The following is a 60948-nucleotide window of genomic DNA, read 5'->3' as shown; positions in this document are numbered from 1 at the left end:
GAGCCAGTGTCTCCCAGGGGCAGACCCAGGACGTGACCTGCGGGGTCTCCCCAGGGTCGCCCGCCAGCTGGCCACTCCCTGAGGTCTCCTCTCGAGGGCCGGGCCTGCCAGTGCCCCAGCAGCCCGGTGGCCCCTGTTCACCCAGTGGCCCCTATTTAGCCCAACCGCAGGGCGGAAGGGGGCGTGTCAGAGGCGGGGCAGGGGACCCAGGGGCCTGGGAACAAGAGCCACATCCTCCGGTGGCCCCAGGATCCCCACACTAGGGCCTTCCTCAGGAAGTCCAGCAGGAGACCAGCAGGAAGGGCCAGTCAACTCAGAGCCTGGGGAATGGGGGCCTGTCCCAGGGGGCTCCTTGGCACAGGGGCTCGGCCTGGGGGGCGGGGCACAGGGTGCTGACCCCTGGAAAGCTCACCCACCCTGGCAGAAGCTCTCACCCCTAGAAGGCTCCCTGCCGTCCCCCCACCCGCCCTGGGCCCTAATCCCCACGGACGCCCAGGGAGCTGAAGAGCACCCGGTCTCGGGCTGGCCCGGTAGCCAGACTCCTGCATGAGACCCTCCTCCCGTGGCTCCGGCCCTCCCTGCCCTCACTGAGGAGGAACCAGCCTCGCCCGCCACCCCGAGGCGCCCGGCAGCTGTGGGGGGCCACGAGCCCCTCTCAGGGAGCACCGGGTCCGCTTTCCAAGACACGCCGCTGCACAAGGAGGGGCTGGGGCCGCTCCGGCCAGGACCAGTGCAGACTGCTCGGGCTGCGCCTGCTCATGCTAGCGGGGCCCGCTGGGTGCCCCCCAGAGACAGCCCTGCACCCTCAGAGCCCACGACTTGCAGGGGCCCCTCTGAAGTCAGCCCAGGATGCTCCAGAGCCCCAAGGTGTCTACACCCCGTGAATGGCGAGGAAGCAGGAAAAATGTCCCCAGCTGCGTTCAGGCTGCCGCCCAGGGCACCGGAGGGAGCACCAGCTCACCGCCCAGGAGCCCTGGCATGGGGACCCCCGTGCGGCCGACGGGGAGGCAGCAGTCACCAGCCAGGCTCCCAGGGAACGTGTGCGGGGCCCGCGGGGCCCTCCCCTCGGTAGAGAGAGTTGTTCCAGGCAGCCTGGACAACACCCCTGCCGCTCCCCAGCCCTCCCCACCCCGGGGCAATTATGAAATGTGCTTCCTTCCCGGGAAGACTCTCTGCCTGAGGGCACGCAGCTGGCCAGGCCGAGCAGGCGGCCGCTCCCTGCAGCAAACCACAGGGCAGTGCTGTCAGCTGGCGCTGGCGGCCCTGGGCCAGGCCGGGAGGGGCTGCGGCCACAGCAGCCACCGGGCAGGCGGCAGGACCTAGGGTTGGGACTTTACCAAGCAGGCGGGGAGCCCCAAGGCCTTCACCATGTGGGCAGGGCGCCCCAACGGCCCTCACCATGCGGGCTTGCTGGCTCAGGCTCCCACTGTGCCCGGCCCCCCGGGGTCCAGGAGCCACCAGGGTCCTGCGACTCCTAATGCTCTGGCCGGCGGGTCACCCGTGTCCCGGACGCACGGTGGCCCAGGCTGCTCGGGGCCCCTGTCAGGTGCGGGGGTGGGGGCCGGCTTTGCCAGACAGGGTGGGTGCTCATGCTAGCGGGACCCCCTGGGTGAAAATGCTCAAGGCACGGCGTGTGGATGGGGGCGCTGGCGAGAAACATCTGCGAGCACCGGAGGGGCCCGGTTTGGTCTCCCGGTTCCGTCTCCGGGGTTTCTGCCGCTCTCGGAGCTTCAGCTTTTGGGGTGGGCGCAGGTGGCCCCACCGATCTTCCCGCGCGTGGGGGCGTCTCTCTGAGGGCAGAGGCGCTTACATTGCCTGGGGCTGCCGCCCCAATTCCCGCATCTCCCGGGGCGTCCTCGCAGCAGCCCCTCGGGGCAACGCGGGAAGCCACGGCGCGGGGGCGCGGCGTGGCCCCCACGACCCTGCCAGGGGCGCCGGGTCCCCGAAACGGCCCAGCCGGGGCCCCGCGGGTTTTGTCTGCGGCGGGCGCAGCCTCCGGCGGCCGCGACGGAAAAGCCCCGCGTCTCGGGGCCCCCCGCCGCCGCGGGCGCCCCGGCTCAGCCCCGCGTGGCCGCCCGTCCTCGTGGGCCTCCGGGGGTTGGCGCGGACCCGAGGGGCGGGGGCCGGGCCGGGCCGGGGCGGCTCCCTTCCCTCGGCCCGGGTGGCTGTCGGGGCCCCCACGGCGTTCGCGGCTGGGGGCGCGGGGGAGGGCGGGGCGCGGGGGGCCGGGGCGCGGGGGCCGGGGCGCGGGGGGCCGGGGCGCGGGGGAGGGCGGGGCGCGGGGGGCCGGGGCGCGGGGGAGGGCGGGGCGCGGGGGGCCGGGGCGCGGGGGCCGGGGCGCGGGGGGCCGGGGCGCGGGGGAGGGCGGGGCGCGGGGGGCCGGGGCGCGGGGGCCGGGGCGCGGGGGAGCGCGGGCCCCAGGGCGGGCCCGAGGCCGCGCGACGCCGGGCAGGTCCCCCGAGGATCGGCGCGCGCCCCGCTTTCCCGGCCGCCCCCCCCCGGCAGTCACGCCGCCGCCGCGCAGGCCGGGAGTCGCGGTGCCGCGCGAGGCGAGCAGGGGAAGAGGGCGCGCGAGCCGCCGCCCGGCGCCGCCATCCTGCCGACGGGACCGGGATCCCGGGGCGGCTCGGGGCGAAGCGGGGCCGAGACTGCGCTCGCGAGCCGCGGCGGGGCCCCCGCCCGGCCCTGACCCCCGGTCGCGGCCGAATCGCGTCACAGCCCGGAGCCAACGCGCGGCGGAGGCCCCGGCGGCCCCGCCCCTCGCCGGTGGCCAATGGGCTCTCGGGACCCGCCCTGGCGACGGGGCCCCGCCCCTGGCGACGCCGCGGCTCCCGGAGCGTCAGGGCCCGGCCGGGCGGGCGCGGGTCCCGGCGCCGCCGCCATGAGGCTGACGCGGAAGATGGTGCTGGCGCGGGCCAAGGCGGCGGAGCTGCGCAGCGTGCGGAAGCTCAACTGCTGGTGAGCCGGCCGGCGTCGCCCGCGCGTCCGCCCGCCCTGCGCCGCGCACGGGACCCCGCCGCCCCCCCCCGCGAGCGCCCGCGGCGTCGGGGGGCTCCTGGCCCTGCCCGGCCTCACCCCGCGGGCGGCGCCTCCGGGAGCCCGGGCGGCGCGGCCGACACGGGCCAGACGCGGCCTCGCCTGGCGGGTCCCCGGCTCCCGGCTCGGGGCGGGGCCCTTCGGGGCGCCCTCGGGTGCCGTCCGGGCAGAGCAGCCGGGCCGCGGGGTGGCGCCGCCCCGCCCCGCCCCCCCCCCCCCCGCGCCAGGCGGCCGCCCCAGGCCCCGGGCAGGACTCCTGCGTGGGGCCGCGTGGGGTGCCGGCGCGAGGGGCCTCCGGGCGTGGGGTGTCCTCCCGGGATGGGGTGTTCTCCGGGCGTGGGGTGTTCTCCGGGTGTGGGGTGTTCTCCCAGGATGGGGGGTTCTCCGGGCGTGGGGTGTTCTCCGGGCGTGGGGTGTTCTCCGGGCGTGGGGTGTTCTCCGGGCGTGGGGTGTCCTCCCGGGATGGGGGGTTCTCCGGGCATGGGGTGTCCTCCCGGGATGGGGGGGTTCTCCGGGTGTGGGGTGTTCTCCCGGGATGGGGTGTTCTCCAGGCGTGGGGTGTTCTCCGGGCGTGGGGTGTCCTCCCGGGATGGGGGGGTTCTCCGGGTGTGGGGTGTTCTCCGGGTGTGGGGTGTTCTCCGGGCGTGGGGTGTTCTCCGGGTGTGGGGTGTTCTCCGGGTGTGGGGTGTTCTCCGGGCGTGGGGTGTTCTCCGGGTGTGGGGTGTTCTCCAGGCGTGGGGTGTTCTCCCGGGATGGGGTGTTCTCCAGGCGTGGGGTGTTCTCCCGGGCGTGGGGTGTCCTCCCAGGATGGGGGGTTCTCCGGGCGTGGGGTGTTCTCCAGGCGTGGGGTGTTCTCCGGGCGTGGGGTGTCCTCCCGGGTGTGGGGTGTTCTCCGGGCATGGGGTGTTCTCCGGGCGTGGGGTGTTCTCCCCAGCCGGTGAGCCCGAGGCGGCCCGGGGCGCGGGCACCCGCCCGCAGCACTGCCTGCTGGACGGAGCCTCCGCCCTGGTCGGGCGGGGCCCCCAGTGCCCCCCGCTGCCGACCTTTGCTTCGCTGGGGCAGGACGAGCCCCCGCTTCGGGCCGCCGGCGTGGCCCTTGAGCCGGCCTCTTCCAGAGGCCCCTTTGTGCGGCTGCTGCCGGGGAAGCAGCCCAGGGGCCCGGCCCGGGTCCCAGCATGTCTCCAGCCTGCACGGCCGCCGGGGAGGGGCAGCTGGCGCCTGGCGGTGTCTGGGCAGACGCGCTCCCGGCCCCGCCGAAGTCGCGGAGCGTGAACGTCGGGGCGTCGCGCGTGGATTTTTAGAATGTTTGTTTTTATTCAAGTTTAACAAAATGAAATCCTCTGTCTCCCCAGGGGCAGCCGCCTCACGGATGTAAGTGTTACCTTGGTCTTCTCCCCGGGCCCTGCTCCCCAGAGTCGGCGCCTCCTCCCGCAGCAGGTGGTCACACCCGCAGCCCCTCCGCGCCCTCCAGCCCGGCCGCAGCGGACCCGCAGCGGAAGATGCTCCGCGGCGCCACGTTCATGTTGAAGTTCCTTTAGATGGTCCCGAGCACGGGGGGCGCCCCCAGAGAGTCCTTTAAGGAGTCTTAAAGGCTTCGCAGGCCTCTTCTGGCAGTTCCTGGGCTTTTTCAGGGTGGGGGCTCCTCACTGCTCCTCAGATCCTGTTTCTCCCCCCCCCCCGCGCACCCCGTGCACTGGGGCAGTGCAGTGGCTGAGCCCAGCTCCGTTCTGGAACAAGCGCCCAGAGTTGTGCCAGCCACCAGCCCCGGCGATTCACCCTCCTCAGAGCACGCCGGGTGGAGCTGCTGGGTGAGAGGGCTGGTGCGCCCCACCTCCTGCTAGCGGGGTGTTGCTTATTTGGCAGCCAAAGAACCTCAAAACCAAAGCAAATAAGCAGCAGGTGCAGGAAGAGTCCACCGCAGGCGGGCGGCAGTCTGACCAGCCGGGCCTCTCCATGCCCCCGGCCAGCCCCCGAGTGAGGGAGCCGGTGCCACCTTGCTGAGCCCGCTGCCGAGCCGCTGCTCCGGGGACTGCGCTGGTGCTGGGTCTGCAGGGGTGGGGTGGGGTGGGGGCGCACGCTGGCAGCGGCTGGTGCCTGCCTCACGCGCTCTTCCTCCTAGATCTCCATCTGCCGGGAGATGCCCAGCCTGGAAGTGATCACCCTCAGGTACCTCGTCGCTGAGTTGCCTGGGCCTGCCCTCAGGGGGCCTGACTCCCCTGCGGGGGTGGGGGGGTGCCGAGCCCCTCTCTCCAGGCACAGCCTGGGTCCTAAGTGCCCACCACCCGCCACGGTCAGTGTCCCGGCCCAGGAAGGCTGAGTGAAGTGGGTTGAGCCCGCACCCTAGGATGCCTCGACTGCAGCTGTGGCAGGGAACACGGAGCCGGGAGTGGCCTGGAGCCTCCTGCCATGCGCTGACCACGGGCCCACAGGCTACGGCTGCGTGTCCGGCAGGGGCTCTGGCCAGCCTAGCCGGGGGAAGGGCGGAACCTGGGGGTGCCGGTGTCCAGGCCTGGCGGGCCCCTCTGGGAACCTTGAGTGAGAGTCAGTTCCCCGGGACTGTGTCGAGTCTAGGAGGCCACAACAGGACCCCCAGGCTTGGAGGCCGGCCTCTGAAGGCAGCCCCAGCGTGTCTGGGCGCTCCAAAATTATCACCTCGGGTCGGAGTTCATCATGAGGGTGGGAGGACACAGCAGGAACCACGCAGAGCGGGCAGCTCTGGCCACTCCCCCACTCCTGGGCCTCCCGGCCCCCACGGCTTCCCAGCCTCGCTGCTGCTGCTGGGGTAGAGTGCGGTGAACGGCCGTGAGCGTCCACTGAGCCCGGGAAGAGCAGCACCTCCCCGCCGCGTGCGGGAGGAGCAGCGAGGGGAGCACCAGCCTCTCGGTTGAGCCCCGCCCCCCACGACATGGTCAGGATCCCGGGGGCCGCGCGTGCTCCTGCTCCAGGGTCGGTGCCCACCGCCAGTCTGCACAGCGGAGCCTCGGACGCTTGCCAGGGCCTCTCGGGCACAGTCTGGGCCCCAGGCTGTCTGGGCCCCTGGAGGGCGCATGGAAACCACCGCGTGGCAGCCCCCTTCCACGGAGGAAGGGCTCAGCCCCCGGGGGGCCCCCTGCCTGCGGATGCGGGGCGGCAGCCCTGACTGTGCCCTCCGCAGCGTCAACGCCGTGTCCACACTGGAGCCCGTGAGCGGCTGCCGGCGGCTGAGCGAGCTGTACGTGCGCGGGAACCGCATCCCCAGCCTGGCCGAGCTGGTGCACCTGCAGGGCCTGCCCCGGCTGCGCGTGCTCTGGCTGGCCGGGAACCCCTGCTGCGGCGCCGACCCGCACCGCTACCGCATGGCCGTGCTGCGCGCGCTGCCGCAGCTGCAGCGCCTGGACAACCGGGGTAGGTGCCCGCCGCCCGGCCCCAGACCAGAGGCGGCGATGCGTGGGCCTCTGGGGTTGGGCCTGAGCGAGCGCCTGGAGTCGGGCGTTTCTCCGACGGGGCCTAGGAGCAGGTGCTCCGGCAGACGCTGCGGCCTGGGCCCCCCCCCGCCATGGCTGTCCCGCCCCCGTGTCCAGCAGCCAGGGCGGGGGTGCCCAGGGCGCGCTGGGTGGACAGATGCCTCCGAAGCGGAGGGCGCTAGTGCTGCGTGGCGGCCGCTGTGAGGCTTGGGGCTAGTCCCGGTGATGCTGTGCCCCCTCCTCCCCGAAGCTGTGACCGAGGAGGAGCTGTCCCGGGCCCTGATGGAGGGTGAGGAGGTCACGGGCCCCCGCAAAGAGGGCCCGGAGCTGGCGTATGCCCTGAGCGCCCTGAACACGGCCGAGACCCAAGGGGACGCGCTGACGTTCAGCGAGGAGGAAGCAAGGTGCCCCCACGGGCCTCCCCCGGGGAAGCAGCGACGGGCTGGGGCTGGGGGAGGATCGCCCAGGGGTGCCGGCCGGGGTGGCTCTAAGCCCCCAGCCCAGTACGGCCTCACGTCCGAGAGCGGCTCGGGCCGGAGGGGGCAGCCCCCGGGGGCCGTGGGGAGGTGGCCATGAGGTGGGGCTCCCAGGGAGCCAGCGCGGTCCTCCCCGGCTCCCCTCCGCGGGGCAGTCACAGCCCCCTTGTGCGTCGCGGCCTCAGCCGCCCCAGCCCCGGGCGGACCAGAGCAGCAGGGGCTGCCACAGGCCCTCTGACGGGCCGGGCCCCACCCGTGTCAGCAGCGGCCCCGGGCAGCTCAGCCTGAAGCCCCCCTCCCGGGACCAGCCGCCTCCCTTCTCACAGAGGACGGCCACGAGCTGTGGCGCGAGCAGGGTGAGCGGGCCGTGGCAAGCTGGGGGGAGCCAGGGAGGGAGCGAGAACCCCAGAGCCCAGCCACAGGGCCCGGTGGAGGGGCGCGGGCCTCCTGCCATGGGCGCTAGCACGCAAGGCCCGCGGTGCTTGTGCCCGCAGAGCAACGTCCTGACCGCCGTCCTGCTGCTGCTGCGGGAGCTGGACACCGAGGCGCTGGGGGCCGTGCACCAGGCTGTGCTCAGCCGCCTGCAGGGCCTGCCCGAGCGGGAGCTGCAGGAGGAACCCGAATGAGCCGCGCCCATCCGCCCCGGCGAGCCCACCCCAAGGTGGTGTCCCCAGGAGGCCTCGGCCAGCTCGGGCCGCCCAGCCCAGAGCCCGCGTGGGCCCCCCCGGGCCGGCCTGGCCACGTGCCCCCTAATAAACACACCAGTGGCGCTCCGCCCCTCCTCCCTGGGGTGGACACCGCCCCCGGAGCTGAGGGCCCTGGGGTTGAGAGAGCCGAGAACCACGCGCTGGACAGCCCCGGAGGGGGCATCAGGGACACTGCCGCCGCCAGGCCCTGGTGGGCGCGCTCACCCGGAGGCCGCTTCACACGGGCCAGAGCGCCCTGAGGCCGGGCGTGTGGGGGCCTTCCGCGGTGATCACAGGCGCTGGACACTCAGTAAAGCCCGCTCCTTAGAGCAAGTGGTCATGATGATTTGGGGTCTCCCTCTCCGGGACCCAGCACTCAGCCAAGGACCTTGCCTCAGACCCTACTCGACAGCCCCCCTTCTGCCCCAGTGCCCTCACCCCCCAAGTCAGAGCTTGCTGGGCCCACCCTGGCCTGGACCCCATGACCCTGGTCTCTAATAGACACCTCGGGCCCCAGAGCTCCCCCAAGTGATCCAAAAGCAGGGTTTTGGGCAAAGCAGGCGCTGGCAGGATGTGTGCTGGCGTCCACGGCCCCGGCGGCAGGGCAGCCCAGGAGGACGAGGGCTCAGTACAGCCGAGGTGCAGCCCCACCCCCAGGTGCCGCCGGGGGCCAGCCCCTGCTCTGGCCAGCAGCTCCCCTTCACCTGCAGACAAGCCGAGGGCCTCTGTCCAGCCTGAGTCCCGACCCGCTGGAGTCTCTGCCAGGCCATGGCCACACCCCTCTCCCTGCTGCCAGGCGGGTGCCAGCCGGACCCTGAGCGCCCAGACCTGCCTCCCTTTGGTCTCCGCACCCAGGACCATGCAGCCAGGGCCCCTCTGGTCGGGGTGGGCGCGGAGGGGGCGCCCTGTTGGAGCAGAGCAGCAGGAGTCTCCCGCGGCCCGACCAGAGCTGGCTGCCCTGCCGGGCCCAGGTGGTTCTGCGGCTGCTGCAGGCGGCAGCCGTCTCCGAAGGGACCGGAAAGGCGTCCTGCCCCTGGGGTCTGCTCACGGTGGTGGAGATTGGTGCAGAAGCCGGTCTCTGCCGGGGCATCTCAGAACCGTGATTCTCGGGGGCGAGGGCGGGGAGCCGCGGGTTCCCAGGGCCAGGGAGGCGAGACACGGACTCTGCGGGGGGAAGCCCGAGGGACCAGGGCCACAGGGGTGCTGGCCCCCAGGGCCGCCTGAGCCTCGGGATGGCCATCAGGATTGCAGGCCGGTCCTGGGTCCCGGTCCTGTGGCCGGCACCAGCTCCCTGCGCCTGTCCGACGCGACCAGCCAGTCGTCATCGGCCGTGTGCAGGGTAAACAGCGCCTGGCGTGTGGCCCTATCCTGGCTGCCCTGTTGGGTGGACACTGGTGGGGCGTGGGAGGATGGGGGGCAGGACTCGCCACCTCTGGACTCCCCCGTGAAGGGAGCTGGTGAGCAGCTGGGCCCTGGGCCTTCCTGTTCTCAGAAAAGGGTGCAGGAGAGCTTGACTTCATCTGGAAGGAGGCTTGGGGATCTGGGAGCCCCGTACCATCCAGGGTATAGGATCAGGGTGCCGCCTGGAGACCACCTCTGCTTTGTGGGTCGTGTGAACGCCAGCTCATCACCCCGGGCACAGCAGAGCCCACTGGGCGCCCAGGTCCCTGGCCTGGCCTCTGCACCTATGTGAGCCCAGGCCACTGTTTGCGCCTGTCCAGCCCGGAGGCACCAGCGGCCACACACCCCTGGGCCTGGTCCTGCCGGCGCACAGTGCCCAGGTCCAGGTGAGCTCACAGCCACGGCAGCAGTCCCTGCCACGCTGAGCCCCACAGGAACCCCCCAGGGTGTGAGGCCACTGCAGAGTGCGGGTCTGTAGGGCATCAGCAGGGCCTCTCCTGGGGCACCAGGCATGGGGGCGCGGGTGCAGCCACCCTGCCTGCCCACCTGCCCTGCAGCACCCGTGTCCCAGAGCCAGGCCCGAGTGGGGAGCAGGTTTCTGGCTGCCTGCCCCCTCCATGCGCCCCCCCTCGTCTCTCAGGGTGCCCACTGCCGGGGCACAGCCTGGGTCAGACTCAGGACCCAGAACCAGGTTCAGAAATCCTGCTGTGAGCGGGAGGCCAGGCCTGTCACCCTCAGGACGCCTGGCGGTGCTGATCCGAGGACACAGGTGCCTGCCCAGCCCCGGGCCGGGCTTTCCAGAGACTCATTCCAGAGTGGGTCGTTTTATTTCTAGGAAGGACAACAAACTGCTGAGCCAAGGCGGCCAGTGCACACAGGAGCAGGGCACCGCAAGCCCCCGGGCACGGCCAGGCCACCGCCCCCGCCCCCACCCCCACCCCCACCCCCCCCCGGGGCTTGCCGGGCGAGGGCCGCATGGGAGCGGCTCAGAGGCACTTGGGCGAGAAGGCGGCGTGGCAGGTGGCCTGGACAGGGACGCCCACGTCCCCTGTCCTGGAGGGGAGGCCCTGCGGTCCACGGCCGGCCAACTAGCAGCAGATGCCTGTGGGCTGGCCAGGCGGGTGCGCTCAGAAGCCGGTGTCCAGGCTCAGGGAGCGGCGGCTCACGTGCTCCAGGCCCCCCGACACGTACTCGGCCATGCTGATGCGGTAGTGCGCCAGCATCTTCAGCATCAGCCGCAGGTTCAGCCACCACTGCTCCCGGGGCATGCGGTGCCTGCGCGGGCGGCGGGGTCAGGGCGCTGAGAGACCCCCACGGCGCCGGGCCAGCCGCCCGCAGGGCAGAGGGCGTGCCTGGCACACCCACAACACCCCCTGCCCCGCCCCCTGGACTCACTCAAAGTCGGTCTCCTCCTTGAGTTCGGTGACGGGGCTGAAGGCCACCGCCTTCTTCCGCAGGCCGATCACGCTGGCCGAGTCGGGGGCGTTGGCGAACACCCGCCCTGTGGATACACCCGAGCTGAGCCCTGCCCGCGGCCCCCCACGCCGGGGCCCCGCCCCCACCGCACACGCACCCTTGCGGTAGACGGCCCGCAGCTTGTCCGACACCCAGAGCATGGCCTTCACCCCCAGCTTGGTGCCGTAGTTCCGGTCGAAGGGGGTCGGGGCCCCGCCCTGGAAACACAGCGCTGAGACCGTGGCCCGGGCAGGAGCCCCAGCGAGGCCCTGGGTGGCTTCACGCGACCTCCCGGCGGGGGCGGGGGCTCGGGCACCCACTATCTCCACGGGCTCCTCTGCCTGCGCGCCCAGGTCCTCTCCGAATCCGGCCTAAGAGCCCCTCCGGAGGCCGGGCGGCCGCCTGGGTCCCACCCCAGGGAGCCCGGGGAGAGCACCGCCAGGCGCCCCATATCGCTTCCTGGGGCCATGAGGGGCTTGGCGGGGTGGCGCAGGAGCACCCCACAGCGTGGCCTCTGGCGGAGGGGGCCGCGCACCTGCTGCAGGTGGCCCAGCACGTTGGTCCTGCAGTCGAAGACGCCCTTCCCCTCGGAGGAGTAGAGGTTGTACAGGAACTCCGTGGTGTAGTGCTCGTGGCACTTCTCGTTCCTGGGGGCGAGGGGCCCACGTCAGGGGCCAGGCCGCGTCTGGGAAGGAAAGCCTCCCGCCCGACCCGGCCCCCGCCGCCACCTCACCGCAGCACCAGGCCCCTCTGGATCTCCGTCTTCATCTTCACTGTCATGTGCTCCACGTTGGCCTGGGGGGAGGGGCCCAGGCGGGGGTCAGGGGCACACAGGGGAGCCAGAGGTTGGGGCACAGCGGCCAGCACTCAGCCCCCAGGAAGGACCACGCTAGACTAACCAACAGGCAGGGCCGGCGTGGCCAGGAGAGAGCGCCACGGGCCCGCGGCTGGCAGGAGGCTGGAGATGGGGCTGGGGCGACGGGCTGGGGGCACAGGGGGACGGAGGGCAGGACCGCTGGGGGCACGGGGCTGCACCGGTCCCACGGCAGGGAGCCCCGGCTGGCCTCAGTGGGAGGCCGGTGGGCTCACCTTCAGGTCGTGGATGTTGAATGGGTCCTCGAAGACGTAGGCGGCGTCCGCGCCCACGGCGATGCCAGTCACGGTGGCCAGGTAGCCGCAGTAGCCGCCCATGGTCTCCACGATGAACACGCGGCGCTTGGTCCCCGAGGCTGACTGCTTGATGCGGTCGCAGCTCTGCGAGGTTGGGGGGTGAGGGGGGACAGTGAGGTCCCTGTCCCCGGGCAGAGGCCCAGGACCACAGAGTGGGGCCCTCAGCTGGGGCGCCGCCGCCCCCGGGACACCCAGAGGGTGGACGCCAGAGTTGCCCAGCCTTGATGTTCCCGTCTGTATATGGGGCCACACGCCCACCCACAGCTCAGCACACGGCGGCCAGAGGGCGTGTGGCCAGGGGGCGCTGGGCGTGTCCACGCAGCCGTGGCCGGGACGGACGGCCTGACACAAAGCCAGGCCGCACCCCACCAGACGCCGCAGCCACTCGCCACCATGGGAAATGTCTGCACATCCCCACCCCAAACCACCCGCCCCATCGTGGGGCGCTTTCAAATACGGGGCCTCCGGCACAGCACCCACCAGGAAGCGGGAAGACCCGATGGAAACAGGGCGAGTGGGTCACCAGTGCCCAAGCCCAGACGACGGAGGGGAGGGAGGCGGGGGACTCGCGACCAAGGTCCTGCACACAAAGAGCACCGACGAGCGGGGAAAAAGGGCAACTCTGGGGACAGATGATGTGTGAAACACCTGCATGGGGGCCTCCCTGGGGGCGCAGCGTGGAGCCATCAAGCTGTCGCCAGCCCCTGCAGCATGAGTTCCATCCCCGGTCAGGGAGCTGCCCACAGGGCGCAGCAGACCCCACCTGTCTCCCCGCTGGCCCCTCAGCAGTGGGTTTCAGTGGACCCGCCTGTTCTGCTCCCCACTCTGTCTCTGGGAGTCCTCTCCCCGCTGCACCTCTGGCCCGCACCCCAGCTCTTGTGTGCATACATAAATAAATCTTAAAAAAAAACCCACAAGTGGGCAGCACTGATGGAGAAGCACCTACCGCCCCACATGAGGACACGCCGCCCACCGGGCTGCCAGTTGGGTGGGGCCCGGGGCAGGCCGGGGAGGCCCACGATGGCAGGTGCCAGGGGGGCCGGGGCCTCCCCCCTCAACCCCCCCCATCTCCTTGTTCAGTCGTGTTTCCTGCTCCCAGACGGCACAGAGGCTCCCAACAGCCACACACCCCGGCCAGCGTCAGCACCCAAGCCCACCTAGCCGCTGAGTCCCTGGGAAAGCTGGTTGTGTGGGGTCACTAGGGGCGCCCAGAGGCATGGAGAACTGGCGAGGCCGCCCAGCCCAACCCCTCCAGGGCGGCCCCCACCCTAGGGCTGTGCCATGGCAGACAGCACCAGGGCCTGGAGCCCTCCCCCGCCGGGTGGCCCCAGCTTCCCCAGATCCCCTGCGCCCACGTCCCTGCACGGAGCCATGGCCTGCACCCGCCGTCTACCTGGCTGGAGCCCACGGTCCCCGCTCCCCGAGCGAGCCCTGGGCCATGCCTCTCCCTGCCCTCCCAGAGGCAGAGGGCGGCCAGCCTGGATGTGAGCTGTGCCCTGTCCTGACCGCAGCCCCTGTCTTGGGGGCTTGGCCCTGCCACCCCCACACACCTCTGGGGTCTCGCCCACCGGCCCGTGCCCGCGCCCCCCAGCGCAGCCGGCACTCACCTCCATGGCGGCGTTGACGGCGGTGTCGCAGCCCAGGCTGAAGTCGGTGCCCGGCACGTTGTTGCTGATGGTGGCGGGGATGACGCACATGACGATGCAGAGCTCCTCGTAGCGCCCGCGGGCCTCCACCAGCTGCAGCACCCCCTCGTAGGCCTGCGCAGGTGCGGCTCAGGGCCCGATCCCACGCCCGCCGCCCCCACCCCGCCCTGCCCCGCCGCCCCCAGGGGCTCCGCGGCCAGGGACAGGACCACAGGGACGCCTGGCCCCGGGGGAGGGCCCCGGCCCCCCACAACCCCGCCTGGGCTCGCCGAGCAGCCCCACCTCAAAGCCGCCAATGACCAGCAAGGCATGGATGTTGTGGGTGCGAATGTTCTCTGCAATCTTCTCTAGGTGGCTCTTGGGCAGCGTCCTGGGGGCAGCACGGCCTGTGGGGTCTGCTCGGATGGGGCCACCCCAACCAGCCACATGCCCCTGGTGTCAGCAACTCCGTGGCCAGTGGGGCAAGGCCGGGCTGGACACTCTGGGGTGCACAGCCCATGGGTGGGAGGGGTGGCGGGGTCCCCGCAGCATCCCCCCACCTGTGCCCGGCGCCCAAGGGGGGGCCTCACCTCTTGGTGCCCAGCAGGGAGCCGCCGCGGCCCAGCCAGCCGGCCACGTCGTGCCAGCCCACCTCCTGCACCTGCGGGGGGTGGCACTTGAGGGGTAGGTGGGAGCTCACAGTGCCTCCCAGGACGATGCCTGGCGGGGAGCACTAGGGGCACCCACACCCACCTACCTGGCCCCGGGCCAGGCCCTCGAAGCCATCGTGCACCACGTACACCGTGTGGCCCTGGGAAAGGCCAGTGCGCACTGCCGAGCGCACAGCCGCGTTCATGCCAGCCGCCGGGGCCCCCACGTTCAGGATGGCCAGCGAGAAGTTGCTCTGTGCAGGGCAGCGGGAGTGTGAGCGTGGGGTGGCGCAGGCCCAGGGGCAGAGCCCCGCGAAAGCAGCTGCCCCGCAGCCCAGCCCGGCCTGGCCCACCAGCCCAAGCACGTTTGGGCCCTCGGCAGGCGGACAGGGCGGGGCCTGGGCCAGGCAGGCACCGCGGCACCTGGAGCCCAGGGCGGCCAGCCCCCGTGGCCCAGGCAGATGGACGCCGGGAGAGGCCAGTGACGCGGTGAGACCCCAGTGGCCGCGCGAAGGAAGCAACACACTTGAACGCCAGACCTGATTCTGCTGGGGACTGAGGCCGCCGCCTCGGCCTGCTCAGCGTCGGCAGCCGGGGCCGGTCACACCCACTGGCCCTGGGCCCAGGAGCCTGGGAGAGCCTGGTGGGTCGGCCGCCTCCCCCAGTCAGCCACATCCACCAGGTGGCGCGGCTGGCAGGGGGTGTTGGGCCCAGCCAGTCCTGCCCCCAGGACCACACACCCAGAGGTGCGGGGGGACATGGACACCGCTCGGCCACAGCAGGCCCTGCCCGGCCTCTGGGACAAACCGGGGCCAGGACCCCCAACTGTGACTATTCGGAGGGGACCCGCCTTTTGTCCCCAAATTGCAGAGTCTTTCTGTTCCGATTTTGAAGTGAGCCCAGTTCTGGGGGTCAGCGCCTTTGGGACACGACCCCAGCGCCACACCCGAGCCGGTCACTGCCGGGGGCCACCCGCTCACCCCCAGGCTCAGGCGACAGGGGCTGCATCCCACCCTCTCAGCCCGCAGCCCAGCCGACCCCAGCCGGGCTGGCACCGGGAGGCCGCGGGGACAGGCACCTTCTCCTTGGAGGCCTTCTGGTGCGCCAGCATCTTATAAATGCTCCAGTTGTTCGCGAAGCTCCTGCAGAGAGAGCCGGTCATGCGGCCCCATCCTGCACCACAGCCCTGCCGGGCACTCGCCAGCGGTGCCAGACCCCGAAGGGACCCCCGAGGCTCTCGCGACGCAGATCCAGCCCGCCTGGGGAAGGGCAGTCCCCCGCGGAGCCACCGCAGCCCTGCAGCCGAGGCCCCCTCTGGCTCTCCGCCCTGGCGCCGTCTCCGGGGCTGCTCCCCGCCAGGCTGGGGAGGGTCAACCCGCTTTCCGTCCCGCAGCCCCACCTGCCGCGCAGCTGGATGGCCTCCTCGAAGCGCTTCTCGTCCATGGCCCTCTGCACCTCCTTCGTCTTAGAGAACACAGGACGGGCTGCGGGATACCGCGCGCACCCACGGCGGCCGGCAGCCCAGACCCGCGGGGCCGTGGTCGCTGCCCGGCTAGCAGCCGGGGCAGCCGAGGCCCGGCGGGCACCATGGCCAGCAACCTGTCCACCAGCAGGGCCGCCCTGATCTCGCTCCTCCACCCCAGAGGCCCCTCAGGAGCAGAGGCCACAGCCAAGCCAGCCCGGGGAACCTCTGCCAGATGCCCCCCTCCTGGCTGCAGGGACCCCAAACTGCACAGCTGGCACCGCACCCCCACTCCAGCCTCTCAGGCTCCCCGCTGTTCCCGCTCCCAGGGCTGCCTGCTGCAGCGCACGGGTGTCCCCACCATCCGAGCTCCACTCAGTGGCTTTGCCCCCATCGCCTCCCACTCTCCCCCCCACCGGCCTGCAGGCCTGTCCACTGCCCGCCCCAAGAAGCTAATCGACCTGGCTCCCAGCTCCCCCACCTCTCCTGGGGCTGCGGGCCTCCCCACCCGTCCCGCTGGGACCCAGGAACGGCCGGGGAGGCAGCCAGAGCCGGGGCGGTGGCGGGGGGCAGAGGCCCCAGCGGCCGCCCAGCGGAGCACACTTACCACCTGCACGCACTCCATGAGGGGCAGCCGCACCGACTGGTTCCCCGACAGGCTGACCACGCAGGCCGGTGTGTCGGGCGAGGCCTCCAGCAGCGCCATCACCGCCTCCATGCCCATCTGGCTGCTCTGCGGGGCGGCGGGTGGGCTCAGCGGGGCTCACGCCCACGGGCACACGCGGGACTCACGGGGACACGCTCATGCAGGTACACACTTGCTCACACATGGGCACATACACGGGGCCGCTCGAACCCTCTGCTCTGGCCCCAGAGCCCCGCCCCCCAGATGCCGGCCCGCTCTGAGCTGCTGTCCCCTGGACGAGACTCCCCGCGGTGTCCCTTCACGTCGCGGCCGCCCCGGAGCCCGTGCAGGGCACACGGGCACAGACACTGGGCCTCGCTGGACACGCCCGGCCGCCACAAGGCAGGCAGGCACCCCCCCAGAAGAGAGCTCCTGCCCCCCAGCTCTGGCCTCACGAGGCTCCCAGGCACCCAGGACGTGGCTCGGCGCCGCTGCAGGGACGCTGCGGCCAGGGCGGGGCTGACAGACTGTCCTCATCCCTGACCCTGGCACCCACGTCCCCCACACCCTGGCCTGAGTGTCTCTGCCACGGGGCCCAGGAAAGGGAGAGTCCACAGAGAGCCCCATGGAGCCGCGGGCAGAAAGCAGAACGGACCTCAGGCCCAGGATGGCCAGCGGGTCGGACACCACCAGAAGGCGGGCACAGGGGGACCGGCCAGACCCAGGTCACAGCTGCACCGTCTAGCTCATCCCCACGCCCCAGAGGACCAGGCCTGGCCTCGCCAACAAGCCCGCAGTGGAACACGCTGCCCACGGCGCAGGCCAGCCCGCCCCCGCACCTACCAGGACGCGGTCGAAGGCCGAGGGGGTGCCTCCTCGCTGCACGTGGCCCAGCACCGTCACCCGTGTGTCGAAGCCCAGCCTCTGCACCACCAGCTGCTCGAGGGATGCGGCCATGAGCCCCGCCCAGGCAGCCCACGAGCCCGGAGGCAGCCCCAGCCCCACCTAAGCCCCCATAGGGCCCCCATGGGCAGCCCCGCCTGCGCCCCCACGGGCCCCCCGTGGGCAGCCCCACTCACGTCCTTCACATAGCGGGACGAGATGGGCTTGCCATGGCGGTCAATGGCGCCCTCGGCGATGATGATGATGTTCAGGCGGGAGCCCCGGCTTCGAGTCTGGGGGGGCACACGGGAGGCTCTGCCACTCTGCCCGGGGCCTGCCGACACCTGCCCCCGCCCACCCTGCCCGCCTGCCCCAGCCCCATGCAGGAGCAGGTCGCAGGAGTGGGGGAGCTGGGACCCTGTTGGGTGGGCCGGGAAGGGGCGGCGCTGGGAGGAGGGGCCCTGGGGCCAGCCCAGGCGGGGGCAGGGGGCGGGGTGGCCCCAGGGAGCCATGAGGAGTTAGGCGCTGGAGCCACAGGCCCTGGGCGGGGCCCCCTCCGGCAGGTCCGGGTCAGGCCAGCCTGGGACACCGAGGCTCTGTCTGGGGCTGCACTAAAGTGGGGTGATCTCACTGCAGCCCTGGGTGACCCTCTCGCTGTCTGCGGTGGGAGGCAGCGGCTCCGGGCCCACGTGCCGGGTCAGCCCTGGCAGGACCAATCACTACGAGGCGCACCACGGACTTTTAAGTACTTTTCACACCCCTCGTTCCTCAAAGACCCAACAAGCGGGGCCCCCTCTGACCCGGGGGCTCACTTTGCCCCACAGCAGCCTCAAAGAGGAAGACAGAGGGGCAGCAGCTCCTGTGAGGCCAGCAGGAGAGAAACCAGGGCTGGAGGGCTGCCTGGAGAAGGTGATGCTGGCGCAGGTGAGGGGAGAGGCCGGGGTGGGGCTGCAGGTGGAGCAGACTCCTATACCCCAGCTGGAGGTGTGCAGGGCAGAGAGCAGCACCGGCACCTCGCAATTGGGGAAACTGAGGCTCAGGGAGGCCGGGGGAAGGCCTGAGAAGAAAGAACCAGGGTGTCCTGACGCTGCGGTCAGGCCGCACCCTTGGCGGGAAGCCAAGGCCAGGTCCATCAGGGGCCGCCACACCGGCGCCCCGCCCCTGAGCCAGGCCACGTGGTCCCTGGGCTGACGGCACGCCACCACTGGCTCCACCTCCGCCCTGCCCTTGGCCACACTGGGGAAGGTTCCAGAAGCCAACCCAGGCCCTCCCACTGCCCTGGCAGGATGCAAAGCCGCAGGGGTGGGGGTGGGGCCACGTCCTGCAGCAGCAGGGAGGGAGGCCGCCACCACGGTCACATGGTGACCGGACACCCCTCCGGCCGCAGGCCCGCCTCCCCCTCGGGAGACGGGCACCCTCCTCGGATCCCGCCCCGCCCCCACACCCAGCGGCAGCCGCCCCGGGGCCCATCCAGCCGGGAGCCCTGGCCTGGCCCTCCCTGCCTCCCGGATGGCCCGCTGGGCCCCTGCCCTGGAGGGCACCCCGAGGGGCAGCGCAGATGCGCCTGCTGCAGAGCTGGTCACATGCTCCGGCTCCAGGGTCAGCCCTCGGGCCAGGCGCCTGGCCCTTCACAGGAAGGGCCCAGCGCTCACCTCCCCCAGCCGCTCACACATGAAGTTCTCCCAGCCGTCCTCGGGGGGCGCCTCGGGGATGAACAGCCAGTCGGCTCCAGAGGCCAGGGCGGACACCAGGGCCAGGTACCTGCGGGCAGGGCGGGGCGGGGTGGGGTTGGCGGGCACACCAAACCGAGCTCTGAACCTGGACCCTGGTCACCTACCTGCCCTCTAGGCACCTACCGGCCACGGCCCCAGCGGCCCGGCTGCCCTCCTTACCCGCAGTGGCGCCCCATCACCTCCAGCACGAAGGTCCGCTGGTGGCTGTGGACACAGGAGCAGTCAGCACGAGTGTCCAGGCCAGCTGGGCCAGGCAGTGCCCGAGAGACAAGACGGGCATTGCCCAGGGCCTCTGGCCTCTCCCTGGCCGCCAGCCTCGAGCCGCCGGGTCGCTCTGGGCCTGCCAGCTGACCGGTTCTGCACTCCCTGGTGGGCCATGTCGCTGGCCCGGCAGCCGGAGCGACCGCGCGGCCGCCGCGCACCTCTGGGCAGTGGTGGTGATGGCGTCGATGACCTCCATGATGCGGTGCAGCGCCGAGTCGGTGCCGATGGTCATGTCGGTGCCGCAGAAGTCGTTGTCGATGGAGCCCACCAGTCCCACGATGTTCAGGTGCGCGTAGGTCTGCGCGGCGCTCGCTGAGATCCTGCCTGGCGGGAGGGGCGGCTGACTGTCCCCCCGCACCCCGGCGCCCGCCCGCCGTGGCCCTCCGCTCCCCGGCCAGCAGCACCCACGCGGGCAGCCCATCCCCCCCCGGGGTCCCCAGAGCCCCGGAGCCCCACCCCACCGTCTCCCACATGCCGGCCCGGAGCAACGGAGTCGGAGAGGGCCCCTGGCCACTGCTGCCCAGCCATGTGCTCTCCAGGCCGTGTGGTTCTGGCTGTGGCCTTCCAGAATGGACAGAGCCTGCGGCCGCCCTGCAACACTGGCCAGCACCTGGAGGAGGGCCGCTGTGCCAGGGCCCCCGCAGACCCACCTTCGGCCACCAGCTCCTCCAGCAGGCTGCCCCACTCGCTGCGGAAGATGTTGGCGCCCGTGAGGCTGCCGTCCCCGCCGATGACGCACAGGTTGGTGATGCCGCGCTGGACCAGGTTGTAGGCCGCCGCCCGGCGCCCCTCCCTGGTGGTGAAGGCCTTGCAGCGGGCGCTGCCGATGATGGTGCCACCCTGCAGGAGAGGGCGCCTTCGCCACCGCCACTGGGCAGCCGGCCCCAGGCAGCGGGACCAAGGGCGCAAGCCCAGAGCTTTCTCTAGACCTGGGCATGCCCCCCCCCGGGCCTTTCTCCCCAAATTTACACCCACGAGTGTGACCCTGGGGAGTGGGGGGAGACGCAGCCACCCGCACCCCAGCCCTGGGCCATCACACCCAGGCCACAGCTGGGCTGGAGCGGAGGAGCCCCTGCGGGCTGCGCGAGGTCAGCGTGTCGGTAGGTGTGCCCGTGTCTGTGGGCGCCTTCCTGGCACACGTGTGTGCCCACGGGCCAGAGAAGCCCCACAGCCTTACCAGCTGGATGATGTTGGACACGCTGAGCCAGTTGGCCGGCTTGATGTTCTCGCCTCCTTCCACGAGGCCCTCATAGCCCTGGAACGCAGACCCGGCCTGAGACAGGCCCACACCGCCGGCGAGCAAGTGGGGCGGGGTGAGGGTCCCGCTGCTGGGCCCCCCAAGGCCTTGGGGCACAACCGCCTGCCGAGGACAGCCGTGTCCACTCCCCTGGACCCAGCCCTGCCTATCTGGACCTGACATAGGCTACTCCCTGGAGACTCACTGCCCTGCAGAAGGCTCCAGACTGCACAGGCCGCGAGGCCCTAGAACTGGGCACTCCAGGCCCACAGACCTGACGGTGAGCTTTGAGGTTGGCGTGGCCTGAGGAGGGGCAGGGAGGGCAGCACGAAGTCCACCCTCTGTTCACCGGACCCCCGCGCTCCCAGGGCCACCAGGAGGAGGAGCAGGAGGGCGAGGGTGGGGGCTGGTGGCAGAGGGCCAGGGGCGGTCCAGCCGCTAGGCGTGTGCTGAGTGTGTGCCAGTGTCTGTGTGACCATGAGTGGAAACCCCCGGGGCAGAGGGTGCCCCCGAATCTGAAGCAGGGATTTGGAGGGTAGGTGAGGCAGAAGAGAAAGGGGCAGATCTGCCGAGTCAAACGGCCAGAGCAACCAGGGCGGGAGGGCGCGGGCAGGGACCATCCACCGGGGCGGCGGGTGGGGCTGCCCGCAAGCTGCCAGGGAGCAGCCCGCGCCCGCCTTACCTCGTAGATGAGGAAGACCTTGGCCCCCACGTAGATGCCCATGCGTGTCACGGCCCGGACGGCGGCGTTCATGCCTGCGGGCAGCACCGGCACTGAGTGCGGGCATGGCAGGGACCACCCCCCGGCTTCATGGCACCTGTGAACCCCGTTCTCCCAAATTCCAAGCATTCACAAATAAGCCGCCCCAGGTTCAGACTAGAGGACCCCACCTGGGCCTGGACCCCGGGTCGTCCTGGCCTCCTCCCCTCGTGCCCCCCGCAGCCTCTGCAGCTCAGCGGAGCCTCCACCCACGGCCCCCACCTGGCCTGGGGAGCCGAGCACGCGGCACTGGCCCGGGGGAGGAGGGGGCAGGTGGGGTGTGGGCAGCTGCCATCCAGACCGGCCCTCAGCCTCTGCCGAGCCCTGCCCATGACACAGGGGGGGCAGCTCGGGCACATCCCTGCAGACTGCCCAGGGCCAGAGCCCCTCACCCTCCAGGGCAGGCCCTGGGCCCCCGCACCTGCCCCTAGAGCAGGGTCAGGGCTGCACCTGCCCCTAGGAGCCACCGGGGAAGTCACTGCCCAACCAGCCCCGGAGCCCAGCCCGGCCCCAGCGGTCTGCAGCGTCAGGGCTCCGGGGAATGAGCAGGCTGGCCAGCAGGAGGGCACCCAGCGAGGGCAGGGGCGGCCCCCAAGGCCCCTCCACAGGCTGCTGTCCTGGGGGCTGGCATGGAGCTGGCGCTCCCAGATGCTCCCTGAAAAAAACCCTCAAGGGTGTCCCCAGAGGCGGGCGCAGCGCCTTGGTCAGCAGCCCCAGCGTGGACAGCAGGCAGGCCAGTGAGCACCAGCCTGGGCCTGGAGGGTGAAGGGTGAGGGGAGCAGGAACTGCCTCGCACCTTCCTCCTGCCCAGCCTGGGCACAGGTAGCAGCATCTCAGGGGCAGAGGGTTAGGGGCCACACGCACGTCCTCAGAGGCCAGCAGGGCCCGGCCAGGGGCCCGGGCCTGGGAGGGGCCTGTGCTCAGTCTCGCCCCAGGAGCACTTGGCTCCCCGACCTCCCTCTGGAGGCCCCAACCTGGCAACAACCTTCCCCCTGGAGGCAGCTTCGCTGAGCCTCACCCCCAAGTGGGGTGGCAGCCTCCCTCCCGCCCCGACCCCACCCCGGGCTCCCGCTGGCCCAGGCCTCAGCCGTGGTCGACGTGGTGACCCCAACACGAGGACTCTTGACCTTTGTCCTGGGCCATAGTCTCGCACCTGGCTGGGAAGGTGGGGCCAGCAGAGCGGGCAGGTCTGGGAGCCAGGAAGGGGGAGGAGCCCCCCCAGAGGCTGGCTGCGCGGCCGCCACAAAGCGGGGCACCCGGCACATCCGTGTGCAGAGAGGACACCAAGAGCGGGAGGCGGCAGCGGAGACCTGCAGGGAGGGCACGCAGGCGCCCTGTGCCCACTGGCAGCCAAGGCCCTGTGGCCGACAGCCAGAGCCAGGCTTGAGCGCAGGGGTGCAGGCGCCAGGCCGGGCAGAGCGGGAGCCAGCGCGCAGCTGTCCACGCGCAGCCTCACACCTGACTGAGCACGAAGCCCCATTTCTAAAGAAATCGTGACTATCCCATCTCTCAAAGCAGGCGGAAGTGGGGTTCTACAGGCCGTAGTTAGGGGCAGGAGGCCAGTGCGCCCCCATATACACACAGCCACGACAGCTGGACTGCGGGGTAACCCTGGTTGGAGCTGGGAAGTTCTGAGGCCCAGGGTGGGGGGCTCCTGGCCTGAAGGCCCCCTTTCTTCCCGCCCCCTGAAGGCTGGGGGGGCTGTAAGCAAGATGGGGCAGCAGCGAAGCCCCGGGCGCAGCACCTGGAGCCCGCTGGCGGCCCTCCCTGCCTCTTGACTCGGGGCTCACTCTTCCCAGATGCAGCCGGGAACCCTCCTGGGCTACAGTCCTGGGGGGCACGCCACCGTGCCGCCAGCTCCCCACAAGATGGGCGTTTATTTGGAAGGATGTGGGGTGCTGAGGGCAAACAGCGCCCATGGCAGGGGCACCACCGCCTGGTCTCCGGGACCTCGGAACAGAGAGGCTGTTCTCCCTGGGCGCCTCCAGCTCCTCCGTCTCCACGAACCGGCCCGCACCCTCCCCTGGCACCGGCCCTGGTCTGGGGGTGCTGCTGGAGCCTCTCCCGCAGCCCTGACCAGAAAACTGGGGTACATGTCTGCCAGACAGGTCAGGATGGTGGAAGCAGGGACGTCTGCATGAGGCAGCTGGCCGCGGCGGCACACCCACTGCGAGTGCAGCACCCGGGCCAGGCCAGCCAGTGGACACTCACGGCCTGGCCAGGCACTGCCCTGACCGGCCCCCGGGCCCTCCAGCCCACGCTGCCTGCTGTGCCCACTCCAGCCACCTCCCTGGGCCCCTCCGGAGAAGCGAGTCCAGCCTTCTCATAAGTGTCCCCCACCAGGCCCTTCCCTGACCTGATCTCATGGGGTGGTGGTCCCCCAAGAGCACCCTCCAAGCCTGCTCCCCCAGGCCCCCCCCAGGCCCGCTGCCCGGCAACAGGCAACAAGTGCTCTGGCCTCCGGTGGCGAGGGACGAGGCCCTTAGCAAGCGGCTACCAGCCGGGCCACCCCAGAGGGCTCAGCCGGGAGGGCAGGAGGCCGCGGCGCAGACAGTGGACAGTGGCAGATTCCTGCTGCCTTTCCAGGCATCCACCCACGTCCTCCTCGATTCTGAGTGGGGACCGGGGAGAGGGACCCGGGGCAGGGGGCGGGCGTCCAGCTCATGCTGGGCAGGGGGCAGGCCAGGCCCAGGGCTTGCTGGCTGAGTGCCTGCTGCCCAGTCCTGCTGCCCGGTCTACTTGAGGTCTCTCCCGGGATTCAGGACATGCGGCGTGGCCACGCGGCCCAGCTGGACAGAGGCCGCTCTGGCCAGGCAGAGGCACTGGAGGGCAGCGGCCAAGACAGAGCCAGCCACGAGGAGGCCTCAGGGACCGAGCCCCAGGCAGGCACTGGCCGAGCTCCAGGCCGTCCCGACCCGGGCAGGCCCCGGGGGGCCCGCGCGCAGCTCCTGCCCCGGGCGCCGCCCGCACCTCCCTCCCGGCTCCCCGCCCCGGCTCCCCGGACCGCGCCCCCAGCTCGGGGTGAGGGCTCCGGGGCCCTGGGATAGGCTGGCGCAGGAGGGGGCGGGGAGGACGTGGGGCGCAGAGCCCGCCCAGGACGCCCGGTCGGCGCTGCCCGAGCCCCGGGTCGCGTCCGGGCCAGGAAGGGCCGCCCGGCCGGGCCCCGCTCGGCCAGGCCCGGGAGACGCGGCGCCGCCCGGGGGGGGGGGGGCGGGGGGCGGCCGGGGCAGGAGAGCCGCACCCCGAGCCCGGGCGCCGCGGACACACCCCCGCGCGGGGCGGGGCGGGGCGGGCGCGCGCGAGGCCGTGGCCGGGCGCACGTACGCGGCCCCGAGGCGGGGGCGCAGGCCCGGCCCGAGGACCCGCTGCCCCCGCCGCGCCCCGGCCAGGCCAGGCGGCCCGAGGGCCCGGGCCAGGGAGCCGGCGCCCGCCCGCCCTCCCCGCCGGCCCCCGGCCCCGCCCGCCCCGCCGGCCCCCGGCCCCGCCCGCCCGCCCCGCCGGCCCACCTTGCGCGTCGCCCCCGCTGGTCAGCACGCCGATGGCCTTGCCGGCCCCCGACGCCCGCAGCTTCTCCAGGTCCACGGTGGCCATGGCGGCGGCCGAGGCGGACCCGGGCTCGCGCTCCCGCCGCTCCGCGCCGCAGTGGCCGGTCCCGCCCCGCGCCCCGCCCCGCCCCGCGCCCTGGCCCCGGCCCGCCCCGCCCCGGCCCGCCCCGGCCCGCCCCGCCCCCGGCCCGGCCCGGCCCGGCCGCCCGCGCCGCGCCACGTCGGAAGCCCCGGGGCCGCGTCTGGGCCGCCCCCGGGCCGGCGGGGCGGCGTCTCCCCCGGGGCGGCCTCGCGCGCGCCGCTGGACAGCGGGGCCCTCTCCGCGGCCGTCCAGGCGCGCCCTCCCCCCGCAGCCCAGGGCCAGCCGCCGGCCGCGCCTCCTGGGCCGCGCGTGCGCCGAGCCCGGCCGTCCACGCCCCCTCGGAGGAGCGGGGCGCCCGCGGACGCCTGCGGGGTCCTTCCGAGGGGACCGACCGCCGACCCCGTCCCGAGCCGCGCCCCGCGCCGCGGCGGGAGCCCTGCCCGGTGCCCGCCGGGGCCAGCCGAGCGCGCCCGCGGCCTGGGACGGAGCCCCGGGACTGCTGCCCGCGGGCGCGCCGGGCACCTGCCTTGGGGCAGCAGCGCCGCGAGCTCAGGGGCTGCCTGCGGGACTCGGGGCAGCGGGAGGCGGTCGCCAGGCGGTTTCGCTCATGTGGACCATGAAGAAGGAGACTAGGGCTCCCCGGGGCGCAGGGAAGTCTCAGCGCCCTGGAGCTGTCGCCAGCCGCGAGGCCAGGCCAGGGAGCTACCCTCAGGGCGCAGCAGACCCTCCTGACCCCCGCTGCTCCCCTCAGCGCTGTGTTTCAGGGGATCCGCCTGCTCTGCTCCCCGCCCTGTCTCTGGGGAGTCCTCTCACCCCGCACCTCTGGCCTGCACCCCAGTTCTGTGTGCATGAATAAAAAATCTTAAAAAAAGAAAAACTGGCAAGACACGGCTGAAACAGCCCTGAGGCTGAGAACACGTGGTGTCTGTGCGCGGGGGCGCGGCCTGGCGCTGGGAGGCGAGAAGCGCAGGCCGGCGGGGGGCTGCCCCAAAGGATACAGAATGTCCCGGCAGGACCCCCGGCCCGGGGAGCTGGCACACTGCAGGGCAGGGCAGGGACCTGGGCCAGGCGGGGCATGCACGCAGGTCAGGATCCCCAGGGCAGACTGCCCGCGGCTGGGCGGGCCCTGGGTAACCCGGAGGGGCTGTCTGGCCAGCCAAGCCTGGGGGCAGGGGCGAGGCGGGGGGGGGGGGTGGGGGGGGGGGGGCCTGGCCAGGCCGGGCGGGGCCGGGGGCTGCGCTGTGTCCTGAGCGGGGCGGGGGGCGGGTGCCGGGGAGCCGCGCGCATGTTCCTCTGCATCATTTCCTTCACGACAGTCACGTTACTTCCTTTACTTACAGTTACAACTGCTGGGGGGGGGGGGAGTGCGGGGCAGGGAAGGGGCAGCGGGTCCGGGAGATGAGTGGGTCCGGGAAGGAGACCCCAGCGCCCGGGGGGGCCCGCCGAGGGCAGGTCTGACTCACACACACAGCCGCGAGCACGTTAAATCACCGGGGCAGGAGGGAAAAGCCAATTTCTCCCCCCACCCCCCGAAAGCTACCGCCTTCGTGAGCAATTGGGAAACCGCCCGGGCACCGGCGGGGGCGCCCAGACGGGCCCAGGAAGCGGCCGGAGGGAAGGGCCCTCTTTCCGCAACGGTGGGGCCTGGGCAGCCGCAGGTCGCAGGCCCTGAGCAGTTCACCAGCCGCTTTGGTTCAGCTGTTCTCCTGGTTTCCTGGGGACACAACCGCCTCTGGCCAGCGGGTGGGCCAGCGGGTGGGCCAGGGCTGCAGGCCTGCGTGCTGGGGACCGAGCAGCCAGGCCCAGCACGGGGAGAGCAGGGCCTGGCCACAGACACGGCCCCTCTGTCAGGGGACCCCCCCGGAGGCTCAGGGGCTTCCGATGCCCTGAGGACGCAGGTCCTTGTGGACAGGTGGTCCTGGCCAGGTGCAGGCTCCGTGGCAGCAAAGTTCAGTGGGGCGAGCCTCAGAGCCCCAGGCCTGGTCACCACAAAGCAGCCTGGTGTGGGGACTCCGGGGAGGGGCGCTGGGTCCCCCCAGAGCTAAGGGGGAGGCTGCAGGCCCATGTGTGCAGCTGGGGCGCCAGGCCTGTGGAGTCCAGGGGGGCAGCCGGGGCAGCAGCCTCTGCTGTGGGTGATGGCCTCTGACCCCACCCCTCCGGCCCCTGGAGGTCAAGCCAGAGCCGGCGGGCAGCCCCTTGCTTGGAGATGGTCATTTCCAACACGGACAGCCGCGCCGAGTCAGCCTGGCCTGCAGACGCCTCTGCCCGCCCCTGGCCCGGGAGTACGACGGGCCCATCCCGCTGAGGGCAGCAGAGGCCACCTGCGAGGAAGTAGGGGCCCGTCACCTGTGGGGTCTGCGGCGGGGAGGGAGTGGGGATCTGCAGGGGGGGATCGGAGGCAACCAGGAAGCTGGCTCCCCGGCCTGGACAGCACTCCTGCAGAAAGCAGGGGTCAGCTGCTGAGAGGACAGCGCCATGTGCAAGCTCTCAGGAGCCTGACCCGTTTGGTCAAGGAGAGTGTCTGTGTCCCCCCTAAATCCCGATTTTGGGGCCCCAATCCCCAGCAGCTCAGAGCATGACTATTTAGAGATGGGGTCAGCGGTGTCTCAGTGGGGCTGGGTCACGGGCAGCCCTGACCCAACAGGACGGGGTCCTTGGCCGAGGCGCAGGACAGACTCCCAGGGACGCCGCGAGGCCCCGGGGACGCATCCACGGCGGGGGGAGGCTGGGGCCGCCCAGGGAGCCAGCTCTGCTCCCCCGGGCGCTGGAGGCAGGAGAGCCGGCCGGCTGCTGGCGGGCAGGATGCCGGGCGCCCTGCGGACACAGTTCCCGCTGGAAGGACAACCCCACCCCGTGGAGACGCGGGGGCCAGCAGAGCTGAGCGGCCCTCACCCGCGTCCTGCCTGCTGCCTGGCCCATCTTCAGAGCGTCTTTTTACTTCTCCTGCCTCCACCCAACCAAGGAAAGGCCCAGTGCCAGGCCGCCCGGGCAGAGGGGCCAGCCCGCAGCGGGCAAGCACCAGGCTCCCGGAGGGCTGGGCCACCGGCTCACCTCCGCGGGGCACTGAACCCCAGCCCCTGTGGCTCCGGCGCGCCCCCAAGACAGCTATGGGACCACCTGGGACTCTGTGGCCTGGTCCAGGCCTGGGGGGGGCAGCCCCTCCACCCCCTCAGGGCGGAGTCACACTCACAAGTCCACCTGTGCGGAAGGGGGCGCCCCCTGCAGTGCCGGTCAGGAGGAGAAGGCGGGGGCCTCGGCCAGCGGGCGGGACATGCTCTGGATGGCCCACTGCAGGATGCCATCGAAGGAGTGCTGCGGGTGGAGGGGGGCTGGGGCCGCCAGCGGGTTGAGCCGGGCCCCCCCCCCTCGCCTGGTCTGCAGGCCGCCTGGACCGTGGCATCCCGATGGGCGGGCACCCCCTATCTGACCCCCTGTTCAGATGGGGAGACTGAGGCTTGAGGCCACAGACAGGTCAGTGGGGACGACTCTGCATCCAGAGCTCCTTCTGGGCCCCCAGGCACAGCCACCCAGCTGGGGGGTGACCCTGCCGGCCCCTTCCCTCACTGCTCGGGCCTGGTGCCCCCGCAGGGTGGGGGCCTGCACAGGGAGGCTGGGGCGTTGCCCCCAGTACCCTCACCACGCCAGGTGACCCTGCCTCCTGGGGCCATCCCGACCCGGGTCCCCCCTCCTGCACCCCTGCAGACCCTGCAGGGCGAGGCTGGGCCCCCAGGAGGTGTGACAGCCACCTCGGGCCGGGACGCAGGAAGGGCCGGCCCGCAGGACGGTGAGGCAGCTGCTTCCTCTTAGGGTGGAGAGTGGCCCGCCAGAGAATGCTGGGGGTACGGGTTGGGGCAGTTGTCGGCTCCCTGGCAGGGCCGGGCGGGGTGGGGGGTGCCTCTCGGGCGCGGGAAGGGGGCGTCGGCCCTCTTGCACGGGGCTCCTGTGCGGGGCCTGGCTGTGCCCAGAGCGGTCTCCAAGCCTCTCCAGGGCGGGGTGTGGCCGGCGCGGGCGGCAGGGAGGGGCAGGTGAGCTACCTCGCTCAGGAGGGACTCCAGGTCATCCCTGTGCAGAGCCGGCTCCGGACCCGAGTCGTCCGCCTGCAGCACCGAGGAGGGAGAGTCTCGGAGGCCCGGCCTGGAGTCTAGATTCCCGGAGGCCACAGCCGGGGGCCATGGGGGGCAGGGGCCCTCCTCCTCCAGGCAAGCCTTGAGAACCGAATTCTGACCCTGCCCCCTCCGGCGGTGGCGCAGGGCAGGGCAGCGGGCGGGAGGGACTGGGCGCTGCCGGCCCCGGGGCCCCGGGGAGCTGCCTCCGCGGGGGTGTGGCCTCTGGGACAAGCAAGGGGACTTACAAGCCACTGGAGGGTCCTGCCCCCAGGAACCGTGCTGGCCACCGTCCAGCAGCGAGGCCAGGTGCCCTGGGGTTGGCGGTGCCACAGGGGCCTTGGGAAAGGCCAGGCCCACCCCACACCCAGCCCCAGGGCGTGCGGGGAAGGGCAGCGGGGCCAGATGGGTCACATTTTGGGTCACGTGGGGGGCGGGCACCCAGCGCAGGTGGGGTGGGTGAGGACAAGCTCCCAGGAGGAGCTGGACTCTGGCTGCTGGGCCCCTTGAGTGGAGCCGGGGGCTGCCACCCACACTGTGTGGGGAGCGGCAGCAGGAGGCAGGGCCCCTGAGCAGGGCGGGGGCACCCTTGGGGTGTAAGGTCCAGCGCCCACGTGCCCTGGAGCCAGGCTCCTCCAGGGACCGAGGACAGAGGGTGCCCCTGCCCCAGCGCACCCCTGCCCAGCCAGGTGAGGGGCATCCGGACTTTGCCCTCACCCCACTCCCCTGTAGGGGGGCCGCCCCCCACACAGCCGAGACCCCAGGAGCGGGGGGGCCGGCAGGGGCGGCTCAGGGAGACTGGGCCTGGCTCAAAGGCAGAGAGGCGGGCGGGGCTCCCGCGAGAGGCTGTTATCAACCCCAGGGAGCGGAGCGGGCGTTGCAGGAGATTAGGGGGGCTGGGCGGGCCCTCAGGTCCTGTCCCTCCCTGGCCCCGGGGCGCATCTGACCTCAGCGGGTGCCGCCTCCCCCTGGCTCAGGCTCGGGCTCGGGACCGGGTCTCCGGAGCAGGCCTTGCAGCGCGGGGCGGGCCTGCGGGGAGAGAGGCTGCAGGCGGCGGCTCCGCGGACGGGCCCCCAGCAGGAACCCCAGCCAGGGCACCCCCCCCAGCCCAGCCTCCCCTAGCCCGGCCTCCCCCAGCCCGGCCCCCCCAGCCGGGCCCCCAGCGCCGGCCTTGCCCGCACTCACCCCGGGCGCGCGGCGCCCCCCGGGAAGTGGCAGCGCCAGTGGAAGGCCAGGGCGCAGCGCCCGCACCGCAGCAGCCCCGCGCCGCCCCCGCACACGCCGCACCGCCCGGCCGGGCCCTGCGGGACGCGCAGCAGCGGGTGACCCCTGCCTGGCGCCCGCCCGAGGGGCTGGGGTGTCCGCCCGGCAGGCCCTCTGGACCCCGCGCAGCTTGGAGACACCAGCGCCCGCCTCGCCCACGGGCCCCGCCCTGCGGCCTGGTCCTGGCCCCCAGAGGGGTGGGAAGCGGGGGGAAGTGGGGCACGCGTGCTGGCCTCGTGAGGAAGTGGGGGGCCGTCAGAGGCCGGGACCCCACCGGGGGCCTCCTCCCCGCCCCCAGAGCCCCCACCCTCGCCCAGCCCTGGCCCCTCCAGGCCCCTCCTCTTGCCCTGCAGACCCCTCACCTGCTGCCCCTCGGGGCCCGCACACAGGAGGGGGCGCAGAGCCAAGGGGTCCAGCTCGGGGAGGGGCTCTGCGGAGGGCGGGGCCGGCAGGTGCTTGTAGACGGCCGCGGCGTCCGCCCCGGCGGGGGGCTCCCTGGGCAGGCCCCTGGCCTCCTCGCCCGCCGACCTCAGACCCAGGAGAACCTGGCCGGAAGGGGCAGTGCCAGCAGGGGGTCACAGGGGACTCGCCCAGCGCCGCTGCTGGAACCCCGGGAACCCCAGGGGGACCCCGCACCAGGCAGGGAGAGTGGGGTGCACTTCCGGGCTCTGCGACTCTCACAAGACCCGGGCCCCTTCCTGCTAAGGAGGGCTGCCCGCCCAGCACCTTCCCCCACCGCCCCCCCCACATGCCACGGCCTCTCGCCTGCCGCACAGGGAGCCTCGGGTGATACGGGCGGTGCGCGGGGTCCCCTGTGTGGGGCACACAGCCCCCCAATCAGAGCATTAAGATCCTGAAGCCCCTGTAGAAAGTCCACCCCTGGGTCACCGGGGTGCGGGTCTGTGCTGGGGGTGCAGACCTAGGCCTGGGGCGGGCGGTGCCTACCGGGGTGACTGTGGGCGGCTCGGGGAGCCGGGGCTCCTCCACCCGGAGCAGGTCCCTCGGGGCGCGTCCCTGGAGGCAGCTGGAGCACCTCCACATGCCGCTGCCACGTCCCGGCAGGAGCGAGGGGGGAGGGGAGGAGGCAGAGCAGAGGGCAGGCCCAAAGGGAAACTGAGGCCAGGCGGGAGGGGGCAGAGCCCCGGGGAGGGCCTGGGCTGTCACTGCAGGGGAGGCCCTCGCCAGGCTGGCCCGTGTCCCCCCTAGTGCTTCTCCAAAGAGCCCCACACCTGACAGCCCTGCAGGCGGGGCCTCCCGTGCTCGGGAGGGGCAGAGAAGAGGCTCAGCTGAACCCCCTTGTTTTAGCGCCACAGTGTCTGAGCCCCAAAGAGAAGTGACCTGGCTGGTGCTGGGGGCGGGGCGGGGCCTCGGGGGGCGGGTGATGGGGACACCGGGGCTCTGAACCCCAGCACCTACCGGGGATCACACCCGCATCCCCACCCTTGGGGAGGCAGCCTTGTCCTCTTGCTCCCCAACTCCAGAGGGGACTTTGCTTGGGAGCGGGGGTTCAGCCACCGCTGGGGCTCGGCTGGAGTGGGGGCGGGGCTGGGAGGGCCGGCAGCACCCTGAGCCGCTCACCTGGGGACGTCCCTGAGCGGCGGGGACAGGCAGCGCAGGTGGAAGGCGCGGGGGCAGCCGTCGCAGCAGATGAGCTCCCCGCCGTCGCGGCACACGGCACACTCGTCCTCGTTCTGCGGCGGGACACGCGGCCCTGAGGCTACGCCGGGCGCCCTCCTTGCGCCCCCCCCCCCCCCCAGCGCTCTGCAGCAGTGCCCGGGGCCTGCTCCCCTCCTGGCACTTGCCCGAAATTCCCCACTCCTGGGGTCCCCCGAGACCCTCCATCCCTGAGGTTCTAGTCCCCTAACTCCACCAGCCTCTCCCGGCACCTGCGCCCCAGGCACCCCGGACCATCCCCCCACGGCTGCCCCCACAGACCCGCCTCCCATGCCGCCTCCCTGCCAGCCCTGGCCTGGATGGCACCGTGCCCACCTTCTCCAGAACAGCGGCCCCCCCACCCCCGGTCCCCCAGCCCCCAGCCAGCTCCTGGGCGTTACCTGGTGAAGCAGGGGCTCGCTGGGGAGGGCCGGAGGGGCCGGGCCCCTGCCCTGCTGGCCTGTCCTCATGTCGCCCCCGCCCTGCCAGGGAGGAGGGTGGTCACCAAGGGGCAGCAGCCGGGCTCCTCTCGGAGCCGCCCCCAGTGAGCTCCAGCCCGGAGGTCCCGGGGTGCGGAGGCCAGGCCCCCCTGGGGTGGGTGGGCAGCACTCACAGGGGCGGCGGCCTGGGGTCCCTTGGCTCGGACCAGAGTCTTCAGGCCCCCGCTGCCGCCGCCGCGGGTCCTGCTCTTCCCCGCACCCGGGTCCTCACCCTTGCCGGGCGTGTAGAACTCGCTGCCCACCTGGATGCACTTCTTGGAGCCGGCTGCGGGGAGAAGCCAGCTGGCCCCGCCCGCCCCGCGCCCCACCCCGGGGGTCAGCCCAGGCCTCTGCCCAGGCGCTGGCTCCCTGCCTGCCCCCACCCCGTCAGCGCTGACGCAAGGAGGGCTCTGTCCTGGGGGATGCGCCCCCACACTCACGCCCACCTGCAGCCCCGGCATGACCCTCTCTTGGGACCCGCGAAGGGGGCTCACGCTGGGCCCTGAGCCCCATAGTGTGTCCTCGGGAGAGGAGGGGGGCGGCAGGGAGGAGGCCGAGGGGCCGAGGGAGGCGCTGCCACCTCCAAGCCCCACAACGAGGCCTCCGCACCCCCAGCTCTGGCACCTGTGACTGCCTGGGGCAGGGCTCAGCCGGGCCCACCCCAGCGGGCAGACCAGCCCCCCCATCCTCGCGCCCCAGCGGGTGCCCAATGTGGGGGTGCCGGGGGTAAGCAGGCGTCCTGCAGAGGCCTGCGTGGGCGTGGGGCTGCGAGGGCTCCGGAGTGGTGCGGGCGTGGCCTCACAGGCGGCCCGGCCTGCGTGTCCAGGGGCCCCGCTCCTTGGGCAGCCCACGGCCCCGGGCCAGCAGGAGGGGGGGACGCGGCTGCCGGCTTGCGGTGGCGCCCCACGGGGGCTGCGGGCAGCAAGCGGCAGGGCCCCATTCTACCTGACTCGAACACCTGCTGGATGAGGACCCTCTCCGCGGCCCCGCGGGCTCCTGCCACGTCCCCGGAGGACATGGCCACGGCTCTCTGCACCGAGGCGGACAGGGTCTGAATTCCTGCAGAAGGAGCCGCCCAGGGGTCACGCGCCGGGAGGCGGCCCCGCGCGCCCCCCAACATGGGCAGAGGGAGGGAGAGGCGGCTTCCCACCCTCCACAGACGGACAGACAGTGCGGGCAGACAGCCGTGGGCTCCGGGGTCCGTGCCCTGGGCACGGCAGGGGACAGAAAGGGACAGGGCTGTGTCCAGCCGAGCGGGCAGGAGGATCCTCTGGGAGGAGCAGTCTGAGCAGGCCCTGAGGATGGGGTGCTGGGACCCCCCACTGGGTAACCCGAGGGGCCCGTCCTTTTTCTGGGGTGTGGATGTGCAGCTGCAGGGCTGGGTGAGGGGCCAGGCCAGGGCATCCCAGCAGCCAGCACAGGCCCTGAGAGGGTGGACCCCGCCAGGCCTGCGGTGGGCGGCTCACCGTTCCCCGGGGTGGGGCGCTGCTGCTCCACACAGCTCTCCGGCCTCCTGGGGGGCTTGACCTTGGCGTGGGAGCCTGCAGGGGGAGCTGTGTGCCCAGAAGGGAGACCCAGTGGGATGTCAGGCAGGGCCCCTCATCTGTGGAAGCTCACCTGCCCACCTGCCCTGGCGCCCCGCGTGTCACCTCGGTGCCCCAGGGGACCGCTGTGGCCTGATGACCCAGAGGTGGCCTGGAGGGGCTCCCCCCGGGGTACCTGGGCTGGAGGTGCCCCTCAGGCCCGGGGCTGCTGCTGGGGCCACCCGTGGCTCCTCCACAGCCTTCCTCTTGGTGGGGGGTCTGGGCAGCAGCACTGAGGCCTTGGGGCTGCTGGGGGGCCTCCTCCCCTTCCGGGTCTGGCTGAGGTCCACATCTGCGGGGCAGGGGACGCAGGAGGCGCTGAGCCCGGACTCCAGAGCCGACACCAGGCAAGGCACAGCTTGGTCCCAGGGGTGGCTGGGACCCCAGCACCGCTCGCTGCCCCCTGGCCGCCAGCTGCCCGCCTGGCGCGGGGAGCCCCGCAGCATTCGGCTGTCACCCCCACCTTTGGGGAAGCTGTCCAGCACGGGCTGCAGCCGAGCGTATCTCTCCAGGTTGTAGTCCTTAAAGAGGACCCTCCAGAAGTCCAGGATGGCGGCGCCGTCTTGGGTCAGGAGCCAGGAGAGCAGCGCGTGCGTGGCCTGCGGGCAGCCCTCCCTCTCCTGCAGACGCAGGGTCTCCTGCCGCGGGAGCAGCGGCTAGAGGGCAAGCGCCGGCGGGGAGGTGGCCGCGTGGGCAGGGCCCTGGGCCCACTCCTGGCCCCGAGGGGCGGTGGAGAGGCGGGCGGCGCCCCCGCGGGAGGGGACGGTCCGCGGCGCCGGGGCGGGCGCGGGGCTGCGGCCGGGCTCACCTGCAGCTTGTCCTCGGGGACCACGTCGTGGTCGGCCAGCGCGTGCAGCAGCGGGAAGGCGCTGTCCACGGCCACCGCGATGTCCGTGCGGTGCCTGCGCAGGAGCTGCCGCAGGGCCGCGTCCCCGCCCGCCCGGGGCTCGCCTGCCATGGGGCGGGGGCGGCGGGGGGAAGCCCCTTTCCAGGCCTGGGGTCCCGCTGGCGCAGGGCGCTGCAGCCACACTCTGCGGGGTCTGGGCCTCGGCGCTCCCAGGCGGGACTGTTATACTGACTCCCGGCAGGAAAAGAGCAAAGGCTGCGCCCCCGAGCCAATCAGGGCCCAGCCCCCCCTCAAGGGACGGGGAGGTTCCTCTGGGAGGCCAGTCTGAGCTGGCCTGGGGCACGGGTGCCCGGCCGCCCGGAGCACACCTGGGGAGGACCGCGGCAGGGGTGAGGGCAGGGGTGTGGCGGAGGGGAAGGCGCTCAGCCGGCCTGAGTCAGGCGCAGGGGGAGTGGTCATCTCAGGAGCCCCAAGCTGTGTGTGTGGCGCCCGGCCATGCAGACCCAGACGGGCTGGCTCCCCCATGGAATGCTCTAGAGACTCTGGCCCTGGAGCAGGCCCCCCATCTTCAGTGTCTGAGCCCCCCAGCCGCAGAGCTGGGAGAGAGGGGCCGTGGAGCTGGGGTGCTGGGGCAGCCCTGTCCTGCTCTGGGCCTTCCGCAGCCACCCAGAAGGGCCCGTCCCTGGGGCGTCTTCCCTGGCCCCTGGCTGGACGCACACACGCGGGGGGCGCCAGGGCCACGCAACCCCGGGGCCGGCTTCCCACCCCCACCTCGAGGCCCAGGCCCCTGGCTCGGACGCTGGGCTATGACCACGGACACCACGGAGTCACAGGGACGGGCGCCCGCGGGCAGCCACGGAGGCACAGGCGGTGCCAGGGAGCCTGGGCAGCTTTGGGGTGGCCGGTGCTCAGCCCCCTCCCTCCTTTGTGTGCCACCCCCCCGACACCGCTGCGCCTGTGCATTTCCTGGCCCTTGCAGCCGAGGTTCTGGAAGGACGCGGCCACAGGCCCTCGGGAGGGAATTCACAGCCACGGGGCAAGGCTTGGCTTGGGCTGAGTCTCAGCAGGTGGCCTGTCCTGGGCGGCGCCCCCTGCTTGGAGGCTCCGGGGAGTTTTGGACTTTCCTGGGCGTGGGGGTTTCCGTCATGGCCCCTCGCCACGGTTGGCCCGGAGCCCCTGAGAGGCCAGGGTGCCAGGCCCGGCCCGGCCCACCCCTCCAGCCGGCTCCTCAGCTCCTGCTCCTGGTGGGCCTCTCAGCTCTCTCCCGGGGAGGCCCGCCCCACACGCAGGGTGACCCGCTGCCCGCCTGCGCCGGGCCTACCCAGCCTCCAAGGCCACCCTCATTTTGTCTCAGAGCTGCCCTCGGTCAGCGGGGTTCCCCGCTCTGCAGATGAGGGGCCCGAGGCCGAGTCAAGGAACCCGGCAGAAGCCACCCAGCCGTCCACGGACCGCGGGTCAGCGCTCCCAGGACCGGGCAGTCCTCAGGGCCCGTCTCAGCGGGTGTGCCGGCCTGCCCAGCTGAGGGGCCCACCAGAGGTCGGAGGAGCACGCTCCATGGCCCAGTGGGGGCTGGCGGAGGGGGGACTTGTGGGCGAAGGCTGCTGCATGACGGAGGGCCACGTGGGAGGTGCGGCTGGTGGGCAGTGGTGACAACGGTAAATCTTAGGTGCATCTCACACAGAACGCCACGCACTAACCGAGCAGCCAGCTGGCCACGCGCGCCACGGCCGAGTCCTCTGTTCCGTCCCGCCGGTCCCCTGTCATCCGCCGGCCCTGGCACCCCTGTCTGCTGGCCAGAGACAACTCCTCCCACGCGCCCACATTCTTTTTCAAAGCCACGGTAGCCGTTGTGGCTCTTTAATTTTCCAAAAGCACTTGAGCTTGATCTTGTTCCTTGCCTGGATTTTAACAGGAGCCGCGAGCCCTGCACACCAGTCTGTGGGCGCCGCACCGTGTGGAGCGGCGCAAGCCGGGCCCCGTGATGTCGTTTTTGGAGTGAGTGCGGGGTCCTTGGGGTCCCTCTGGGAAAGGTGTCCCCAAAGTTCCCGTTTCAGCGGCCCCGGCGAGTGCCCTGGGCGAGTTTCTCCAGAGACAGAGACGTGGTTATGTGCACAGGGCAGGTTTATTCGGGAAGGGACGGGGGAGCAAAGGGCACTTGCGCAGCCGCCAGCGGGCAGGAAGGGCTGCCCGAGAGAGACGGCTCTGCTGAGAGGCTGCATGGCCGCGGGCGGGCGGCCCCCGCTGAGGGGGTCCGTGAGGAGACGCCCGGGCAGGTGCAGGGCACGGGCGGGCAGGAGGCCGCTGCCCTGCAGGGGGAGAGTGGGGCAGGTGCAGGGCACGGGCGGGCAGGAGGCCGCTGCCCTGCAGGGGGAGAGTGGGGGACAGGAAGCACCTGCGCGGGCACGGGCGGGCGGAGGGAGCGCTGCCCCGTTGCGGGGGCCGGTTGGGGGTTGGCATCTTCAGGGAGGGCGCATCTTCGCATCTTCGTGGGCAGATGGTCTGTGCCCCTGACCCTCCCTGTAGCGGTGGGCGGTTTCTGGGTGTGGCGCCTCCTGATCTGGGCGTCGCCGCCTCAGGGTCTTGGTTCCCACAACCCGGTTAAGGGATTACGCTCCCCCCGCCCCGGCCTCCTGTGAGTCAGGCTCCTGACCTCGCGTCTCCTTTCCAGTTTTTCCATCATCCTCCATCACCCCGCACCCCGTGTTCAGAGCTTCTTCAGCCTCCTCCGTCACAGCCTCGGCCTTCCCAGCGCACGGGCCCGCGCCTGCCTGGTAGACTCGCGCCCACGTACTTTTGGGAATAACCATTAACGTGGGGTTCAGCCTTGCACCGCGCGCCCGCTCTACGGTTAGAACGCGGGTCCCGCAGGCCCTGGGGCCGCCGGCCTTGGGGCTCGCTGCACGGCTCCCGCTCCAGTGGACGGTGGGCGGTGAGAGGCGGCCTGTCCGCTCCCAGGGTGGGGGTGGGGGTGTCCTCGGGTCCAGGTGTTACAGGACGACCCTGCTATGAAACAGGTTGCCTGACTGTGCCTCACCCGCGTGCTTAAGAAGGGACTTACCCTGCAGGCACGCACAGCGGCCTGGCAAAAGGTTTATTTACAGAAGAAAGGGAAAAGGAAGACTCCCTCAGGGAGAAAGAGAGGGAGATAAACTCATGAACGCTTCCTACCCGCTCTGCCAACCTGGAACCCCCAAGGCGCGCTGGGAGCCGGGGACAGCCAAGAGCCACGAGGCCCGGAGACCCACCTGAGGCCCACGTGTCTGGTTTACAGCAGCCCTGGCAGCTTCACCCCACCCTCAGGCCCCGCAGCCCTCCCTTGGGGATGACGGGATTTGCCATTTCCAGCGACTCGATGGCTTTGGTCTGGAGTGGGGGTGGCGTCCACACAGCCTGCTCGGGACATCATTTCCCCTAACACTGGGAGTCCCTGCATCCTCGGTCCTGAGAGCCCTCACTGGCGTGGCCGTGAGCTGTGTCCTGGGCTCTTTTTGAGGCGGAGCGAGCGGGCGCCTCCACCTCTCGACTCAGCCTGTTAGGCTGGGGAGGGCGCGGGCTGCTTCTGAGCCTGCCTGCAGCTCCAGGCTCAGCCCCTGGGGTCGTGGCTGTGGCTGTGGCTCTTCTCCGCGTATGTGACTCCATGTGCTGGTGTCCTGCGTGGGTTTGCACGGCTGTGCTGCCAGCGGTGGTCTGGAGCCTCTGGGTTCGCCTCGGGGCCCTTAGCTTCGGAGAAGGAATCCGGACGCTGGTGCTGCTCTACACCCAGGCGGGGTCTCACGGCCTGTTTAGGGAAGAGGTGTTTGTGTAGTTCTCTCTGAGCAAAGCTGTCCTAACACCTCGTCCGAGCTGGTGAGCAGACAACGTGCAGGCCCCGGTCACTCGTGTGCTCACGCCTGGGCAGGCGGCCTTGCCCTGGGCAGAGCGTGGCCCTCGCGTGGCAGGACAGTGGCACGGATGTGTCGCCAGACATGCAGCTCCAGTTCAAGACCACAAAGCCCAGAGAGCATCCAGGTCTGGCGTGGGGCAGGCACCTGCCAGCGTCCTCGGCCTCTGCTGGTGCCTGGCACGCCCTGGGCACTCTGTCCCCGCCAGCAGCTACGGGTCTGGGAGCCCCGAGGCCGCGGCTCTCAGCGTGCCCCTTCCAGAGTGCCCAGCGGGGCCAGCACGTCCACCTGTGCGTGCCCGGTGGGTGAAACGTCACCCTGCTGGGGCAGCCGGGGAATCCCCACCCGCTGGGAGGGCTGAAGGGGTGGAAACCACCCAAGTGCCCCCGGCAGAGGTGGCCAGAGAGCAGGCGGCCCTCGCTGCGCGGGCGCCCCATGGCAGAGGGGACGAGAGGCAGACAGAGGAAGCCCTGCGCCTGGAGGGCCGCGGGGCGAGGCCAGGGGTGGGAGACTGGGGCTCGGGGCCCTTCGCACTGAAATTCGGCCTGACGTGTGAGGACGCGCGGTATTTTTATGTTTAGGTTGGAGGCGAGACACAAGGGAAATAGCCCCACGCCAGTCAGAGCTCACAGGGTCGGCATTAGAGACACGCGTCCGGCGCCTGCGGCCCCGGAGAGGCCACCGCGGGCCTGTGCCGGTTCCCGGGTCTGAGCCGCTGGCCCCCGAGCCAGGGAAGGTCGCCAAGGCTGGCGCGAGGGGGTCCGAGGCCAGAGGCCGCCGCTGGGGCCGGGGCGCGGGTCTGCCGCGTGCGGGGCCCCTGGTCAGGCAGAGGGCGCGGGACTCGCCCCGCGCGGCCCCCGCACAAGCAGCTGCGCATCCGCGGCCTCCACGCCAAACGCGAGAAACATTGGAGTACAGACGCGAGCTGGGAAAGCAAAACGCAGAAACAAAGCCGAGAGCGGCCAGAACGCGGAGGCGGCGCTGCTAAGATTCGACCGGGAAGGCGGAGGCCCCGCGGGAGGCGCGAGATGTGCCCTGCGAACCTCAGACATCGCCGGTGACGGCATCGTGAGCCATCCAGACGCTCGTAACAGGAGAGCATCGGGGCACAGTCTGGAGGGGGGAGCGCCAGTGTCCTTCATCCATAAAACGAGCCTCCAACCGACGCGGAGACGAACACTCGTGCCCACAGGAGGAGCCCGGGAGACGGGCCTTCGCGCTCTGGCCCCCGCGCGGCCTGGAGGCGTCCCCAGAGACCGGCCCGGGCCAGCACCTGGGGTCCAGGCCCGCCCCACTCCGGGGCTCTCGGCCACGTTGTGGGGCACATCCCGGGGTGCGGTCCGTGCGGGCCAGGAGGGGTGCTGGTGAGTCGCATGGGGCGCGCTGCGCCGGGATGGGCCGCCGGGGGGCTTGGCCCTCGCGGCCTCACCAAGCAGCCTGGTTGCGGCCAGAGGGGTCAGCCTCCGCCCAGGGGAGCCTGGGGCCCGTCCACCCGCGAGCCTGTGCGGGTGTGGGGGGCAGTGGCTGCCGTGGGCCCAGAGCCTGAGAGGCAGGGCTCGCTTTGGGGTCCCCTCCAGCACAGACCCGCCGCCAGGGCTAGTGCCTTCGTTACTCCCACGGCCTTTGCGAGAAGGAACGTTGCTTCCCTCATCACTCAGTCGCCAACAAACATCACAAGACATCGCTCCCCACCCCGAGCCGAGAGCCCAGTGCATGACAGGACAGGGTGCTGAGCTGCGGGCAGGCCACCCCCCCCCCCCAGAGGAGGGCGCTGTCCCGTCAGCCTGACCCTGGCTGTGGAGACCTCCAGGTAGGGGTGGGCGGGCGCCAGTGCTATGGCTGCAGCCGAAGCCCCAAGGTGCTCGCTGAGGCCTGCCCCGTCGCCCGCCCGCCCGGGCCAGCTTCTCCCACGTCCCGGAGCAAAGCCCAGAGGGCCCCCGGCCAGAAGGAGGATGTGGCGGCTGCGGCCTCCAGCCAGCAGGAGGTCTCGGAGAAGCCCCACAGGAGACGCGCCACGCAGCCCTCACTCCCCCCAGCTCAACAAAGTGCGTGTGCAGCACAAGTGTAGAGGCAGCGCGTGGGACTCCATTAGTTCATCGAGGGCAAAGACAAAGTCTAAAATTCTGTACCTAGGACAGTCCATAAAAACTAAAAATGAGGAGCCAGGAGAACATACCATGAAGTGCTGGAGCAAAAGAAAAGCCCTGAGAGGCGTCTCAAGCCAGCAGAGCTGCAGATCCCAACGGAAGAGGAGCTCGGGTAACAGTTCTCATAGTGCACGTGAGCAAAAAAAATAATAGTGGAGGAGATAAGGCAACAGTGGAATAAACACTATTAAAATATGAAGCAGCCACGATTAGAAATAAGAGAGCTAGGAAATACCACCTCCCCAGTGGTGCAAAAATTAATTCTCAGCACTAGGATGCTCTCAGCAGCCACTGCAGAGTTTGATCCCCGCCAGGGAGCTACCCACACGGCGCAGCAGACCTCGCCTGTCTCCCCGCTGCTCCCCTCAGCAGCGTTTCACTGGCTCCACCTGTTCTGCAACCCACTCTGTCTCTGGCGAATCCTCTCACCCTCCCATGCCTCTGGCCTGTACCCCAGTTCTTGTGTGCATAAATAAATAAATCTTTTTTAAGAAAGAAGAAAAACTGTAACTGAATTAAAAAATACAAGTGAGGGCTTCAACATCAGACAAATGCAAGAAATATAATTAATGAGCTCAAAGCACAGCATTGGAGAACACACAAAAGGAACCTGAATAAAACATACAGGGAGACCTCAAAAGATAAGAAAAACAAAACAAACCCCCATAAACAAACCATAAATAAAAAGTAACTCAATGGTAATGGGAACTTACGTCTCAACAATCCCCTTAGACATGAACAGTCAACAGTCACCAAAGGACAAAGAGCCGCTGAGTGGATTTGAAAACAAAATCCAACCTTCTGCTGTTTACAAGAAACTCCTCTTACAAGGCAAGTGGAGATGTAGACAGAAAGGCTGGAGGGCAGTTATACAAGCAAACGACAACAGCATCAGCAACGGCTATGCTTATATCGGATAAAATAGTCTTGCAACTTTAACAGGTCATGAGAGACAAGGGTCTGCAGCGGCGGGAAGGCCGCACGGCAGGTTGTCTCTGATTCCAGCAGACCAGACGGGTGAAGGAGAGTCCTGGAGCCCTTGGTGGCTTCCGCAGACTTTCATGGAGCTGTTACATGTAGTGCAGCAACCAGGTACACAGCAGGCAGGGGTGCGGCGGGGGGCGGGTCCAGGAGGCCCCCAAGCCCCCAGCAAGTCTTCACTCTGGGCCTCTCTAGCTTCTTTCTCCCCTTCTTCCTCTTGCCTCTCCCTCCTGCCTCTGCTTCTCTTGGCGAATCTCGATACCTGCCATGGCCCGCAAAAGTAAACAGCGCCACTGGAACGCTGTCACAAACGCAGTGCCCCATCAGGCAGGGCAGCCCTAATGGCAGAGGGCAGAAAAGCCTGAAAATCATTTACCCTACAGGGTCTTCGGCAACAGAAAGAAAAACCACATGCGTTTACATCCCTGTGCGTGTGTGTGCGTGTGCACGCGCACCAAATGATGGAGCGCCAAGATACACGAAACAATTAGTAACAGAACTAGAGAGATACTTATTGGAAGCTTTTACACCCACTTCTAAGAATGAACAGACCAACGAGACAAATAGAAAAGGAAATAATAGTCTTAACTGAGGAGCCAGACCAAGTAGGTCAGTCAGACACCTGCAGACACTGCCTCCCGAACCACCCGATCACGTCTTTCTTTCAAGTACACATGGAACATTTTAAAAAGAGACCATATGTTGGCACACCGCTCAATTATTCACAAAACCACAAAGATCAAAATTATATCTAGTCCCTTCTCTGACCGTAATGCTATGAAGTTAGAAATCAACCCTAATCGGCCTCCCTAGTGGCGCAGCGGTTGAGCGCTGGGTTGCGAAGCTGCCCGCGGCCTCTGCAGCGCCGGTTCAATCCCCGGCTGCTCCCCGGCCACCGGAGGAGGGTCCCACATGGCGCGCAGACCTCTCCTGCCGCCCGCTGCTCCCCTCAGCAGTGTCCTTCGGTCCTTCTGCCTGCTCTGCTCCCCGCTCTGGCTCTGGTGAATCCTCTCACCCTCCCGCGCTTCTGACTGTACCCAGTGCTTGTATAAACAAACAAACAAATAAATAAATCTTTAAAAAAGAAAATAAAAAAGAAATCAACCCTAAGAAGCAAACAGGAAAACCATGAGTAGTGGTGACTGAACAACATGCTGCTGAACGGGTATTGTAATATTGGGTAAAAGAGAAAAATCAAAGCAGAAGATGGTGACACCAGCTACCAGCATCTGTGGGCCGCGGCAGAAGCAGGCTTAAGGGGAAGACCATTACAATAAGGCCCACAGTAAAAGCAAGAAAAATCCCATATAAACAACCTACTATCACACCTAAGGTAATTTGAAACAAAGGAAAAAACAAGATCAAAGCTAATAGAGGAAAGGAAATGATACATAAAATAAACAGTTACAAATAAACAAACAGGTAAACAGTTATAGATAAATAAACAAAACAGCTAAAATCCAGCGAGGCTACCACAGAGAGAGGGCGCGGGAGAGAAAAATTAATCCACAGAATCACAAGTGAAGGAGCAGAAACCACTGCAGACAGCACAGAAATACAACAGACCATGAAAGATGATTGTAAACAACTCTATACAAATAAATTCAGAGGCCTTGACAGAAGGACACATTTTTCAATCAGCATCTTTGACCAAGACTAACCCAGGAAGAAACAGCTGAGTTGACGCATCTGCGTGGAAATCACAAGTAACAAAAAATCTTGCAAATTTTTAAAGAAAAACTAATGACCACCTTGCTCAAATTGTTTTCAAAAATACATTTTAGTACATTTTATTTTATTTATTTATCTATGCACACAAGAGCTGGGGTCCAGACCAGAGGCACAGGAGGGTGAGAGGACTCCCCAGAGACAGAGTGGGGAGCAGAACAGGCAGATGGACTGAAACCCACTGCTGAGGGGAGCAGCGGGGAGACGGGAGAGGCCTGCTGCGCCCTGTGGGGAGCTCCCTGGCCGGGGATCGAGCTTGTGCTGCAGCGGCTGCTGACAGCTCCACAGCGCTTAACCCCTGCGCCCCAAGGACAGCCTCGGGTGGTGATAGGACCTCAATATTGAAACCAGACTGAGACAACACAAGAAAACGATAGACCAACAGCCCTGATGAGTGCAGAAGATGTCAACAAAACACAGTAAACCGAATTCAAGAACATACCACAGGGATCACTGGCTACGATGAAACGGGATTGGCGCCAGGGAACACGCGTGTTTAATACACACCAGCCCATTCCCGCCCCACAACAGGTGCCCCCGAGGAAAGGGAAATGATGGGGTGCCAGGGGCAGGCCAGGGCAAGTGTTTGATGAGGTTCAGCAGCCGCTTGTGCCAGGAACTGAACAAGATGGGAACAGCCTTCCTCGGGGTCGGAAAGGCCGTGCGCCGCACGCCGGGAGCCCACAGCACCCCCAGAAGTGGGAAACTGGGCGTGTTCCCTTGGGTGGCACAAGGCAGAGATGCCCCCTGCCCCAGCTGCTGCGAAGCCCGGGTCAGAGGCTCCGGCCAGAGCCGGGGGCCCGCGCGGGGGGAAGGGACTCCAGGCCAGCGGCAGCCGCTGGGCCCCGCCACCCCATGGCAGTGGGAGCTGCACCCGGGCCTCACCCCCTTTGCCCAGGGCTAGGGCAGCCCTGGGGGAGCCCTGCGGAAGGGCCCCTGCCCACCTGCGCCACCTCCCGCCCTCTCCACCCCAGGCCCCCGCCCTCCCTCTCTCCACCGGCCTCCTCAGCCGCACCTCCACCCCGCGGACGCCACCCCCCTCCTGAGCCCGCGCGGGGCTCCCTCACCCTGACCCTGACCCTCGGGCCTCCACCCCAGCCCGGGGCGCTCAACTCCCCAAGCCCCGCCCCCCCTGCCGCCCCCGCTCGCCGCCCCCGCAGGGACCCTGCACCCCTCCAGAGCTCGCGGCAGCCGCGCCCCCCCCTCGCAGGCCGCTGCCTTCCGGGTCCCCCCCACCCCCGCCCATGGCCCTCCCCTCCTCGCGGACCCCGAGTGTGGAGACCCTGGATGACCCCGCGGAGCAGCGGGGCCCCGCGCCCTGGCAGCCGCCCTGTGAACTCGGTGAGGCCCCTGTGCCCCGGTCCCCGCTGGCCTGTGGGGCGCCGGGAGAGACCCCCGGCTCCACCGTGGCCCCTCGGGTGGGGAGTGGGGGACCCACATTGCACCCCGATGGTGGGCATTGGCCCCTGTGTGGGGAGAGGGTCCCCCCAACTGTGGCTGACCCCGTGGCCGGGTCGGGGAGGGAGGCACACCCAGAGGCCCCCTGGCCCCTCACCCCCAGTTCCAAAGGGGGGTGTCCCTGGGAGGGGATGGGCCCGTGGGGTGGTGGGCTCGGCGCCAGCGGGGGCTCCGAGGAGAGCGTGGGTCCCCTTCCCCGGCCCGGTGTGACCCGCCCCGCTCGTGGTGGCCGCCCAGTGCCGGACCCGGACCCGGAGCACAGCATGGACGTCGTCCTGGTGGACCCCGCCGGGCCGCCCACGCCCGCGCCCCCCGGGGCCTGCCGAGGTGAGGAGCGCGGGACCCTCCACCTCAGACGCGCCGGTTCGGGCAGGCCCGGGCCGGCCCCAGACAGTCGACCACGGGGCAAGGTGGGGAGGGCCCAGCGGAGCCCCCAGCCCAGCTCCGATCCCTGGAGGCAGAATGGGGGGGCGGGGGCCTCCCTGCCAGTCTGACCCTCCCAGCGTCAGGCCGGAGGTGGGCGCAGGGCTCACGGCCGCTTGGTCTGCCCCAGAGCTCCTCGCGCACGGAGTCCAGGCTCGCCGGCGAGACCCAGAAGGTGAGGGCCGTGCTCAGGCCAGGCCAACGGCGGGCTGGCGGGGCTGGCGGGGCTGGCGGGGCTGGCGGGGCTGGCGGGGCTGGCGGGGCAGGGCACGCCCGCCTCGCCCCACACCTGAGGCCTCGCTCAGAGCCCAGGCCTGGGAGTTGAGGCGGACCTGACTCCGCTGGATGGGTCCGGTCCTAGGAGCTCTCACCAGCTCCAAAGCCACCCGGGCCCCCCACCCCGCTCCTCCCCTCCCCCGAAGCCCCGGGATCTGCGCCCCCCCCACCGCCTTCCCTGTGACTGGTAGTGTCAGGTCAACTTCTGAGGGAAAAACAGTCACGGGGACTCTGAGGGCCGGGGTGCTGCGGGGGCCCCTCTGCCGGCACCGCATGGCCCCGGGCCACGGGCTCGCCCTCTCCTGAGAGTCCCCGCAGCCCGCGCTCCTGGGGCCTCACCCCTGCGTCCTCTCCCGCGCAGACCTGTGCATCTGCTGCGGCAGCGCCCGGGTGCACACGCAGCACCCGCTGTTTGAGGGCGGGATGTGCGCGCCCTGCAAGGTAAGCGGGGCGGCGGGGTGGGGGGGGCAGCCTTCGGCCGGGCAGGGGAGGGCCTAGCCCGCGTGGCCCTGCCAGGACCGGTACCTGGACAGCCTCTTCCTGTACGACGACGACGGCTACCAGTCCCACTGCTCCGTCTGCGGCGCCGGGGACACGCTGCTCGTCTGCGAGAGCCCCGACTGTACCCGGTGAGTGCGGGGAGCACGGGGGAGCGTGGCGGTGGGGGAGCACAGCAGGGAGCACGGCGGAGGAGCCCGGTGGGAAGGAAGCACGGCAGGGAGAGGGAGCTGGTGGGGGAGCATGGGGAGGAGTGGGGGGAAGCACAGAGGGGCCAGCAGGGAGCACGGTGGGGAGGAGGGGAGCACGGTCACGGGGAACAGCAGGGAGCACGGTGGGGGGAGCACGGGGAGGAGCCTGGTGGGGGAAGGGAGCACAGCAGGGGAGAGCATGGAGGGGAGGGGTCCTGCCCACGGCCCACAGACGCCCCGTTCTTCCCGTCCTGGCGGGGAAGCCCGGAGGACGGCTTCCTCCAAGGCTCCCGTGTCCACCCTGTCGGGGCCGAGCCGGGAGCCGGGGCGTCTGGGATGAGTGTGTGGCTTGACACTTTGCTCTCCTTGCTGAGGCACAGCTGTCCCCCGATGATGGTGTGGAGTGGGGCGGAGGGCGGGGTCCCCACGCCCCCAGGGGTGCTGCTGGGCCGGGGGCAGCGGGGCTGTGGTGGGGGGACGCCGAGGTGAGCTCCGCCTGTGGCCTCCGCTGGGTCCCTCCGCACGGCCCGTGCCTGCAGCCCCGCCTGCCCCGCGTCCGGCTCCGCGCCGCCTCAGCCCTGGCTTGGCCTCGCCTGCAGGTGCTACTGTTTCCCGTGCGTGGACGCCCTGGCGGGCCCCGGCGCCTCGGGGCAGGTGCAGGCCATGAGCAACTGGGTGTGCTTCCTGTGCCTGCCCTCCCCCCGCTGCGGGCGGCTGCGGCGCAGGAAGAAGTGGCGGGGCCGGCTGAAGGCCTTCTACGACCGGGAGTCGGTGAGGAGCGGACGCGCCCGCGGGCCGGCGCAAGGGGGGAGTCGGGGGACCCGCTCCTGGCGGCGGCCCCGGGCGCGTCTTCAGTGCCTTTATCGTGGCGATTTCACCCCTCGGCGTCGGGAGTGAGCATCGCTGGGCGGCGGGAGGCCGGAGCGTCCGCGTGCCTGAGTCCTGCAGGCCGAGCGCCCGGACGTGGGCATCCACGGTCGTGACTGGCCGCGAACAGGGCAGGGGCTGGGACCATCAAAGTGGCTTAAAGGTCCCCCCCGTCTGAGTTCTGCCCCCGTCCCTGTGGCCGTCACCCGCTTTGGAAATAGGGTCTTTGCAGATGTCCTTGGGGGAGGGTCCGGAGGCACCGTCCTGAGTTGGGGGGTCCTTATGAGAGGGGAGCGGGCGGGAGAGACGGACACTCGGGCCTGGCCAGCGACCCGCACAGGTGCATGTCCAAGGCCCGGGTGGGGCGGGCCTGGGCACCCCATCCCCGGGCCTCCAGGGGAAGCCACCGCTGACCCCTGGGTTTGGGCTCCCGGCGTCCGGGCCCATCCCGTGGCTATAAACCTCGCGGCCTGTCTCCCCAGCTGGGGCCGCCCGGGAGGCACAGGCGGGCGAGGCCGGCGGGTGGGCACAGTGCCTGGGCTGCTGCCCCAAGGCCAGAGAGGAGGACCCAGCGCTGGGCCGGAGGCTGGTGCTCTCGGGGAGCCGGGGGTGGGGGGCAGCCCTGCTGGGCAGGGGCTCCTCTCCGCAGCCTCGGCCAGGCCCCCTGCCCCGCAGGGCACCCTGCACAGGTGCTTGGGGGCGAGGGCAGTGGGGTGGAGTCTCCCTGCCGCGGCCTGGGGCTTGGGTGCGTGTCCCCAGGGCCGTTTGCAGCACCATGGGGCAGACCCCGGGTGTGGCGAGGCCTGGAGGGAGCGGCTCACGGCTCCGGGCTGTGTCCGGTGGGGCACGCTGCCAGGTGGCCTCGGTCCTGGCCGCCTGGGCTGGGGTCACCTGCCCTCCCGCCGCCCCAGGCCCGGAGCCCTAGCCCTGACTCTCCTGCTGGTTCCCCCGGTGCCTTGCGGCGCTCTCTGCCCGCGTGCCCCGCTGCTTGGGCCTGGCCTCCCGCCCGGGCTGCTCCAGCCCCGTCTGTCCACAGGGAGCCCCCAAGTGCCGCCCCGTGGGACGGGGGCTGGGAGCTGCTGTCCGGATGGGCCAGCGTGCTGGCTCGGCGGGTCCTATGGGAGGGCAGCCCACCCAAGCCCCCACCCTGGGGTGGCCGTGTCGCGCCCAGATTGAGAGGCTCCCGAGCACCGCAGGGCCTGTCTCCCCCGGCCAGGAAAAACAGCTTCTGCTCCCCCGCTGGGGCCGCTGCCGGCCCAGGGGTCAGGGCGTGGGACAGCGTTGCCCCGCAGGCGTCCAGGCTGCCCGCGCTCACCCTGAGAGTTCGCGCCCCGGGCTCTGAGCGCCCCTGCTCTGCTCTCACACAGCACAGCCCCCTGGAGATGTACAAGACCGTGCCCGTGTGCAAGAGGCAGCCCGTCCGCGTGCTGTCCGTCTTCGGGGACATTGAGAAAGGTGGGTGCAGTGACACCCCAAAGTCCAACAATGGAGGCGGGACTGCCTAGCACGAGGTCCACAGGACCCGATGCCGTGTGTGTGCTGTGTGTGTGCTGTGCGCTGCGTGCTATGTGTGGGGTGGGGTGTGTGTGGGGTGTATGTCAGATATGTGTGAGTGGTGTGTGAGGTGTGGGGGGGGTGTATGTGAGGGGGGTGTGAGTGGTGTGTGTGTGTGAGTGTGGCCTGAGTGTGCACCGTGTCCCGTCTGGCCCCCCAGAGCTGCTGAGTCTGGGCTTTCTGGAAAGGGGCTCCAACCCCGGGAGGCTCAAGCACCTGGACGAGGTCACAGACGTCGTGAGGAAGGACGTGAGTGGGGTGGCCCTTCCCTGGGGTGCAGGTGCCCAGTCTAGCGTGGCCTGTGTGGTGACCCCGCTGTCCGCGAGCGGGGCCAGAACACTCCTCAGTCAGGGAGCGGTTGGGGGGGTGCCTGCCGTGCTCTCATGCAGACGGCCCCCAGGTGGCGGCATCGGGACCCTCTGAGCCCCATCCTGGGCAGCGGGTGGCCTGGGAGGCCCTGGGGGACCTGGGGGCCTGCCCCGCCACACCCTGTGCCCGGACCCGCCCCCGCAGGCACAACATGCCCTCGCTGAGCAGAAGGGGGTGCCATGCGCTGAGAGCCCCGCAGCAGGCGCAGGGCTGGGGCGCAGGGGCTGGCTGGATGGGGCACAGCTCTGCTCCCCAGCTGGCCCCAGAGCACATGGGAGGGCGAGCCCCCGAGAGCCAGGCCATCACCCCACCGCGGGCCGGGACTGTCACGGTGGCCTCAAGGGAGACTCCGGCCCTACCCCTGGGCCCTCCGGTCGGGTGCTGGCTCCCTGCTGCCCCCGCGGCCGCCTCAGCGCCGTGTCCCGCAGGTGGAAGGTTGGGGCCCGTTCGACCTGGTGTTCGGCTCCACGCCCGCCACCGGCCACGCCTGCGCACAGCCTCCCGGTGAGCGCCCAGCGGGCGGGGCAGCCTGTTCTCAACCTCTTTGTTGGGGCCCCTGAGCCCAGGTCGGCGCCGGCGCATGGGCAGGTTCAGCTCTCGCGGGGTGGAGCCTGTGACCAGCCGCTGCCCTCTGGGCGGTGCGCCAGGGCCAGGCCGGCAGACCCGGGGGGGTGGGCATTGAGCCCCAGCACCGGGGCCGGTGGTGGACGTCCGCCCAGGGCCCTGGACGCGTCCGCAGCCGCCCGGCCCTGCCCTGACAGAGCTTCTGCCCCAGGGTGGTTCCTGTTCCAGTTCCACCGCCTCCTGCAGTACGCCAGGCCCCCGCCGGGCAGCCCGCGGCCCTTCTTCTGGATGTTCGTGGACAGCCTGCTGCTGGCCGAGGACAGCCAGGCCATCGCCACCCGCTTCCTGGAGGTGAGCGGGGCTGTGGGCGCGGGGCGGGGCGGCCTGAGGCCACCCCCCGCTGGCGCGCACCAGTGAGGGCACCAGGAGGGACCCCGTCCTCCCGGCGCGCGCCCCACGCCCGGCCCGTGGCCTCTGTGCGCCCTCTCCCCGCGCCCTCTCCCCGCGCCCTCTCCCCGCGCCCTCTCCCCGCTGCCCTCTCCCCGCGCCCTCTCCCCGCTGCCCTCCCGGACGCGGGTTTCCGGCTTGGGTCGGTCGGACTCCCGGGGCCTGCGCAGGGGCCGCTGCCCACACCAGGCCGCGCCGGCACCCTCTGGCCTCCTCGGTGGAACCGCGGTGCTGCCGGGACGCCCTCGAGTGGGCCCGCCTGCGCCCCTTGGTGACCTGGGCTGACCGCTCGCCGCGAGGAAGACGGTCCACGGGGCTCTGTTTGGGAGCGACTCGCCGAGTAGTTGCTGGGTCCTGTCGGCGTCCCCTGTGATGCCTGTGGCGCCCACGCGGGCATTTCCTCTCCCGCCCCGAGACGGGATGCAGCGGCAGCTCCCCCCGCCCGCGCCCCAGCCCCACCCGGGGCCAGTTGCGGGGGGCGGGTCTTGCTGGGGCGGGTTCCCATGGCCGGGCCGGTGGCCATGGCCGGGCCTGGGGCACGCGCGCGCCGGGGCTGTGTCTCTCTGGTCCGCTTCGGCCCGGTCTGTGCTCTGGGGCTTCACCCGTGAGGCCCGGGCCGCGCCCTCACGGTGCCTTCGCAGCGCCGAGCCGGGCAGCCCCACACTGTCCCCGCGTCTGCGGCGTCTCCCCAGGAAATCTGGCCTCTCCGGGTCGCGGCTCACCGTGCTGCACCCAGGGCCGGAGCAGGGGCCGCCACGGGACACGGGCCCCGGGCCGTCGCGGCGCACGCCGGGCGTCTCAGGCTGGCCCCAAATCCATAGACAAAAAGGGGGCCTCCCCGTGTCCTGTAGCCTCCGCCTAAAGGGGCCGCTGTCTCCTTCACCCCGGCCTGGAGCTCGGGCGGGCGCCTGGGTGCGGAGCGGCCGCCGTGGCCAGGGCAGTGGTCTCGACAGGGCAGTCACGGCCCCTCTGCAGCCCTGTGTCCGGGGAGCTGGGCCAGGTTGCCTGGTGTCTGGTGCCAGGGACCGCATGGCTTCTTGCCTCAGTTTCTCCTGCACGACGCTCCCTCCACCTCCTGCCCCCCCTCCCTAATCCTCCCAGTCCTGACCGCCCTCAGGGGCCCAGGCGGCCTGTGTGGCGACGACTGGTGCTGAGATGCTGCCCCCTGCCGGCTCGGCCTCCGCCCCTGGTGCCAGCACAGCCTCTCACCCCCCGGACAGAACCTCTCTTAGCTCCCAGACACCCAGGCCTTCGTCCTCCTCGCCCGACCCACGCGCTCGGGGGCGGGGGCCCCCATGAGCTGCGGGAGGCACATCTTAGCTGACTTCCCGACCTCGCAGGCCACTCGGAGACCCAGCTGTGCCACGAGGCTGCGCGGGCAGTCGCCGGGACGGTCTCTGTTGGCCACGTGGGGTCAGATGCGGCCCCAGGAGGCCAGGCCTATGTTGGGCGTGGGGGTCCGGGCTGGTGCGGCCGGGTCGCCCGGCCCACTGCCAGCGTCCACCCCGCAGGCCAGCCCCGTGACCATCCAGGACGCCTGCGGCCGGGGCGCTGTGCGCGTCTGGAGCAACATTCCAGCCGTGAGGAGGTACGTCCCGCGCCCTCCGCGCCCGCGGTCCCCCGGCGCCCCCCCGCCCCCCCCCGGCCCCCCGCCGCCCCCGGCCCCCCGCCGCCTCTGCTGCGACTCCTCTTCACGCGGGAGGGTCCCGACGTGGCCGTCCATCCCCCCCCCTCACTGTAGACAGGCCGGGCCCTGGGGGCGCGTGTCCCCGCTGTGCGGTGGGCTTGTCCCCCACAGAGGCGGGTCTCCCGGGCGGCCCAAGGGACCCAGGGGAGCCTCGGGGACTGGCCCGCGTTCCTGCCCCCGCCGCCCCGGGGTCCCCGTGAGCCCCTCCTCTGCAGCAGGGACGTGGCCTTGGCCTCCGGAGACGCGGTGGCGCTGCTGGCGGGGGGTGGGCAGGACGCGCTGCCCCCCGGCCCCGGGCCCACCCGGCTGGTGAGGAGCAGCTTTCTCCCGCTGAGAGAGTATTTCAAGTATTTCTCAACAGAAGCCACTTCCTCCTTGTAGATGAGTCATTTACCGTGAAAAGAAAAAAAGGATTTTTCATAGAACAAAGACGACTTTCCTTGTATTGCCTCCCCATGCTGTTTTATTTCCTGGCCTTGGGGCTCCCCGCGGCACTGGGGGGCGTGGCGGGGGACCCTGCTCTGCTTCCAAAATGTCTCTGTGCGGCTGGGGGTCACAGCACATCTGCTGGGGGTCACCATGAGGCCATCCTCGGTGTCTTGGGGTGCGGTGTGCGGGCGCAGCCTGTTCCCTGCAGGTCTGGCGCGAGGGGCGGCTGCACAGTGGGGCTGCCCCCCCCCAGCCCCGTCACAGAGCTCCGTCGCTGCCCCTGCGCCCTGGCAGTGCACAAAACACCCCACTTGGCCAAGCAGAGGCTGGCGAGCTGGGGGGGACACGGAGAGGGCCCCAGCAGGGCCAGGCCAGTGCCTCCCACGAGGGCGTCCCCGCTCAGGGCTCCTATGCCCAGGACCCACTGCCCTGGCCTCCGGGGGCGGGGGTGGCCCACAATGGAGGTCACCCGGGCCCTGGGCCCGAGGAGATTTCCTCAGGGTAGTCAGAGACCCGCCACAAGCCACTTAGACAGAGACTGCCGAGCAGACCCGGCCTGCCCAGGGCACTGCCGCCTCGGCCAGCGTGGGCTCCGGGTCCCCGGGGAACCAGACTCCCCACGGCTGTCGAGGGGCGTGGGGCCGAGCCCTGGGGGTCAGCTTCGGGCCGGACTCGCTGGCCCCGGTGCCGGGCCCTGCTCACACTCTCCCGAAGTCTCTGAAGCTGCTGTTGGGGTGACAGTGGGGTGAGGCCGGGGTGAGGCTCAGTCAGCAGGTGGACTCGGAGCAAAGCGCATCACCTGCATGACACGGTGGGCGCCTGCCCCCCGGCCCGGCTGCTGAGCCCTGACTCTAAGGGGATGGCTGTGGGGGGGCTGGGGTGGACGGGTGGCTCCAAAACAGCAGGGGATGGTGCCCCAGAGGCCCGAGCTTGCCCCATGGGCCCTGGAGCCTGTGTCCAGCAGGCGCTCCTGGCTGCAGGGCCCTGAGCCCAGAGCTGGAGGACACCCCCGCACCCCCAGGGGCCCAGCGGGGGAGCAGGCCTCACCCAGGTGCTGAGCGCCAGGGGACGAGGCCGAGTAGCTGCACCCCAAGAGCTCTCACAGCGCCCAGCCTTGGGCCCTGCCGGTCCTGCGACCCAGGCCTGGCCTCCCGGCCCCTCCCGCGCGTCTCCAGGGCAGCCTCCCCGGCAGTGCGGCCGCAGGGCGGTCAGCGCTGGCCTGAGCGGGAGGCACCGCAGCCCCCAGGACGGGCGGGGAGGGGCACAGAGGCTGCCTGGGGGGCGGGGCCTGGCCTGGGAACCCCCTCCCGCAGGAGGCGGAGCCGGGGACCCCTCGGCCTCCCCCTGCCCCCGCTGTGACCCAGCCGACCCCCGCAGCGTCCTGCCCGCCGCCCCTGCAGGCGACCCCGACCTGAGGGTGCGCGCCCGCCCTGTGCGGAAGGGGTTCGCGGTCCCCGCTTCACAAAAGGGGAGACGCGGGCACAGGAGGAGCAGAGCCGGGGTGACCCCGCCTGGGGCGGGGCGGATGCGGGGACCCGCCCCTCCCCCGCGGCTGCGCCCCACCCCTGGGGCACCCGCGCTCCCCGCGCTCTGAGGGAGCCGTCCCGAGGGGGTCTCCGGGCTCCCCGAGGGTGCCCCGAAGCCCTCTCCCACCACCTACCCCACCCCCGGAGCCCACCAGGGTGCCGGCCGCCCTTCCAGAAGGCGCCCCCCCGGCTCGCACCCCAGTTGCCCCACCTTCCCCCACCAGCCCTCCGCGGGGGGGACACCAGCAGCGGCGCCCCCGGGCCTGGACGGCCCCAGGCCCCTGGACGGCCTTAGCAGGGCCGCGTCTCCAGGCTCGCCCCGTCCTCCCGCCCCGGCCCCGCCCCTTCTCGGCGGCCGCACCCCGAGTTGCCCCCTGGACTCTTGGATCGAGCCCCGGCCCGCCCTCAGCGGCCGGAGCGGACCCTGCCTGGCCTTCCAAGCGCCCCCGCAGTCGGCGGAGGCGGAGGGGCCGGCGGTGAGCGCCTGGACGCGCCCCCCAGCCCGCGCCCCCCTCCGGCCCGCGCCCCCCCCCCCCGGCCCGCGCGCCCCCCGGCCCGCGAGCCCCCCCGGCCCGCGCCCCCCTCCGGCCGCGCGCCCCCCTCCGGTCCGCGAGCCCCCCCGGCCCGCGCCCCCCTCCGGCCCGCGCCCCCCCCCGGCCCGCGCCCCCCCCCGGCCCGCGCCCCCCCCCGGCCCGCGACCCCCTCCGGCCCGCGACCCCCCCGGCCCGCGCGCCCCCCTCCGGCCCGCGCCCCCCTCCGGCCCGCGCCCCCCTCCGGCCCGCGCGCCCCCCCCCCCGGCCCGCGCGCCCCCCCCCCGGCCCGCGCCCCCCTCCGGCCCGCGCCCCCCTCCGGCCCGCGACCCCCCCCGGCCCGCGCGCCCCCCCCCCGGCCCGCGCGCCCCCCCCCCCCGGCCCGCGCGCCCCCCTCCGGCCCGCGCGCCCCCCTCCGGCCCGCGCCCCCCCCCCCCCGGCCCGCGCGCCCCCCTCCGGCCCGCGCCCCCCTCCGGCCCGCGCGGCCTGCCCGGGGGAGTCTAGCGGCTCCTCCCGTCCCGGGCGGCCGGTCCTCGTGCCGCCCCCGCGCCGATTCGCGGGGGCCGGGGCGGGTCCCCCCGCCAGCGCCGCCCCCGAAGGCCGCCCGGGCCCGGCCCGCCCCACCGGCCGGGGAGCGCGAGGGGGGCGGCGCGCGTCCCTTGGCCCCCGGGCCCGCCGGCGCCCGCCCCTCGCCCGACGCCCGCGCCGCGCTGCGAAGGGGAGCCCGGGGAGCCCCGCGCCGCCCCGCGCCCTGGCCCCGAGCGCCGAGCTCTCCCCGCGGGACCCGCGGGCCGCCGGGGCGGGGCGGGGCGGGGCGGGGCGGGGCGGGGCGCGCGGGGGCGAGGGGAGGGGCGGGGCGGCGGGGCGGGGGGGCGGGGAGGGGCGGGGGGGCGGGGAGGGGCGGGGGGGAGGGGCGGGGAGGGGAGGGGCGGGCCCGGGCGCCCTAACTCTGCGCTCCCAGCTGCGCTGCGTCCAGAGCCCGCGAGGCGCGGGGGCGCGAAGTCCACGCTCGGCTCCGGCGGCCCGAGGCTCGGCCCCACCATGGCGCGGGGACGGTGAGCGGGCGGGGGGCGCGGGCGGCGGGGTGCTGGCGGGGAGCGGGGCGCCGCCGCCCGGGGCGCCCCAGGATCGCGGCGGCCCGCGGGGGCTCCTGCCCGGGTCGGCGGGGCGCGGGCCGGCGCCTGCCGGGGAAGCGGAGCCGCGGCCGGAGGAGACGAGGCGCCCCGCGCCCCGCACGCCGCCCCCAGCCCCCCCCTCCCCGCGGGTTTCCCAGACGGGAGGGAGGAGGTGACGGGGCGCTGCCAAGGCCGCTCTCGGGTACCCCGAAGCACCGCGGGTGCCCACCTGGGGAGGCACGACCCCGGCATGGCCCGTGGCGGCCGCTCACCCCTCCCGCCTTGGCCGGGACCAGCTTTGCTCCCAGCGCCCAGGGCTCCGGGCGGGGTGGACAGCCCCGCCCCGCGCCCCCGAAGCTGCCCACGCGTGGGTCAGGCACCCGCCGCAGCTGGAGAACCCGCGGGGGCGCGGCTCTCACGGCCCGGCACCCAGGCACCGTCCCCCAGACGGCTGAGGCCGGGGCAGTGACGCCCGGCCGGGCGCTGGGCCTGGTGACCGGGGTGCAGCCTCGCCGGGATGGCAGGAGGGCCCAAGGAGGGGGGTTGCACCCCACATGCCCGCTTCCCTGGTAGGCCCCAGGGCCCTGAGTGCAGGAAGGGGGAGCCGTAGGGGGCACAGGGGGGACGGTGGGTCACGGGAAGGCCGGCCTGGCCTTCTGTCTCGGAAGGTTGCTCGGGCACGGGTGACACTAGAGGGTTCCCAGAGGCCTCCGGAACCTGGGGCCCTGGGGAGGGGAGAGTGGCCAGGCTGGCCTTTGGGGTGTGCCGGTGTGGGGCGTGGGGGAGGCCCTGGTGGCCAGGGTCTGGCTTGCACAGAACCGCAGTGTGGACCAGCGGCCACTTGACAAGGGACATGCCCCACACAGACTCAGGCCGCTGGGGGTGGGGGGAGCAGGCGCCCCGCCCCCCCACCTGCTCCCCCCCCGCCACCTGCTCCCCTCCCCCCGCTATCCCCCCCACTGCCCGCTACCCACTGCCCACTCCCCGTCTGTGGGTCCGTGGGTCCAGCGCTCCAGGGACACTGCCGGGGACACCGCCTGGGCCGCCAGCGCCCGGAGGCTGGGCAGAGGCTGGCAGCTTGCAAAGACCCCCCGGGTTGAAGGGGTCAGGAGAGTGGGCTGGGCTCCAGCTGCAGGGGGAGGTGCGGGGAGGCCCCAGGTTGGGATTTGGGACAATCCAGTTCCTGCAGAGCCTGCCCTGCCCCGGCGGGTGTCCGAGTCCAGCGTCCCCAGCGTCAGTCAAGCTCCGGCTGTGCCGTTCGGGGACATCCTGCGGGGTCCGAGGCCGCTGCCCCTCAGCCCGCAGGTGTCTTGTCTTCTCTGCCACACGCACATTGTTGCTTTGGGGGAGCGGGAGTCCTGTCACCCCCTAGTGCAGGTCCTGGCTCCTCCCCAGGGTGCCCTGCCGGAACCGAGGTGCTGGCCTGGGCGCTGCGGGCGCTGCACCCTCCCAGGGCTCTGCCTGAGGAGGCCCTGGGTCACCTGCCCCCGGGGGGCTTCTCTTCCAGCCCCGGACCTGCCTTCCTCCTGCTGCTGTGCAGCCTGCGGGCCGGTGAGTGCGGGCGGGCGGGGCGGGCGGGCGGGCGGTCGGGCTGCGGCCCCGGAGCTGACGGGAGCCCGGTCATGTGTGCGGCCGAGGCCCCGAAAGGGGAAGGCCCGGTGGACCTGCACTTCTCGTTTCGCTCGGCCGCGCCGGGCAGGACGGCCTCCCCCGCCACCGCCACCGGGGCCTCCGCTTTCCAGATGAGCCGCCGGGGCTTCCTGTTCCTCCCGGCGGCCCCGGCCCCAGCCCCCACGCCCGTCGGAACAGGGGCCGGGGATGCTGTCGGGGCCGTGCCCAGTGGGCTCCAGCCCCGGGGTGTGTCCGGTGGCCCCGGGGGCCTGACCTTGCCGGCCCGGGCAGACGCGGAGCCCGGGGCGCAGACGCCCCTGCCGAGGGATGGGCGCTTTGGTTTCCGCTCTTGGTTCTGGACAAATGACAAGTTCTCGAGGAGCGGCGGGCGCCCGTCCCCCGGCCGGGCCCACCAGGAGGCACCTTTCTCCCCGCCCAGGTGCCGCCGTCCCGACGCAGGAGGTGCGCGCCCTGGTGGGCAGCGACGTGGAGCTCAACTGCACGTGCCCCCAGGGGGGCGGCTTCGACCTGGACGACCTGTACGTGTACTGGCAGACCAGCGCGGCCGGCGGCCCGGAGGAGGAGGTGGCCTTCCACCTGGGCAACGGCTCGCGGGGCGTGGGGCCGCAGTACCGGCAGCGGGCGCACCTGGCGCCGGAGCGCATGCAGGGGGGCGACTTCTCGCTCAGCCTGCGCCGCGTCAGCCCCCAAGACGACCAGACCTTCCGCTGCCTGGTGTTCAGGAAGTCCCTGGACATGAGCCCCATCGCCGAGGCCGTGGTCTCGCTGCACGTGGCCGGTAAGGGGGCCCCCCCCCCGCACCCTGGTCCCGCGGGAGCCCGCCCCCCGCCCCTCCCTCCCGTGGAGACCCCCGCGGGCCCCGTGGCCTGGGACGCTCATCTCCGTCCCTGCTGGCCTTTCGCCTCAGGCGGGCGTGAGAGCAACGGGGAGGGGCGTCCGGCGCGAAACCAGCAGGAGCTGAAGAGAAAAGGCCAGTCGAGTGGCCAGTGGGTGGATGGTCGGCGGCCGCGTCCCCTTCCGGTGGATGGTGGGCTCCGTGGTCACTCACTCAGACGGGTCCCTCTCCCGAGCGCCACCACCCCCAGGCTCGGGGCTCCCCGTGCCTGCCTGCCCGGCCTGGGGCTCCGCCGCCCGCACGGCTCACGGCCCGCTTCCCCGCAGCGAATTACAGCATGCCGGTGGTCCACGCCCTCCAAGGGCCCGCGCAGGACGAGGTGCTCACCTTCACCTGCACGTCCAGCAACGGCTACCCCAAACCCAACGTGTACTGGATCAACACGACGGACAACAGCCTCCTGGACAAGGCCCTGCAGAACAGCTCCGTGACCCAGAACGCGCAGGGCCTGTACGACGTGGTCAGCGTCCTGCGCCTCGGCCGCACCGCCAATGTCGACGTCGGCTGCTGCATCGAGAATGTCGTGCTGCGCCAGAACCTGACGGTCAGCAGCCGGGCAGGTAGGCCCGGCCTCCGCAGGGCACTGCAGGGAGAGGGCCGGGCGTGAGGGGAGCCGAGCAGACGCCTGGCTGGCGGCTCAGAGCTCCGGGTCTGCCTGGGGAGACAGGCTGGAGGCTGAGCGATGTCACAGGCCCTCTCGCCCCCACTCGACGGGGCAGGCCCACTGCAGGGGGCTGGCGGGTCCTTCCGGGGGACCCGGCGTGCCAGCCTCCAGGCGAGGACAGCGGGGCCTGCTGCAGCATGGGGCACCCCCGGTGCACCCCAAAACCCAGCAGGATGCAGCCATTCGCTCAGAGCGGTCAGGCACAGGGTCCTCCTGAGCCCGCCCCACTGGTGGCCTTTGGGGACTCAGGCGGCTGACACCCCCTCCTGTAGCTGGGATGGGTCAGGGCCTCCCCGCAGCCGGTGCAGGTGGACGTGGCACTCGCCGGCTCTCCCAGGTGCTGAGCTGAGCCCCTGCCCTACGACCTGGGCTGTTGCCCACGAGTGTGGAAGCGTCCCCATGGCTCTAAGGTGCCGGGGAGCCTCAGCCGCAAGGCAGCCCGCGGTCCTCCAGGGGTATCTGCAGAAACACGTGTCCCAAGGACACGCCGCTGTCCACTGCATGCTCACCCTGGGGCGTGCTGGACACTGACCAAGGGAAGGGCCCCGTGCTGGCGGCGGCACAGGCGTCTCTGTACTGCCCGGGGGAGACCTGGGAGCTGCCAGCGCCCGCTTCTCAGGGGCTGATTCCGCCACCTGGGTCTCGCCCTGGTTGGTAAACAAAGCCAGCAGGAGTCCGTGTTTCCGGCCACGCCCCCAGGTGTGCTGCTGGCCGCCCCGGGAGTGGGCCTTGCAGAGGGCGGGCTGCCCCCTGGGGGGGTGGGGGCAACCCCGAGAGATGAAGGGCCCCTGAGGGGAAAGTTTTCCGCGTCAGCCTGCGCTTGGCAGGTCACGCGGTCACCGGGGGATCTGCCGCCCTGCTGCCCGTGGCCCCTCCGCACCCGTGACGGCGAGTGTCTCTCCCACAGACGTGCCCGTGGCAGAGGGAAGCCACTTAACGACGGGGCAACCCCTGGCGCCGCCCGGCGGCCCCTCGACCCTGACAGTCCTGGCCATGACGGCCCTGGCCGTGGCCCTGGCGGCGGGCGTGGCCCTGGGCTACATGTGCAGGACCCGGTGGCTGCGCGGACGCTACGCAGGTACCCGGGCCGGCGGCTCCGGCCAGCGGGGGCGGGGGCCTCTGCCTTTGCAGCGGGGCTGACGCGCACGGTGTCCCGGGCAGCGCTGGGCTGGCGTGAGGCCCACGCTCCGGCGGGCCGGGCCCCGCGGGGTGCCTGGGGAGGAAGCCCAGCGAGACGCGCTGTTGTGCCCTGCCCAAGCCGAACGCGCGCCCGGAAAGCCTGGGCGTCGGCCCGGGAGCTCCCCGAGAGGGGCGGGAGGACCCAGCCCGGGGTGGGGCTGACCCAGCATCCACAGGACAGGCTTTGGGGCCAGCGCGGCCCCCAGGCTGCCAAGTGGGTGCCCCCAGGGCCCAGGAGGGTGGCGTGAGGAAGTGCTGTCCCCGCCCTGGGCACTGCCGCGCCAGCCGGCTCGGACGGCTCCAGGCTCCAGCTCGGCACGTCGGTGCGCGTTTCCTGTGCTCGCCTCTTTGAGCACGTCTTCCTGGAAAGCGGCGTGGCCAGCGCCCGGCTGGGAGTCCTGCCCAACCAGGCGGGGAGCAGCGCGCTGGGGCCTTCAGAGCAGCCCTCCATCCACCCTCACCCTTCTGGCTTGTTCCAACAGGCGCCCAGGCTGCGCAGCCGGAGCTGGGGCTGGCTGGTGAGTGCCGGGGTTGGGCTGGACAGGACGCTGGGCCGGGCAGGGGGCGGGGGCTGCAGCAGGCAGCAAGTGGGTTCAGGCAGCAGGAGCGGGCATGTCCCTCTGTGGAGGCGCCGTGAGACCCGCAGGCCTGAGTGTGCAGCTGCCGTGTGGCGTGGCTCCCGAACCCCCCAGCAGGACCCCAGGGGCCGCCCACCTCCCCCCGTCCCCCGCGCTGCCCCGCCCCCTGGGCCTCAGTGTATCCTGACAGCAGGCCCTTCGGGCGGACAACTCCTGAGGCTCCCTGGCCGGGTGGAGCCGCACCCCGGTCAGTGCATCCGAGCTCGCGGGGCCTGGGCCGCGCGTCCCCCAGCGGGAAGGCGGGACGGGCGGCCCTTTGTCACCACCCTCTCCCTCTCCCTCTTCTCCAAGGCCACGCCTGACGAGAAGCGCTGCCCAGGGGCCGGGCAGGTGGACGCTGGCCCTCGCCCCTCGTGCATGGACACGGGGCTGCATGGGCGCCGGCCTCCACGGGGATGCACAGGCCCCTGAAGCAGCCCGCCCCCAGCCCGCGGGTGCCTCCGGGCACGTGGAGTGTGCAATAAGGTCAGCCGCGGGGACCCCAGGAGCCGCACTCGCCGCAGACACGCTTAGGCAAGACCACGCGCCTGCCGGCCTGGCCCTGTCACGCCTGCCGGAGCCCAGTCCCGGGCCCCCGGGCACAGCGCAGCCCCCGTCCACCGGCGGGCAGGCCCACAGAAGATGCCAGGCTGCAGAGGCCCGGGGGCCCCGCACGCGGATCGCGTGGGGCAGGCGGCGGCCCCATGGCGGTGTGGTCTTTATGCCAGACGTCCATTTGGCACAGACATGACTGAACGTGAAGCATTAGGACACGCGCAGCATTTAACAGGAGGACAGGGCGGTCACCAGCTGGCCGCGAGTGAGGGGAC

At 71.5% G+C, this 60948-nt stretch overlaps 4 protein-coding genes across 5 annotated transcripts; 2 read left to right on the top strand and 2 right to left on the bottom strand.

The window, feature by feature from the left end:
- Window positions 1–2881: 2881 nt before the first annotated feature.
- On the top strand, window positions 2882–7763 carry CFAP410 (cilia and flagella associated protein 410; the record flags this gene model as incomplete). 2 transcript variants are annotated; one of them, XM_084232061.1, is made up of 7 exons in its annotated part: window positions 2882–2958; window positions 4389–4407; window positions 5156–5202; window positions 6191–6420; window positions 6730–6883; window positions 7218–7311; window positions 7450–7763. In XM_084232061.1, 7 exons carry the CDS (start codon window positions 2882–2884, stop codon window positions 7579–7581), a joined length of 753 nt encoding a protein of 250 aa, XP_084088187.1. In that variant the 3' UTR covers window positions 7582–7763. The 2 variants fall into 2 exon arrangements, with proteins under 2 accessions (XP_084088187.1, XP_084088188.1); XM_084232062.1 differs by lacking the exons at window positions 2882–2958; window positions 4389–4407 and adding an exon at window positions 4761–4844.
- Window positions 7764–10000: 2237 nt separating this feature from the next.
- Window positions 10001–24496, bottom strand: PFKL (phosphofructokinase, liver type; the record flags this gene model as incomplete). The annotated part of the gene is made up of 22 exons (XM_084231848.1): window positions 10001–10317; window positions 10438–10543; window positions 10616–10715; window positions 11033–11144; window positions 11231–11292; window positions 11587–11751; window positions 13275–13427; window positions 13596–13683; window positions 13883–13953; window positions 14050–14196; window positions 15021–15084; window positions 15342–15406; window positions 16012–16137; window positions 16873–16965; window positions 17109–17204; window positions 18564–18672; window positions 18804–18848; window positions 19067–19232; window positions 19559–19748; window positions 20086–20163; window positions 20828–20901; window positions 24412–24496. The coding sequence occupies 22 exons, from the start codon at window positions 24494–24496 to the stop codon at window positions 10170–10172; spliced, it is 2343 nt and encodes a 780-aa protein (XP_084087974.1). The 3' UTR covers window positions 10001–10169.
- A 3267-nt stretch (window positions 24497–27763) lies between these two features.
- Window positions 27764–34571, bottom strand: AIRE (autoimmune regulator; the record flags this gene model as incomplete). Its single annotated transcript, XM_084232776.1, has 14 exons — window positions 27764–27844; window positions 28567–28629; window positions 29583–29664; window positions 29821–29936; window positions 30261–30443; window positions 30844–30943; window positions 31477–31589; window positions 31953–32033; window positions 32165–32316; window positions 32976–33089; window positions 33497–33571; window positions 33750–33905; window positions 34077–34251; window positions 34422–34571. 14 exons carry the CDS (start codon window positions 34569–34571, stop codon window positions 27764–27766), a joined length of 1641 nt encoding a protein of 546 aa, XP_084088902.1.
- An 11191-nt stretch (window positions 34572–45762) lies between these two features.
- Window positions 45763–53375, top strand: DNMT3L (DNA methyltransferase 3 like; the record flags this gene model as incomplete). The annotated part of the gene is made up of 11 exons (XM_084232775.1): window positions 45763–45795; window positions 45871–45983; window positions 46643–46814; window positions 48278–48365; window positions 48625–48713; window positions 49262–49337; window positions 49609–49810; window positions 50486–50756; window positions 51077–51547; window positions 51643–51840; window positions 53274–53375. The coding sequence occupies exons 1-11, from the start codon at window positions 45778–45780 to the stop codon at window positions 53373–53375; spliced, it is 1800 nt and encodes a 599-aa protein (XP_084088901.1). The 5' UTR covers window positions 45763–45777.
- Window positions 53376–60948: the final 7573 nt, after the last annotated feature.

Source organism: Talpa europaea (assembly GCF_964194135.1).
Source record: "Talpa europaea genome assembly, chromosome: 4".
Taxonomy (NCBI): domain Eukaryota; kingdom Metazoa; phylum Chordata; class Mammalia; order Eulipotyphla; family Talpidae; genus Talpa; species Talpa europaea.
Note: the sequence above shows the minus strand (reverse complement) of the source record. Positions and strands in the feature narration are given on the sequence as shown.